The following is a 60216-nucleotide window of genomic DNA, read 5'->3' as shown; positions in this document are numbered from 1 at the left end:
TGGCACCTTAGAGACTAACCAATTTAGAATGTTATACGAGTGTACAACGATTTTAGGTATATGGATTCTTTGGGAAAGGTAACAGCAAAGTATGAAGCTAATGTGCCCTAAAGGCTCAGAAACAAAAAGGCAAATTAAGAGGACTCTAAATGTATTTATTTATTTTAATTTAATGACTTTTTGGTGTAGAACATGGTTTTTGAATACTTATGGTTGTCAGTTTCTCTCAAGGTTGTAAATGTATATTTACTAAACATCACAGTAGAAGTTTGCCTTTGAAAAGGATTACATACAAGGTAGTACAGTATAATGCCCTTAGGGTCAGATTTTTAAAAGAATTTAGGCAACTAGTGGGATTTTCAAAAGCATCTAGGTGCTTTCACCCTTTAAAAGTCTGGCCTGTGGTGAATATTTGGGAACCAAGTTCCAGACACAAGTGATGACATGAAAAAGCACTAGGGTGTTAGATAAAGATGCAAAATAACTGTTGACAAAGGCAATCCCCATTGGCGGCTCAAAGGCACCTGAAAAGCTCTGATGTCAAACCAGAAAATGTCAGCCTTGATGTCATATAATCCCAAAAAATAAACTTGTGCATAAAAAATGAAAACAAACAACACAAAACTTTAGAAATAAAAACTAACGTTGCAATACCAACCAGAAGTGGTCTACTAGAAACTCTGTGAGACGTTGTTGCTGAAGCTACGAGTAATTATTACTATTTTCAATGATTATTCGCTATTAAAATATCACTTAATAGCACAATGACATCCATCTGCACAATGCTGATGAAGCTAAATGACGAAGTGCTACGAGTAATTAAAATAGCATTTTAAAAAGGAAATAATTTAAAGGAGTGACACTCCATTTACAATGGAGTACAAGAAACAGGCAGTCCAATTCAGGCAGTGCGAACAGCAGAAGAGACAAATTTGTCTATGAGCTATGAGGCTTTATACAGTCTCTAAAAACTGTCTGACAATTACCATTTCTGGAAGGGGGTGTATGTGAAATATTTCACTGATTCAAGCCTCCTTCGGCAGCTGAAGACATTATTTCAGACAGGGAAGAGCTGCCTTGCCTAGGCATTGGGACACATGGTGCTTTTAAGAACACAGCTCTGGGAAGCAGGTGCTGAGCTGTACTGTCCTCTGGCCCCCTCTCCCTGCCCCCAACACCCTATTTTTGCAGCCACTGCAGGTGGCTCACTCCATCTGGGGTAACTTTTATCTTCTCTGCCCCTGCTGATGTCGGGTTTGTCCCCCTCTGTCACTGTCTGGCAGCATCTCAAGCTAGTTCTTAACTCCAGCTCCTATCTTCTACCCCTGATTTTCCCCCCCTCTTTCCCCTGCCTCCAGCTGTTTGACGTTCCTGTGCATTCAGTCCCTCTCCCCACCTCCGACTCAGCCCATCCCTCCCCTCCAATTTGCCCCCTCTTATCCTATTGAGCAGCAGGGAGTGGATTGTCATCACAAGGGAGGGCAGCGGCTTCAGCAGATGTTACGGAGCAGCCCCACTTCGTGCTAGCACGCCATGTGTCAGCAAAGCCACAGATTCTGAGGGGCAGCAGTTTGTAATCTTACACCTGCCCAGCCAGGGATCAGGCTGTGGGGCCTGCCCCTGCCAAGGTCCCAGTGTGCACACCACCAGCTCTGCTCTGGCGACCCCAGGGCATGAGCAGCAAGCCTGGCCTGTGCAGCATCATGGTGTTGGGTTGCTGCACCAGGCCCCCAGTGGGAGTGAGCAGCTAACCCCTCCCCTTGCCTAAATCCAGCCCAGGCCCACCCCTGGCTGAGCTCAGTAAATGCGCACCGCCTGGGTTCTGAACAGCAGTCTCTTTATTAGGGGAAAGGACACAGCTCCATGAAGTGCAGATGGTTCTTAGAGAGGAAGCATGGGGCACAATGTGCTGAGCCAGGCGCCTTCCACCCCCACATCCAAAAGCAGGTGGCACAAGTGGCACAGGGCTACCCGGGCAGCAGGGAGGCCCACCAGGTGTGGCCATTCCCATGTTTCTGTCTCCCCGTTCCTGCTTGTTTCCCTACCCCTCCCAGCTTCTGTTAAGGCGGCAGGGCTGAGAGACGCAGAAACCGAGCCCCCATCCTGTAATCATAGGGCACTGGGCAGGCACTGTCCGGTGAAAGCCTTAGTTTCTTTGTGGGAAGTAGCAGCATATGTCTGGCTCATTAGTGAGCGAGCACACCTGTGCCCCTGCTGGGCTGAGTTATAGGAGAAAAGGATGGCTGCCTATCCTGAAGTGACACCTGCCTTCAGCCAGGAAGACCAAACAGAACTGCAGGAGACAGAGGGAGCAGTATGCCACAGCAGGGACATGCTGAGAGATGCTCTAGCATATGGCAGGAGCAGCTGTGGTTGCTCGGAGGGGGACAGTGTTTCAAGGAACAGAAGCATCCAGTTCCCCTTCTTCCCACATCTTTGGAGACAAGGCCCAGGCTTCAACCAAACTATCAATTAGCACCAATCACAGCGTAGCCTTGGGCATGGCCAGGGCAGTGAGACCAGCAATGTTCTTTAGCAGCCTCAGCCATAGCATCCCACCACGGCTTGGAGACTATCTAGGGGCCAGGCAATGGGGAGTCTCCCCAAAACTGCACTTTTAGGAAGGAGCATAGGGTTATCTAAGTGCGCCATTCACTTCTGTTCACTGATGCTGACTGCATCCGAGGCAGGGAAAAATCCCACTCAGGCACCTACTGGTGCAATACTCTGGTTTGACACTAAGACAACTGAGGCTAGCAAGAGGGAGAGTGAATCAATATTAACACTGCTGCAGCATAATCTACTCTGAACCGTACTTTGACTGACTGTAAACCAGCTTGAGCTCTTGTGTATGTGGATGCAGGGTGCATTCAAATTGGATGAACAACAAGTGATGCTGCTTCCCCTCCTCCCCCTATGTATTTCTTTAGTGAGGACACTAGCTGGGGGTGGGGGATTTACAACTACCAAACAGCTCACGGGCTGCAGCTACAGGAAGGAACACACAGATGGTTTTGAGCCCAGCTGCTTACCAGCAGTTGCTATTTTTATTAATGGTTGCTTAGCTAGTTATCATACGAACACCCTGCGGCAGCGAGTTCCACAGGTTCTGTTGTACTGAAAGCTTACTGGCACAGTGTTCCTGTACTGCACCAAAGGGTAAAGAGGAGTGCATTGGGCTTTCCCTCTAGTCCCCAGGCTTCCTGGTTCTGCTTACTCTTCTCCATACTACGCTGGCTGAAATGGTTTCCCTTCTCTGTTCTTGCCCCCTTCTCTGGCCCTTCTCATCTTCCGCAGGCTGTCGCTGAAATGAAGGTGCCCTGCCCTGCATGCAGTGTTGAGAAATTGCCATTATTTCAGGCAATACCCTCATCTTCTCCCCCCCATGCCCCTCGCCCATCCCCTTCTCCACACAGCTCACCGTCTGACAGTGCTGTGAGGAGGCAGCTCCATATGGCCCCGCCAAGATGCTGAGCAAGGCCCAATGGGGGTGCTTTCAAGTGTTGGCAGCAGAGCTTCCCCAGAGTTTGTTCTCCAAAAGCAGTCAGCCCTTGCCCTGCAGGGGGCAGCATTGCCCTGCACCACAGCCGTTTCCAGCAGGAAGGAGACAAGAATTAGATAAAACAGTTGAGCAAGAAGTTACAAACTTGAGACAAGCTAGCCCCCCACTGCTCAGAGGTGCTGAGCACACAAGCTCCATGTGCAGTCAGGAGAAACTGGGGGGGGAGCAGAGAATTAAGCCCAGGGTGGCTCATGAACCCCAACACAAACATCCAAAATCAGTGGCCACTAAAGTTTTAGCCTCATCGCTGTAGTAGCTTCATAGCCTTCCTCTTCCCCCGTTGTGCTGAATTTACCTGACGTATAAAAAATATGAAAGGACACCTGCAATGAGACAGAAGAGACTCCAAAAGGGCAGAAGCACACCAACTAAGTCAGAAGCTCTAAGTGTCGGAGATCTAACAAACAATGCACAAGAAAGCCCCATGGTGACATGGTCACTTTCTTCTAGGGCCTCTGGGCTTGGCCGCTGCAGAGGGAGGAGACTAGGCTAGCTCCACACAATCTCTGCTCTGGTTTGGGAGAGAGGACTAACTGCGCCAATAGCCCAATCCAGTAAAAATCACACGTAAATAGCACCACTTCCATGTAATGCCTACAACGAAAGCTCACCCCACCCCTTGCTGGAGGATAGATCATACTGACCCACATTTGAGAGAGGGGGGAAACTGAGCTCCAGAAGGTAAAGCACAATCTAAAGTCACAGACCACCTGTGGCACAATCGAGACTAGAACCCAGGCACTTGGACTCCGAGTTACCTGCACTCTCCCCTAGCTCACGCTCCCCCATGTTTCTGTTAGTTTGTTACCAAGAGCAAAACACATCAATGGGGACGGCTGACGTTCCAGTCCCAGTGGGGTGCTCCTCCCCAGAGCTGGGCATTCCAGCTGCATGGGAGCCTTACTCTTGAAAGATTCCCCCCGCCCCATTCCCAAATATCCCTCCCCTCTCCCCCACACCCAATCTTGTCTGCTTGCCAAATGTCCCCACCCTTGGAAGGTGGGTGCTTTCCCCATGCCCCCATCCCCCTGCTGGAGATCCAGGCTCGCTAGAATCCTCTTCCACTCTCCCTGGGGAAAAGGGGCTCATGGCTCTTCAGTGTGTCCCAGGGCCCGAGTCTGTTTGCTGCAGGCAAGGCCTGGCTGCCCCAGTTAGGTTTGCTTCATCTCCCACTCCTGCAACGTAAGGAAAAGAAAAAAGTTTCCAGGCGTGTCGGCATGAAGAAAGAATCAGGCCCAACAGCTACAGCTACTGAGCCCCATGCTGTAGACCCTCAGGAGCCAGCAGGGGTATGTCTACTCTGCAATTGAACTCCCGCAGCCAGCCCACAGCAGCTGACTCAGGCTCGCGGGACTGGGGCTGTACAATTGCTGTGTAGACGTTCGGACTCAGGCTGGAGCCTGGGCTCTGGGACCCTGGGAGGGCAGAAAGGTCCCAGGGCCTAGGCTCCAGCCTGAGCCCAAAATGTCTACATGGCAGTTTTATAGCCCCGCAGCCCGAGCCCCACGAGCCCAATTCAGCTGATACGGGCCAGCCGCGGGCGTTCAATTGCAGCACAGACGTACCCTGGTGGGCCAGGGTACAGCTCTGAGTAGCTTCTTTAGCTTGTGAGAGACTGTGTGGAAATTAGAGATGGGGAAAGCCTGAGGAGGCCCGATCTACCTCCGCCATTCAGGGACCAAGCCAGGCCAGCTCCCTGCGCTACTGCCTGCTACAGGGCTTTGGCCTCTCTAGATTCCACAGTCTTCAGTGACTGAGTCACCACCATTGCCCTGGAAGTCGGGTCATAAGTTGGCACTTCCATGAGCTCCCCCAGCCAGCCTGGTTCCTCCCAAGTCCCAAGGCTTCCCACCCCCTCAGCAGCCATAGGGCAGGCAGCTCTGCAGAACCTGGCAGAGCGACTGATGCATTAGAGAAGGGGTGGCCGGAATTTAACCAATGTACGTTGCCAAAGAGCCACAGTAATACGTCAGCATCCCCCCCCGCCCCGCCCCATCAGCTCCAGCGCCTCCCGCCCACCGGCAGCCCCGCCAATCAGCGCCTTTCCCTGCCCACCCCCGATCAGCTGTTTTGTGGCATGCAGGAGGCTCGGGGGCAGGGGGGAGCGAGGGCACGGCAGGCTCAGGGGAGGGGTCGGGAAGGGGTGGAGTGGGGGCAGGGCCTGTGGCAGAGCCAGGGGTTGAGCAGTGAGCACCCCGCGGCACATTGGAAAGTTGGCGCCTGTAGCTCCAGCCCCGGAGTTGGTGCCTATACAAAGAGCCGCATAGTAACTTTGGAAGAGCTGCATGTGACTGCAGGGGTAGCCACAGGTTGGCCACCCCTGCAGTAGAGTGTGGTGTTGGGGGAAGCCAGGAATGGAAGGGGGAGAGGTGACCAGCTGATTCCCCGGCCTCAGGGTCTAGGGATGGTGCAGTGCCCAAACACCTGCTGGTGAGGCGGAGGAGGATGCTGCCGGGCTGGGAGAGCACAGCTGTACCTTGGCCTTCTGCAGCACTTTCCCCTTGTTGGCAGGGAGGATGGAGGGGCTCCTCTTCCTCATTTCTGCTGCACAGTTCACTGGGACCAAGTGCTCTGTGGGGTTCCCATTCGGCTTATTGCCAGTCTCCTGGGGGTGAGAATAACCCTTTAGAGACCCAGAAAGCAGTGACAGCAGGAGACAGGGAGACAGCTAGGGAACCCAGATTAAAGCACACTCCACAGCTTCCGAATGTGGCAAGGAACATTTACCATCCACTAATGGACTGCTGGGATAGGCTAAACATTGAAGGGCACTGGCAGAGCTGGTGGGAGCCCAGGCCTGGAATAGTAGAGGGGTTGAGGGGTCACCACACAGCTGGAGAAAATCCTAGGACTGGAATGGCCAAATAGCAAGACAGCCGTGGGCTGCAGGGCAGGGCTGCCTTGAGTGGGATGGGGTGAGCATAGCAGAGGGGAGGTTGCGGGTCTCGAGACTGAGGTGCATTGGCCCTCCGCTTGTATCCCTATGTCTCCCACCTGAAGCAGGCACAAGCCAATAGAAAGAAGAAAAAAAAAAAAGAGTCCCACCCTTCTGCATTAGTAGGAGCATTGCCAGCAATTTGAGGGAAGTGATTATTCCCTTCTATTCAGCACTGGTGAGGCCACATCTGGAGTATCACATCCAGTTTTGGGCCCCCCCACTACAGAAAGGATGTGGACAAAAATCGGAGAGAGAGTCCAGCGGAGGGCAACGAAAATTATTAGGGGGCTGGGACACATGACTTACGAGGAAAGGTGGAGGGAACTGGGCTTATTTATTCTGCAGAACAGAAGAGTGAGGGGGGATTTGATAGCTGCTCTCAACTACTTGAAGGGGGGTTCCAAAGAGGATGGAGCTCGGCTGTTCTCAGTGGTGGCAGATGACAGAACAAGGAACAATGGTCTCAAGTTGCAGTGGGGGAGGTCTAGGTTGGATATTAGGAAAAACTATTTCACTAGGAGGGTGGTGAAGCACTGGAATGGGTTACCTAGGGAGGTGGTGGAATCCCCATCCTTAAGAGGTTTTTTAAGGCCTGGCTTGACAAAACCCTGGCTGGGATGATTTAGTTGGGGATTGGTCCTGCTTTGAGCAGGGGGTTGGACTAGATGACCTCCTGAGGTCCCTTCCAACCCTGATATTCTATGAACCCTAGTCTTTTATGATTCTGCAGGGGAGCAGGAACCCTCTGGGAGACCAGGGTTGTGGAAAGGAAGGCGACTCCGTACCCCATTTTCAGCTTTGCTGGTCATGATGAGCCCCAGAGCCGGCCCTCCTGCTAGCGACTGTTTCAGCCGGTCCTTCACCTCCGTCAGCTTGAGCTCCAGGTCCACGCGCTGCTCCTCCTTCCCTTTGCACTGCTCCTCCAGGGCCGCCACACGCTCCTCCAGCTCCTTCAGCTTCCTCCCTGATTGAATGAGACAAGGAACAAGACCAATCAGGTCCCATCGGCTCAGCACAGAGCCGGGGAGAGAGAGAGTTTGTAGAGTGAAGGAGACTCCAGAGCCCAAATTTACCACCCCCTCCAGTGAGTGTGGTTTGCTGGGGGCAGCAGTGATGTGCCAGCAGCTAGGAGATCGCAGATCAGCTGTTCTGGTGAGGGCCTGTTTCTAGTGTCAGATACCTGTTAACCATGCCCTGCTGCAGCCTCACTCCTTTGCTAGGATTTATTAGTACGGTAGAACCTCAGAGTTACAAGCACCAGAGTTACAAACTGACCCGTCAATCACACCATCAGGCAGCAGCAGAGACGAAAACTCCCAGTACAGTACAGTACAGTACAGTGTTAAATGTAAACTAACAACAAGTAAAGGGAAAGCAGCATATTTCTTCTGCATAGTAAAGTTTCAAAGCTGTACGAAGTCAACGTTAAGTTGTAAACTTTTGAAAGAACCAGAATGTTTTGTTCAGAGTTATGAACAACCTCCATTCCCGAGGTGTTTGTAACTCTTGAGGTTCTCCTGTGTAGTACTAGTACGTTTCCTGCTCTGGCTTTTCAACCTTAGAAGCTGAAAAGGAAACAATACAATGACCTGCCTCTTTACTGGAGGGGGACACACCTGTTCGGCCACTAGGTGATGCTGTTAGGCACAGTTTGAAGTGGCCACAGCAGCAGGTGGTCAGATCCCTGCTGACTCAGCACGACAGCTGGGCCCCAGTTTTCTGCCCAGCGGAGTGGAAAGCACTAGCCAGCCTGGCAGAGGGCTGAAGGCACCGCCCCTGCTCTGAAAGGGGTGCCAGGAACAAGGAGTATGAGGAACAAAGGAACACAGCAGCTCCAGCAGAGAGCTTTCTACTGCATCTATGCTGGTGCTGGGCCAGCAGGGAGCCAGCAGCACCAGGGCTGGGAAAGAAGATGGTACAGTCATGTGCAACCCCTATGGGGGAGCAGGGGTAGGAGTGGGAGTTTGCTGCTGACTAATAGTTGGCAACTACACTACTGGCTAGCAAAGAAGGGAGGTGGGCCTGTCTGTTCAGTTGGGAGGGGAGAGAGGAAGGGGCTTTCTCGGGTTCAGGGTGTGGCCAAGGAGATGACAGGACTGTCATGCTCATGAGAAGCCTGGAGGACCAGCAGGGAGCCTTACCGGTGGGTGGCCAGAGCTGGGACCAGAACAGGTCAGCAGCAGTAGGTCAGGCTAGGGGGCATTGGCAGAGCTGGTTGGAGGAAACTTGCACCATTTTGCTGGGTTCTATTCACCCTGACTCATCCCTGCTTTGTTGGGCATTAAAAATCCACCAGCCTCATTGCTGAGATGTTCTCTGGTCTAGTGACTGTTGCCATGATCCCCTATTGCGGGGCTCGGGTCAGATCAGCCAGGGGGGTATTTTCTCTCCTTCCCAGGCCGCAGCAGGCTCCATACCTGTGCTGCTTTTCATGGCCTCCCGGAGCTCCCTCTTTTCCTTCCGCAGGGTCACCAGCTCATTCCGGATAGAAGCTCTCTCCTTCTCCAGCTTCTCTTTCTCCGTCAGGAACATCCTGGCATCCTCCTCAGCCCGGTTCTTCCCATACTTGTATTGGTTGGCATCTACAGAACAAGGACACAGCTGGTCAAGCAGGGAGTTTGCACACTGGCCTCCGCCTCGATCGAGGAGAGCGCAAATGCAGGCTCAGCGAGACGAGTTCAGGACTTGCAGCCTTGACGCCTCAGTTTCCATGATGGGAGTGTCACAGATGAGCCGGTCACTCCCAAGGCTCCACTAGGCCATGGTGGGGAGAAGGGGCTGCTTTTGGGAACAGGGGCATCACATCAGTCTTCCCAGGAGGCAGAGGAGAACGCACTGAAGCCCATGCAGGATCAGCCTGAAACTGGCACCTCCTTCCCCACTGCCTGTGGAGGGGTCGCTTTTTGTTAGTGAATTCAGGGCAGGTGAAAGGTGCCAGAGGAGCAGCTGAGTCCCCACTCTGTCCTTAGCAGGGGCAGTTCACACTTCCCACTCACCACAGCAGGCCAACATACCAGAGCCCCAGCTGGTAAGGAGAAGCTGCAGGCCCCTCAGATCATGCAACCAGTTACTCCAGTTCCTAAAGGACACATGGCCACCTGTGACCATCACTAGCCCACGTGGGACTAAGACCCCACCAGCTCATCTCATGGAACAGCCAGGGCTGGGAAGGGCTCCTGCCATTAGTGACCTGGGGCTCGATAGGAAATGGTGGCCAGAAATGGGAAGTCCCAATCCCTGAGCCAACTAGCCCTCTCCCGTGTGGCTGAGGTTTGGTCCCAAAGCACATTGGCCAGCAGGCGAATCTCAACCTACTTGATGCATGTCTCTTGACTTTGACTTGCGGGTCCACACGGCGTGACGACTCACTGCAGGACGAGGCATGGCGCTTCACCTGGGCCCCGGACGGCCGCGGTGGCTCCTCTACCTGCATGGATGAATGCAATGAAAAACCGATCCCAGCAGAGACGCTGCATGGCATCACTACGAGGCAGGAGCAGAAATCCGCACTCAGGGCAGGGTGGCTGCTGAGAAACCATGGGCCCCAAGTGCCACTGAGGGGAAGGCGCCTGTCTCCCCAGCATTCAGTTACTTGGGGGTTGCAAGAGGTTGGGTGGGAGAAGGACCGTGGCCTTTCCGGGGGGAGCGTGATAGGAAGCAAGCCACATTCGTACCTGCACCTTCTCGTAGGGGACGTCATCATACACCACCCGGGAGGAGTCAGCCTGGCTCTCGTGGGAGGTGCTGGCCCACCTGGGGAGGAAGGGACGGGGAGATAAGAGTGCGTCAGCCCCTTCCCACACAGCGGCAACATGCCATCCTTCTCTAGCTCCTTCCACCCAAAGATCTCAAAGCAAACTTTGCAAACTTTCACGAGTTAGCCCTGCCTCCCCTCCCCCATGCAGTCCCCAAACCACTGCGAGCCAAGTCCTGCTTCAGGGAAATGAAGCCAGTCAGGCACTGCCTCCCCACCTCTCAGAGGCAGGTGCCCCACACTTTTGGAAATGTGGTAGTAGATATCCCATTCCAGGGGCAAACGAGGCACAGAGATGCGGTGACTTGACCAAGTCCACTCAGCACAGCCAGAGCTGCCAGGTCCCATCCTGAGCACCAGTCCCTAGACAGCTTTTATAAGGCACGCATGGCTCAGGGCCCCACAAATCATAACCCACCGCTGCTTTCCCCGCTGCATGTCCCTACCCCACAATGCTACTCATGCGGCAGGTGGTTTATTCTGGCTCTGAGGCTGCATTCAATGACTTGGAGCTTTGTTGCCACCAGGGTTTGAAGACACAAGATGCATCCATGGTGGAAGTGCTGGCTGGGATGGCCTCACAGGGAGTTTTGCTCTCCCAGGTCCAGGCAGAGAGGGAGTGGGCACCAGGTGAGCCTCATGCCGGAGCTGGATCACACCCCCCCATCCCCCCCATTGCCTTAACAAAAGCTCTGAAGCAATGGGAGGAGAGCCCCTTACAGATAGGAGTGTCGCACAGCAGTGACTATGTTGGCTATTGTCTCTACATCCACGTAATCATAGTGCAAGGCCTCCGGGGTTTTCTGGGAGCCAGTCTCAACCAGCAGGATGCCAAGCCAGCGGCCCAGATCTTCAGAGCAGTTTGCCTAGGGGGTGAGAAAGCCATCATCGTGAGCATCTGGCCCCTGGATACGCACCTCCCCTTCACATCTCTCCAGGTAGATGACCCATATCCTGCAGAGCATGGGCACGGAGTTACAGCAATATTTCCCCTCACCCCCCAAAGCCTCCTTGCTTTGGGTCTCCCCACACCAGCCCAACCCACCCATGCCACACAAGAAAGCACAGGCCTCTGCTCATATGCAACCCACGTGCTGAGACGCAGTACGTCTTCAACCCTGTGTAGTGAAGGGGTTCCCAGGGGAAATGGGAAGACGTTACCCTCCCTAGAGAATGAGGTTGCTCTCTCCACATGGTACTGAGCTGGATTCCATCAGCCCAAGCACCTGCTAAGCTCCGCTCCTGTGTGGAGGAGCTGTTGGGTTGAAGCTAAGAGTCAAATGAGTTCATTCACCTGCCGTGATTTTCCTGGTTCAACCAATCCAGCAGCTTCTCTGTGCAGATACTATCAGCATCTGGGCTGCCCTTATACAGTCATTCAGACCCAAGTGAAATTACTTTGTATATTACCTTCACTTGTCTGAAACACATTAACAGGGCGCCCCACGCATGCTTGCTTTAATCAATTATGGAATAAAAACTTCACATAGCCTAAGGGATCTTGCCAAGATAAAGATTAGATTTAAAAGACCCCAAATCCCTTGCTTGTGTAACGAGGTGCACCACAGATGATTAATGAAAGAATTTCAGAGGCTGCTCAGCATGGTTTATGTGATCGCATGCATTCGGCTGGGCTCAGCAGTGAAACAGGACTTTGCTTTTTGGTTCTAGTCAATTTCACTTGCCCAGGCCATGCACCAGCCCACCTGGCTGATTTTGGGGTCTCAAAGCACAGCCAGGGAAGGGGTAAGTTAAATTGTCCCTGGAGGTTTCCCATTAGACTCTATTCTGTGTCTCTGTTCAGTTCTGGGTTTCGTTAAACCCTTAAGGAAACAAACAGCCCAGGATTTGGACCCAAACTGCCCGTCCATACCTTCCAGAAAAAGGCAGGAAAAGCCTCCACAGCCTGCGTGCCTCACTTGGAGCCGCTGAGAATGAAACACTCACCTCTAAGGCAGAGACCTCCTGCCCACTGCGAAGGATGCGGAAAGCAAGCGGGTGTTTAGGGCCCAGGCCTGGCACCACCTCGCAGCCACGCAGGACGATGGCATTCACGTGCGTCCGCAGGTCGGAGCGGTCCTTGTGGAAATAGAGCGTGTTGCCTTTCAAGCAACACCAACGCTCCTTCCAGCACTGGTTAACCAGGACATTCAGGTAACCTGCAGGGAGAGCCAGTTCCCCAAGGGAAGAGAGTCTCAGTGCATTTCAGCTGGACCTAATGAACCAACAAGCATGATGCTAAGGGGAAGGTGAAAAGCGAGAGCCAATAGGGGCAGTGCGGGAGGCTCCAAAATGTTGTCTTGTCTTGCTGTACTTCTGTCAGAGGGTCTGTCTACACTGTAATTAGACACCCACAGCTGGCCTGTGCCAACGGACTCAGATTCATAGGGCTCGGACTAAGAGGCTGTTTAATTGCAGTGTAGACGTTCAGGCTCAGGCTGCAGCTGGGACCTTCCCACCTCACAGGGTCCTAGAGCTGGGGCTCCAGCCCAAGCCCAAACATGTAGACCACAGTTAAACAGCCCTGCAACCCAAGCCCCAGAAGCGCAAGTCAGCTGGCACAGGCCAGCCATGGGTGTCTAACTGCAGCGTAGACAAACCCAGAGTCTGAAATGCTGCTCTGCAATATCCTACCAAAATACGTCCAGGCCTGTCAGTGAATCACTGCCCATCTCCCTACCTTTGGGTAGGCCTTATTCCCCCACATTGTTCCAGCAGTGGAAGCACTCCACAAAGCACTGCACTGGGGCAGGACCCTCTCTCTGGGCACCCAGAGATCTGCCCCTTAAAACTGCAGAACTCAAACATCAAAGGCCCAAGTGCGGCTTGGTCTTTAGTAAGTTCATACTCTGCAAAATCTCTGCCGAAGTCAACGGGATGTTTACCCAAGTAAGGACATTAGGATTTGTCCACAGAAACTATAGATGCAGAAGCCCTATGCGGTCACCATGCTCATCCCCTCCCTTCTGGGGGCAGAATTCGTGAGGTAAATGGTCCAGTGGTTAGGGCACTAGCCTGGGACTCAGGAGACCATTTCCAGCTCCACAGCAGATAGTCTGTGTGATTGATCACTTGGTCTCTGTGCCTCAGTTCCCCATGGAATAACAGCACATCCCTATCTCCCAGGGGTGTAGCAAGGATAGCTACATCCCAGATTGTGATGCACTTGGGTGTTATGGGAATGGGGGCCAGTATGAGTATCTCAGACAGACAGACAGACATGGAGCTTCATTTATTTTCTTTAGCAGCATCTTATCTCAGAGGATGCTTATCTTCTGAGCAACTTACTAACTCAAAAAAACCAAGGTGGATGTGGCCCATTTCCAACAGTTGATAAGAAGGGGTGAATATCAATAGAGGGGGAAATTACTTTTTGTAGCGAAATGGGCCACATCCACCCTGATTGGATTGGGCTCATTAGCACTGACCCCCCACTTGGTAAGGCAACTCTCATCTTTTCATGTGCTGTATATTTATACCTGCCTACGGTATTTTCCACTCCATGCATCTGATGAAGTGGGTTTTAGCCCATGAAAGCTTATGCCCAAATAAATTTGTTAGTCTCTAAGGGGCCACAAGGACCCTAGGTTTTTTTTGCTGATATAGACTACCACGGCTACCACTATGAAACCTGTTACTAACTCATAGAATCATAGGGCTCGAAAGCACCTTGGGAAGTCATGAAGTCCAGCCCCCTGCACAGAGGCAGGGTCACGTAAACCTCGATCATCCCTGACAGGTGTGTCCAACCTGTTCTTAAAAGCCTCCAATGATGGGGATTCCACAACCTCCCCTGGAAGTCTATTCCAGGTCTTAACAGTTAGAAAGTTTTTCCTAATATGTAACCTAAATATTCCTTGCTGCAAATAAAACAATTACTTCTTGTCCTACCTTCAGTGGATATGAGGAGCAACCGATTCCCACCCTGTTTATAACAGCCGTTAACATATTTGGAAACTGTTATCAGGTCCTTCCTTAGTTCTCTTTTCTCAAGACTAAACATGCTAGTATTTTTAATCTTTCCTCATAAAAGATTTAGAAAACCTGACCTATCATTTTTGTTATTCTCCTCTGGACTTTCTCCACTGTTAATAAACCCCAGAATAATTATAGCCTTTTTTGCAACTGCATTACATTGTCAACTCATTCAATTTGTGATCCACTATGTGGTCCCAGATCTGCAGTACTACCATCTAGCCAGTTATTCCCCCTTTTGTAGCTGTGCATTTGATTTTTCCTTCCTAAGTGAAGTAGGTTGCACTTGTCTTTATTCAATTTCATCTTGTTGATTTCAGACTAATTCTTCAATTTGTCAAGGTTGCCTTGAATTCTAATCCTGTCCTCCAAAATGCTTGCAACCTCACCCAGCTTGGTGTTATCTACACATTTTATAAGCATACTCCCCACTCCATTATCCAGGTCATTAATGAAAATATTGACTAGTACTAAACGCAGGACTGAGCCCTGTGGAACCCCACTAGATACACCCTCCCAGTTGGACAGCAAGCCACTGACAACTACTCTGACTAAGTGACTATTGTCTTTCAACCAGTTGTGCTCCCACCTTATAGAAATTTCAGTTAGACCACATTTCCCTAGTTTGCTTATTAGAATGTCGTGTGGACTGTGCCAAAAGCTTTACTCAATCAAGACATATCACATCTACTGCTTCTCCCCACACACTAAGCCAGTAACCCTGTCAAAGAAGGAAATTAAGTTAGTCTGGCATGATTTGTTCTTGACAAATCCATGCTGGCTATTCCTTATAACTCTCCTTTTCTCTGGGTATTTACAAACTGATTGTTTAATAAAGGGATCGGCAACCTTTGGCACATGGCCTGCCAAGGTAAGCCCCCGGTGGGCCGGGCCGGTTTGTTTACCAGCTACATCCGCAGGTTCGGCCGATCGCAGCTCCCAATGGCCGCGGTTCACCACTCCAGGCCAATGGGGGCTGCGGGAAGCAGCGGCCAGCATAACCCTTGGCCCGCGCGGCTTCCCGCAGCCCCATTGGCCTGGAGCGGCAAACCACGACCAGTGGGAGCTGCGATCTGCCGAACCTGTGGATGTGGCAGTTAAACAAACCAGCCTGGTCCGCCAGGGGGCTTACCCTAGCAGGCCACGTGCCAAAGGTTGGCGATCCCTGTTTAATAACTTGCTCCAATTGTTTATGTAACTTGCAGGCTTTAGCTCTAGTGCTCTAGCTTGGAAGAGAGAAAACCAAATCACCCTGTTCAAATGGCACTTAACATAGAGAGCACCTAACAGCTGTGTAGTCCCCAGCACCTCCACAGATGTGTACCCGGAGTGCTGTGCCCTGGGTGAAACAGTCTGGTCCTGCGATCATGGACTGGGGACACTGAGCTAGAAAAGGTGTGTGTGTCTGGGTGTATATACATAAGGGATGGAGGAGGTCAATCCCAGGCTACATGCTTGTAGCAAGAAATCCCCTTCCATGTCATGGCAGAATCTCCGATGCTGTCACAGGGCTCGTGAGCGATGGGTGGAATTCAGAGGAAATAGTGAAATTCCCTGTGTCTTGGATAGCATCCCCATCCCTCTTCTGGGTGGTCTGGCCCGTGGGCAAGAGAAAGGCATTGTGGCACAACTTACACCTGGCACCAAGTCCCCTAGGAACAACATCCACCTAGACCCAGAATACCCCTTTCTTGCTTCCATCTCCCCAGAGCCCTAGGTACGAACCACAGCAGGGGAGGTCTTCCTCGGTGGAGGACGTCTGCGTGTCCTCAGGGGACGGCTTCTTTTTGGAGAAGCTGATGATCCTGGTGATTTTCCTCCCTGCTGCCCGGCTCACTGAGCCCTTCAGTTCAGCCAAGCCGCTCTTCTTGCCTTTCCCTGAGAACAGGGAGGAGAGCTCAGCTCAGGAGTAAACAGCAAGTCCCCACACCCAGGCTGGCCAAAGCGGAGAGGTCACTATGGTGCTGTCCTTCAGGCTGGGATTTGCAATGAGAGCAGGAAGGGGTTTTGGGTGTCAGACAGTGGCAGGGAGGGGAGGGCAGAGTGGGAAGAGATACACTGACTGGGAAAGAGCAGGACATCCCCACCCCCAGCAACTGTTGCACTTCAGAGGACTGGCGCATGGAGCCAGGGGCAGATTAGGCAGAGGATGTAAATATTCCTCCATGGCAGGGGCTTTAGCAACTCCACCACATGCAGCAGGGCCGCATGGCAGTACGGGGAAGCTGTGCCAGCAGGCGTGCCCCCTTCCTACCTCCCTGCAGCAGGCAGCTTTTTGAGACAACTGCAGAGAGGTGATGAGGTGGGAGGATGCTTTCTACAGTGGGGTGGACCCTCCCCTCCCCTCCCCACAGCAGTGCCAGCTCATGGGCCCACAATGGTCAGAGCAGGGCTGGGGCTCTCACCGTGCTCCCTTCGGCTCATGGGGGTGCAGTTCTCTCCTGCTGCCACGCTGTCAGAGTCAGATGCCTGTTTGTCTTGTGATAACCTCTGTGGGGAGGAGGGCAGGCATCCATTTCAGTGCAGTTCCTCTCCCAATCCCTTCCTCCCGCATGAGTCCCCATGGCTTTTAACCACTTCAATGCTGCACTGAGTGACCATCCCTGACCAGAGTTCTGCGAGTCTGGCAAAGGTCGGTGTCCAGCCTAGCTCCTGATAGTCCCACCCTAGGCAGGGGGACAGGAAAGGGCATATGCCCCACCCCCATCTCCATTCCAGGGCGGGCTGGGGAGGTGGTCTTGGCTCTTTGTCACCAATTGGAGGGGGTCCCCTTCTGCTATCATAGGGGGTGCCACAGAAGGGCCATGCAAACATTGGGAGCAAGGCTGATCTTGTAGAACCCAGAAACCCAGCCTTCAGCTGCCTGATTCCTGTGAGTTTAGTCACTGTTCCCTTCTGCTGTGTATCACTAACCCCCAGGGGAGAGACAGAGAACAGGACACCTTGTCAAGGTCCATCTTGCAATGTAGCACAGGGGATGTAGGGGCTTCAGTCCCACCTGTTCCTCCTCCACTGGCACTGCTCCCTTCCTTTATCACCTGTGGAGACAGACCACTCAGCACCGGCCTCTCAGGACCCATTGGGAGCGACTGAGCCCCTAGTCGTTACCCCAGTAACCGGGGAGCTCTGACCACACAGCTTGACCCAACCACAACAAACTGCATTTTGCTGTAGCTGTTTATGAATTATCCCTTCCTGGAATGATTGATCCCGTTCCCTGCTGCCTTCCAGAGGGGACAAAGCAGCATATGGCACCCTGCAAAGCTCCCTTTGGAGCAGGGTCTTCTTAAAACTCCCTCCACAAAGTCCTGTTTGAGATAATAAACGGTTTGGCCGTTAAAAAGGTTCAGGGGCATTTAACGAGGACTCGGACGACAGTCACAAAGGCCCCTTGGGTTCCAGCTAGCTGATCTGGGAGGCTTTGTCCATCTCCTACAGGGGTTCTGCCCAAGGTACCTATACAACCCCATCACCATAGATGGCGTCTGAGCACCTCACAATCTTATGTACTGATCCCCAGGAAGGCTGTAGCAGAGCAGGGAATTGAGCCTGCATCTCCTAAGTCCCAGACTAGGGCCTTGACCATCCTTCCTGTGAGGTTGCGGTGAACCTAGGCTCTCTGGGTAGATGGACACGGCATGAGGACAGCTCACCCTACTTCAGCCTTCCCACGTCCCATCCCTGCCAGCCAGGGAAAGGAGAGGGGTGACGAAAAGCTGCTACAGTCATAATGTGGGCAATAAGGGTGACCAGAACTTCTTGCTAATCTCCACACAGGTTCAGCCTGGGAGAAGTTCTCCCATCCCTCTCCCTCCCCCACATGGCCCTTCACCAAAGCACATGCAGTAGCCAGGCTGGGTAGGGCAGATCTGACAGCACCAGGAGCCCTGGAGTGCAGTGTAATGGGGCAGGGGGGGCAGAAATGGGGCAGGCTGGCGTCCCAATCTCTCAGCGGTGAAATGCCCCACATCGGCAGATTTGGGGTGGGCAGGGGCTCATACTCCCCAGGGGCAAGATGGTGCTATTTAAACACACTCCTGTTTCAGGCCTTTACACGCTGCCAGCTCAGAGGCAGATCTGGTGACTTCACCAAACAGCTTCCAAGCTACACAGCCTCCCACTGGCAGAACAAAGGCAGGAAAAAGGAGGGGGAGGGTAAACAAACAGCTCCCCTCTCCCTTTGCCCATGGGACTCCAGCCTATCACACAGGGAGCGGAAAGGGGCCAAGGCTCCCTGGGCCTGGTAGCTCACCCCACAGCTGGTGTCCCAGTCTGGCAGGAATGATAAAAGAAGGGTGGAAAATCCCCTTCCCTTCAGAGATAAGGCAGCCCTGGAAGCCAGGCCTTTCCCAGGAAGGCAGCTAACCTGCCTACCCACTTATGTCAGACAGGGATCACAGGAGCTAGGCCATGTACTGAGACAGCACCATACCACGGAGGAGGTTCCACCAGAAGGACAAAGGCTGGTCAAATGGGGAAAGGCTGGATTTTGAGGGGGGAGGAAGCCTGTGTGGCCAGTGGCGTGGGCTAGGGAGAAAGGCATAAGCTACAGTAAGAGGTACCTTCAGCCACTCCTCAGCCTGCTCTTTGCTCTGCACTGCCAGCACCAGGGCCTCGGCCCCTGGCAGAGAGAAACGCAGCTCATGCTTCTTGCGGCGCCCATCCTTGGGCACATAGATGACGCTGCAGGCGCTCAGGGGCACCTCCAGGTGTGGCTGCCGGTCCTTGGAGCTTTTGTAGCACTAAAAGAAGTGGAGACAATTGTTTCCCACAGAGTCGAGGCCTGACTGCATCTCCTGCCAGGCAGTGGAGCGTGAGCATGTTAGCACAAAGGGGGAATATCCCTGCTGAAGCTCTGTCTGCCCTTACACAGGGCTTCATCTAGCGACCTCGTAGTAATTCACAGATGTGGCACAGTATCATTAGCCTCATTTTACAGAGGAGGAAGCTACAGGGGAGTGAATCAGCCAAAGTCACAGAAGGGGCCAGGACCAGAACCCAGGAGTCCCTGCTCGCACCACCAGACAACACCAGAACCAGGAACAGAACCTGGATAGTCCTGTACCCTACCCTCTGGGCCACACGGTCTCCCAGCTACCTGACCTGCATGAGGACTCTACTCATGACGTTTTGCATTAATTTTTCCAGTGACAAATATACAGGGTGAACCCAGATGGCTTCTGGGTAGAGATCTGGACTGTGGGCCTCGCGGTATAAATGCTTCCAGGGGTGCTGTTATCCTGCACGGCAGGTATGGATTAGATATGCAACATTGCCATGAAAGGCAGTCTTGGCCCCACTCACATCCCCATGGAAGACACACCCTTTCATTTACTCAAACAATTCACTGAACATACATGGTTAGGCCACTTGAAAGCAGCAGCTTTGCCAATCCCTGTCTGTCCTTTGGTGCACTTGGCTCACTTGCACCCTATACACAGGAGGCTCCCTGTTTCTCCAGCCCAGGATCTCTCAGACTCTGGATTGCTCCAAAGATTTCCTGTATCCTGGGTCCCCCTGCACTCCAGAAGCTGAAGTCTCACCAGAAGTTTGTTGTCCTTGATGACCGTCAGCTGCTTGGCCCACTGCCCAAAGCGCTTCTTACGCAACAGGAAGGCACAAATCCTGCAGTCCTTCACCAAGTTCATAGAAGCTTCCTCTGATGGCCATTGGTGTGTCAGCCGCTGGCCCTTCCCATCCTCCTCCTCTTCATCGTATGACTCATAGGAGCTGCTCATCGCATCAGAGTCATTGTCTGGAAGGAAGCAGAGACCCTCCCAGTCACCCCAGGATGCTATCGACAACGGAGCTCCAATGCCCTGCACACGGAGTGGGACTTCAGCCTGGAGGATCACCTTCTCCTAGCAGTGTCTTGGGAGAGAAAGCCTTTGTGCGCGGGGAGGGGGCAAGGGGGAATGGAGGATAAAACTCTGGATCAGCAGCAGTTCAACGCTAACGATTTCTATTTTCCTCCAGCTCCTATCCAACTTGCACTAGCATTTCTCTTTATGAGATATGCAAAACATGGAGGGTTCTAAGTGACCTCTTACATGTGACAAACCTTCTCTTTAGATGGAGAGATTCTCTTGGATCAAATCAATGGCTAGGACATGCAAGAGGCCTGACTGTTTGTTGAGCAGCCTGTGTAAGAGCAGCGTACATGTCTGAATTGCTCAGGGACTACTGACCTCCAGGAGATACTCCAGGATGCAGCTCTTTACCCAGGCAGCTGAAGAGACTGGACAAGGAAAGTCCCACCTCTTGAGTTGTGCTGGAGCTTTTCTCAGGTTGCTTGCTGCTGTCTTTGTTTTCATTGCACTGGTACTTTAACTCAAATCAAGGGCTCCCAGAGCAGCAGGTGGGTGCCTCTTATACATGGTTATAAACTGCCAGAAATAAATAGACCCTGGCTCTCTTCCTCGCTCTCTTTGCGACACCTAGAGTGATTCCTGCCTTGAAGGCCACAGAACTACCACTGATGGTTACCACAGGGCTGTGGTCCAAGCAGACGCTTAGGTACTCTTTGGCTCTGTGTAGGATTCCCCACCCCCATCCATCAGGCTGATGGCTCATCCCCTTTGGCTCTTTCCCCCTGGTTAGGCACCTGTCTTGAAGAGTCTTTGCCCTGGTACCTACAGGAGTTTTTCTGCTCCCCATTCATCCTGGTAACCGGGTAGTTGCTGTCGGCATCCTCATAGTAGCCATCCTCGATTGAGTTGGGGGGACTGGAGCTATCTGCAATGAGAGCAAAGGGGGTGAAATTTGTGATGGAGACCCCTGCATAGGGGCTAGGATATTAACGCGGCACATGCATGGCACAGACACTGGTGACAGGACCCATCAGAAGGCTGCGCTGAAGCAAGTCATGCCACTGCTTGGAGCTCTCACGGTTGCCAACATGAGCTGCGCAGCAAGGCCAAGTGTAATGGATTAGACATGGGTGCAGTTATAGCTGGATAGAAGCACGAAGTGGTGGCATAAGGGGAGGGACTTTGTCCACAGGCTAAGCTGAAAAAGCCTCAGCAGCAGAAAGCCTCCCTCCCTTCCTCTGCCAGCTCTCCAGGAGCCACCGGAAAGCTCCACCCACAGGAGGAAGGAGACCAGCTGCCAAGTGACATGGTTTGGGAAAAGCACCCCACTCCTTTCCTGACATTCCTCCAAGGTCGCAGCCACTCCCGGGGAGGCTCAGCACTCACTCCCCCTTCACATACAGGGTCTGGGAGCGCTCCGTCCCCTTCCCCTCAGGCTGCCCTTCACACAGGCAAAGAGCTCAGCAGCCAGGAGATGAGGGAGCGTTTGAGGGGCGATATCCTACAGCTGAGAAGACCAAGCAAAACCTCCCACTTTGGGGAAACCTCTTGGTTTCTTCCTTCCCTTGGGGAGTGTTGGCGCTCCGGCCCAAGGGAGCTCAGGGCAGCTGCCCCATATCAGGCCCTGGACAGTACCTCCTTGCGAGCCCAGTAACATCACCCCCGAAGGGCCTGGCAGGTGTTGCTACTGGGTGGAAGATCCCCTTCACTCTCTCTGCACACAGCAGGAGCCAGGACTGGGGCTTTGTTCATTCCAAAAGCCTCAGAGAGACCAGGACTTGACGCAGATCAAAGCCAGCTCCCACTGAACCCTCTGCCCCTTAGCCACCCCCTCTCCCTGCCCTAAGCCAGCTGTGGGAGAGACTGTCTTGCCTCAGGATCTCAACGTTCCTGGTCACTCAGCCCTGACTGAGGCGTTTCCAGAGGGGTGGGTGCAAACAGCCCCTGGTACCACCACCACATGAGGATGGGAAAGCAGCAGGGACAGGAGTGCCATTGCCCCCACCCCAGGTCATTGCCTTCCCCAAGACAAGCCAGTGAGGGCTGCCCCCTGTGGGACTCTGGCGAGGGCCCCTTGTTTTGATAGGCTGGCATGGGAGCTGCAGAGCCACTGTACAGACATGCCAGGGGCCAGCCCGCTGGGTGTTCTCCAGTCCCCTCCCCACAGGTGCTTTCTGTTTACCAGGGTTAGACTCACTGCGGGAGGTGATGTACTCGGGGGCCTTGCCTGGACCCAGAGGTAGGGCCTCCTCGTAGTAATCTTCAGGTGGGGGGGTTGTGGGAAGCGGTGGAGGAGGGTCCCTAGGAGCCTACAAAGGAGACAGAGAGAGACCAGTGTCAATTAGAGTGAAGGAGCGGGACGGGGCTGAGTTACAGGATGTCCAAGGGGCCATCAATAAGAGCTGTTTCCAAAACGGCAAGAGAAGGGTAACAAGTCTCCTCCCCATCCTCCTGGATCTGTGGGTGCCTCTCCCTGTCCAAGAGGTTATCAAACCCAGAGCCCAGCCCCTCCCCCTTTTGCTGTCTGCTTCCACCCACTCAGAGCATGCAGGGACTGTGGCTTGAGAAGCCCCAGCCCAGCCCCCCAGGAGCCCAGATCCACTGCCATAGTCACGTTCCAATCCAATTGCTTCCAATTCTTGTCCTTTCACTACCACATGACTGTGACAGGGCCCAATGACCTGTGGGGATGGAGATTTTGGGGTTGCTGGACTCACATTTTTAGATGGATGGCTCCTTGTGAGCTCCAAGCCAATGCCCTCGCTGGTGTCCCCATCGTCCTCCTGCATATCCTGGAGATCCCGCAGGTCACAGTCTGGAGGGGGGTTAGAGAAGAGATGCTAAGCCAAGCTATGATGCCAGGGACAGGGCTCCCCAGACAGACCTTCAAGGAAGGCCTCTCTCTTCCTCAGTGCTACATACACTGACCACCCCTAGCCCACACCAGAATTAGCTTGTTGTCACAAGAATGTCATTTATAGTCCACTTCACACCACATCATCATCTCCCCAAGCGGAACAAGCTTTGGGGTTTCTATAGGCGAGTTTGTATTTGGGTGCCCCAAAGTGAGCTAGATATTGGGGAGGGGGGTGAAAGAACTGCCTAGACCAGTGTGACAGCAATGGGGTCACACCCCGCTTCGGGCAGTGGATCTGGTTTTATTGGTGCTGTGAATGTTCCCACTACACCAAGGTTACATCCTGCTCTTTCCATCCCTGCCCTGGGAGTGATCACCTGGGCAGCCAACAAAGAGGGGCTAGAGCCCTAGAGTAAAGGATGGGGCTTCACTCCCAGTGCTGAGGGAGTCGGCCCTCTGCCTGGGGTTGTGGGAGTTGAGCTCTCAGCCTCGTAGGCTGGAGCGATAGCTAGAAAGTCACAGCAGTTCAGCTCCATGGCCAGCGAGGTGTGGAAGGGGGTCTCCAGACCAGTGATGAGCTGGCTGAGCTGTACGTACCAAACTCTTCAAAGAGGGACTCCACGAAGCTGGTGCTGTTCTGCAGGGCTGCTGTGTTGGCGTACATGTAGTCCAGAGCCTTCCCTGGGAAGGAGAAAAGACATTACCGCTGTTGGGGAGGAGCAAAGTCAACTTCTGAGTGCAGGGGCAGGGCAGGATGGCATGGCCAGCACAGAGATCTCTTTGTTGGACCCCACTCATCAAATGGGCACATGCCCAGCTCCCCAGGAGTTGTAACCCAAGAGACCACCGCAGCCATAGGGGCACCCAGCCCAACTAATCAGACTGTGCATGCTCATGTGAGGCACCCCTCACGAGGGCACCTGGTTCCCAAGGACAGCAGCCCGAGGGAGGGGAGAGCAGCAGGGAGGTGGCTGGCGGAGGATTGGGAGTGCACAGAATGACACAGAGCAAGGATAAGGAAGCAGAGGGGGAAAAATCTAGAACTCTCCATCCCAATGAAGATCATTTCAGAGGGTCCCACAGGGATAATTTTCACTCTGCCATGGGGAGGAGGCGGCCCTCCAGGTGTGAGGCCTGTTGGGATTTCCATGGAAATCCCCCCTCAGCAGAAACTGCCGGCAGGAAGGCCGGTGGGAATGAGCGTTTCCACAGGAAATGCAGAGCAATTCCAGCCCAGTCACAACAATTCCCTTCCCTGGGCTGGGCCTGTTTGCACAGGAGCTGCCGGTGTCAGCGTGCAGTGACGTGCCAGGCGGCCTGACGTACACCTGCTGTGTAACTCGGGTGCCCGACAGCTGGGGAAAGGGGAAAAGAGGTCTCATGGGGGCCCTGCTGCGGCAGGGAGCTGCCAGGATTTGCCAAGGCCAAAGGCGCCAAAGGCCGACATGAGCAAGCGCTTCAGCCGAGGATACGGAGACCCGTCGCACCAAAACCAGAGAACTTTCCGTCCCAGAGCACCTACAGCTCCCATCGCACGGCAGGTGAAGTCATAATAAATACAGATTGCTCGTCGGTACCCAGAAGGCATGAATAAGTCAAAAGGGTAGAGCAGCAGGATCTTGCCAGCTATTGTTTAAGGCCGGTATCTCTGCTACTCAAGGTCAACTGGAGGACTCTTTCTTTGCACAAAAAAACCACCAGAGGGAGTCATGCGCCTCATCAATAAAGGGGCCTGATATGCAGCCAAGCAATAAATGACTCTCTAGGGAGAGATCCAAGGGCTGGGCACTCCACCTTCCTGGCTGGATGCTCTGCCTGATGAGCTAGAGGAGAGCCAATGCTAGTTCATTCATGCCTCACCTCAGTCTTCTGCATCCCCATTTTGTATTCACTGCACTGGGTGAAGGAAAAGGCAGTTTCTACAGCTGCTCCAAATTACCTCGCTGCTGCAGAGGAGTCTAGTCCTGAACTACAACCTCCCTCTGTCCCCAGCCAGGAGATCGCAATGTCTGTTTGCCATGGACAGTCCTTGGCTGAGACAAGCTTTTCTCCTCCCCAGCTCCACGGACAGATCTGTGAATCCCCCAGGACGGAGATAGGCTGCAGGAGCGAGGGCCTGGGAGCTGCCTACAGGCAGGCTTTACCCCAAAGCACCAAGAGGGGTTCTGACATCTAGTCTAATTTAGAACCAGGCTTTTCCATCCAGGGCATCCTCCAAAATGTAATGCTGTAACAGCAAGTGCACTGCATAGAGCAGGCCTGCGCTGAGGCTGTGCAGGCTGGAGGTATGACAGTGCCCCCCGGCTCTGAGTCAGGGGCAGAGCCTCCTTTGTAAAGCCAGTTAAACCTCAGGGCAGTCCTGGAGAGAAGTTGGGGGAGAAGAAGCTGAGGGTGGGTAGAGTAGGGGCAAGGAGAGCTTACTGACCTGCAGGGGGCTGCAGCTTCTGCAGGATAGTGGAGACGGCCAGTTTCTTCTCCATGGTGGTAGCGCTCAGGTATTCATGATCCAGCAACTTGAGCAGCAAGCTGAGCTCCGGGAGGAGCTGGTCCAGCACTGGGAAAGCAGCAGAGAGAACAGGAGTCAGGGAGCCAGTTGGGGGAGGAGAGAACAAGATGATCCAGGCTGAGGGGTTTGGGCTACTACAGAGGCTGGAGGGGAAAAAGCAGCTTGGGGCAGGGACTCTGTTTTGAGTTTGTACAGTGCCTAGCACGATGGGGCCCTGGTCCGTGATTGGGGCTCCTAGGTGCTACGGTGATACAAATAACAAAACACACACCACCACCTACTGAGTGTTTGGACAAAGCTACAGCAGAGCCTACGAGGGAGCTGGAGACACAATAACTCCATTTCCGGCTGGTCCCACAGGAGGGCACCCACACTGTCAGGTCATCTGATCCTCACCTGCAGGCAGGGGACCCTGCTCCCTGCTTTTGGATGCCCTCTATAAAAAAAAAACCCTCTCGGGGGTCATTTACATATTGATTTGAAGCCAGGGTTCATTTTTCAGACCCCCTGAGGTTTGGGGCCAAAGGGGACGTCAGATAAATAGTCTCTGGTAAACTAAATGCACTTAACCCAGAACTAAAACATATTGCGCATGTACAAGCAGAGGCAACTGCAGGTGAAGAGCAAAGGGGAAGATGGGCGAGCAGAGACTCTAAGAGTACGTCTACACTACGAAATTAGGTCAAATTTATAGAAGTTGATTTTTTAGAAAGCGATTTTATACAGTCAGTCAATTGTGTGTCCCCCCCACACTAATGCACTAAGCGCGTTAAGTCGGCGGTGTGCGTCCACAGTACTGAGGCTAGCTTCGACTTTTGGAACGTTGCACTGTGGGTAGCTATCCCACAGTTCCCGCAGTCTCTGCTGCCAATTGGAATTCTGGGTTAAGCTCCCGATGCCTGATGGGGCAAAAACATTGTCACGGGTGGTTTTGGGTACATGGTCATCAATCGCCTCTCCCTCCACGAAAGCAATGGCAGACAATCGTTTCGCGCCTTTTTACTGTGCGGCCGCCATACTGCTTTCAGCAGATGGTGCAGTAGGACTGCTAAGCGTCGTCATCGAACCACTGCTTCCATTGCCACTCTGCTCTCCTGGTGGTCTTGCAGGGCCACTTCTGCTGCAACTCTGCTTGGCTGCTCTTGTCTCGTCATAACACGGCAAGTGTGCAGTCCGCTCAGCTGTTGTGTCCTGGCAGCAGATGATGCAGTAGGTCTGCAAACCATCGTCACTGAACAACTGCTTCCGCTGCCACTCTGCTCTCCTGCAGATGCCATACCACGGCAAGCATGGAGCCCGCTCAGATCACTGCGGCAATTATGAGCCTTGTAAACACCTCGCGCATTATCATGCGGTATATGCGGAACCAGAACCTGCAAAAGCAGGTGAGGAGGTGATGGCAGCATGGTGACGAAAGCGATGAGGACATGGACACAGACTTCTCTCAAAGCACAGGCCCCGACAATTTGGTCATCCTGGTGGCAATGGGGCAGGCTCATCCCATGGAATGCTGATTCTTGGCCCGTGAAACAAGCACAGACTGGTGGGACCGGATAGTGTTGCGGGTCTGGGATGATTCCCAGTGGTTGCAAAACTTTTGCATGCGTAAGGGCACTTTTATGGAACTTTGTGACTTGCTTTCCCCTGCCCTGAAGCGCAAGAATACCAAGATGAGAGCAGCCCTCACAGTTCACAAGCGAGTGGCGATAGCCTTCTGGAAGCTTGCAACGCCAGACAGCTACCGGTCAGTCGGGAATCAATGTGGAGTGGGCAAATCTACTGTGGGGGCTGCTGTGATCCAAGTAGCCAACGCAATCACTGAGCTGCTGCTATCAAGGTTAGTGACTCTGGGAAATGTGCGGGTCATAGTGGATGGCTTTGCTGCAATGGGATTCCCTAACTGTGGTGGGGCAACAGACGGAACGCATATCTCTATCTTGGGACCAGACTACTAAGGCAGCCAGTACATAAACCGAAAGGGGTACTTTTCAATGGTGCTGCAAGCACTGGTGGATCACGAGGGACGTTTCACCAACATCAACGTGGGATGGCCGGGAAAGGTACATGATGCTCTCATCTTCAGGAACTCTGGTCTGTATGAACAGCTGCAGCAAGGGACTTACTTTCCAGACCAGAAAATAACCTTTGGGGATGTTGAAATGCCTGTAGTTATCCTTGGAGACACAGCCTACCCCTTAATGCCATGGCTCATGAAGCCATACACAGACACCCTGGACAGTAGTCAGGAGCTGTTCAACTATAGGCTGAGCAAGTGCAGATTGGTGGTAGAATGTGCATTTGGACGTTTAAAAGTGCGCTGGTGCAGTTTACTGACTCGGTTAGACCTCCGTGAAACCAATATTCCCATTGTTATTACTGCTTGCTGTGTGCTCCACAATATCTGTGAGAGTAAGGGGGAGATGTTTATGGCGGGGTGGGAAGTTGAGGCAAATCACCTGGCCGCTGATTACACGCAGCCAGACACCAGGGTGGTTAGAAGAGCACAGCAGGGCACGCTGCGCATCAGAGAAGCTTTGAAAGCCAGTTTCATGGCTGACCAGGCTACGGTGTGACAGTTCTGTTGGTTTCTTCTTGATGAAAACCTGCCCCCTTGGTTCACTCTACTTTCCTGTAAGCCAACTGCCCTCCCCTTCCTGCTTCGATCACCACTTGCAGAGGCAATAGAGTCATTGTTATTGCAAATTATGCATTCTTTATTAATTCGTCATACAAATGGGGGATAATTGCCAAAGTACCATGGGAGGGGTGGGAGAGGAGGGAAGGACAAGGCCACACTGCACTTCAAAACTTGTTGAATGCCAGCCTCCTGTTGCTTGGGCAGTCCTCTGGGGTGGAGTGGTTGGGTGCCTGGAGGGCCCCCCTAATGTTCTTGGGTGTCTGGGTGAGGAGGCTATGGAACTTGGGGAGGAGGGCGGTTGGTTACACAGGCGCTTCAGTAGCCATCCATGCCTTTCCTGAATCTCAACCATACGCCAGAGCATATCAGTTTGATCCCCCAGTAGCCTCAGCATTGCATCTTGCCTCCTCTCATCATGTTGCTGCCACCTTTCCTCTTGATCCTGCCACCCCTCCTGTAGCTCCCACCACCTGTCCTCGTGTTCACTTTGTGCTTTCCTGGACTCTGCCATTGTCTGCCTCCACGCATGCTGCTGGGCTTTCAGTTTGGGTGGACTGCATGAGCTCAGAGAACATTTCATCGCGAGTGCATTTTTTTCGCCTTCTTATCTGTGCTAGCCTCTGGGACGGAGATGCTAGTGGCAGCGTTGAAACATTTGCAGCTGCGTGAGGAAAAAAAGGGGATGGTAAAATTGAAAAAGACACATTGGCCATTTAAAAAGGAGGGGCTGATGTTTTCGGGTTAACATGCAGCACAAACCCAACTAACCTCCACACACACCCAATTCTCTGGGATGATCGCTTCACCCCTCCCACCACCACATGGCTAACAGCAGGGATGATTTCTTTTCAGCCACAGGCAAACAGCCCAGCAGGAACGGCCACCTCTGAATGTCCCCTTAATAAAATTCCCCTATTTCAACCAGGTGATCATGAATGATATCACTCTCCTGAGGATAACACAGAGAGATAAAGAATGGATGTTGCTTGAATGCCAGCAAACACCGGGACCACATGCTGCCATGCTTTCTTATGCAATGATTCCAGACTATGTGCTACTGGCCTACCATGGTAAAGTGTCCTACCATGGAGGATGCAATAAGGCTGCCCTCCCCAGAAACCTTTTGCAAAGACTTTGGGAGTAGATCCAGGACAGCTTCATTGAGATGTCCCTGGAGGATTTCCACTCCATCCCCAGACATGTTAACAGACTTTTCCAGTAGCTGTACTGGCTGCAAATGCATTCCAAGTCTTCAGGGCAAATCATTAAACATGCTTGCTTTTAAACCGTGTATTATATTTACAAAGGTACACTCACAGAGGTGCCTTCTTTGCCTTGAAGGTCCAGGAGCCCAGGTTGGAAGGGTACTGGCTCCAGGGTGATAAACAGTTCCTGGCTGTCCAGGAGAACGGTTTCTCCGCTTCTCTGGTGTGCGCTATCATATTCCTTGTCCCCAAAATCCTCATCCCTGTTGCCTGAGACTCCCTTGCAGGAGTCCACGTACAGGTGTGGGGTAGTTGTAGGGGCACCCCCTCGAATTGCATGCAGCTCATCATAGAAGCGGCGTGTCTAGGGCTCTGACCCCGAGCGGGCGTTTGCCTCTTGGGTTTTTTGGTAGGCTTGCCTGAGCTCCTTAAGTTTCACACGGCACTGCTGCGGGTCCCTGTGATAGCCTCTGTCCTTCATGCCCTTGGAGATTTTTAAAAATATTTTGGACTTTCGTCTTTTGGAATGGAGTTCTGATAGCACGGATTTGTCTCCCCATACAGCGATCAGATCCAGTACCTTCCGTTCAGTCCACGCTAGAGCTCTTTTGCGATTCTGGGACTCCATGGTCACCTCTGCTGATGAGATCTGCACGGTCACCTGTGCTGATGAGCTCACCTGGCCAAACAGGAAATGAGATTCAAAAGTTCCTGGGGCTTTTCCTGTCTACCTGGCCAGTGCCTCCGAGTTGAGAGCACTGTCCAGAGCGGTCACAATAGAGCACTGCGGGATTGCTCCCGGAAGCCAATACCGTCTAATTGCGTCCACACTAAGCCAAATTCGACCCGGCAATGTCGATTTCAGTGCTAATCCCCTCGTCGGGGAGAAGTACAGAAACAGATTTTAAGAGCTCATCAAGTCGACAAAAATTTCTTTGTTGTGTGGACGGGTACAGGGTTAAATCGATCTAACGCTGCTAAAGTTGAACTAAACTTCTAGTGTAGGCCAGGGCTAAGGGAGTGTCTACACTGCCCATATCATGTGTGCAGTGTAGTCACGCTTTATTGCCGGGGGAGAGCTCTCCTGGGTATAAAAAGATAGCCACCCCGAGGGAGGGGTGGTAGCTTTCTCGCCGGCAGCGCAGCTCCTGGTGATAAAGCACTGTCTATAATGGTGCTTCTCAGCGCTAAAACTTTTGCTGCTCGGGGGGGGGGTGTTTTATCACACCCCTGAATGACTAAAGTTTTCGCGCTGAAAGTGGCAGTGTAGACACCGCCCAAGCCTTGAGACTGAGCAGGTCTTAACCTGACACCCAGCTGCCAATAAGGATGGTGTCAAGAACGTTATTTCCCCCTATTCCTTGACCTGAACTTCAATTCCTATCACGGTTTTTTAAATAATCCCCCTCCCTGAAAATTTGGGAATTACGTTCCTTATATTTCCCCCCCCCCCGTGAGGCATGGACACATCACTGGTATTTTAGGGTAGCTCTTGGGTGCTGGAAGCCAGTTTCAGAGGAAGAGTATGGGAACATGGGATGTTTTGAAATCAGAGCTTCCTGAGGACCTTGCAGGCCTAGCATTCTGAGCCTTCTGACTTCAGTGCAGAGAGGGGCTGCTTCAAAGCGTTACACATGATTGGTGTCATTTTAAACTGGTTTAGGAGCCCCTTTTGCTTTGTGGCTTCTGCTTCAACAAGGCCAGCTGGCCAGAGACCCCTCAAGCCGCCTCTGGGCTCCTGCAGCTTTTCACACCCCTGCGTGGAATGCAGCAAAAGCCAGCTGGTATCCTCAGAGGTGCTAAAAATCAAGCTGCTGCTACAGAGCAGGGGGGAGAGAGAGATAAGAGGGGCTGAGGGGTGGGGTTGACGTTGTGCAGAACACCCTTTGTCATCCAGAGAGCGGCTGCTCTCCTGTCCAGACACCTCTTGGACAGTGTTTACTGTGCAAACACACACACATACAGACTCTTCAGACCTTGTGTCACAGGCAGGAGACAGCTGGCCACCTGCAGAGCTCACTCGGGAACACTGGCCTATCAGATCACTATTCAAATGGCTCAGCAGGGCATTCCTCAACTTCTGATTGGCATATAATACAGTGCCCTTGTCTATTATTTATCACCCATATTACCATAGAGCAGAGGTGGGCAAACTATGGCCCGCGGGCCTGGCCTGCAGGACCATCCTGCCCGGCCCCTGAGCTCCTGGCCTGGGATGCTGTCCCCTGCTGTCCCCCCCTCCCCTGCAGCTACGCAGTCACGCGGGCAGCGCTCTGGGCGGCGGGGCTGTGCACTCATGCAGGGCATGCTGCTCTGAGTGTCATGGTAAGGAGGCTGGGGGGGCAGTCAGGGGACAGTTGGATAGGGGCGGGGCAGTCAGGGGACAGGGAGCAGAGGGGGTCTGGATAGGTGGTGGGGTCCCAGGGGGGCGGTTGGATGGGTCAGGGGTTCTGAGGGGGGTAGTCAGGGGGCAGGAAGTGGGAGGGGTGGATAGGGGGCTGGGGCACAGCCTTCCCTACCTGGCCCTCCATACAGTTTTGCACCCCAATGTGGCCCTCGGGCCAAAAAGTTTGCCCACCCCTGCCATAGAGCCTAATGGTCCCAGCCAGTGTGGAGCCCCATTGCGTCACCTACCATACAGGCAGACAACCCCTGCCCCAAAGGGCTCACAGTATTCTTGAATACCTACAGGAGGCCTCCAGGAGAGCTGACAATGCAGCATAGACTCAAGTGCCATCAGCACACAGAAGACTCTCAGCTCTGTAGTCTGTGTGTCAAATGGGAACTACACCATGGCCTAGTTTTCTCCATGCCTGGCCCAAGTCAGCAGCTGGGTGAAGAACAGCTGGCTAAAGTGGATCCTAGGCAATATTGGAGGGCGTGGGGAGGATACTAGCTAGATCAAAACACAAACTGAAACTGCTCCACAGAACTTGCCTCCACTCTAGGTTTGTCTTGGCTAGGTTTTAAAGGCGACGCTGTTAGTAACATGGTCTAGTGGAGACAGATGACGACTCTGCCCTGTCTCCATCAGGCGTTTGGGTCTGTCAGCACAGCAAACGAAGGCGCGACTAGCGCTGACAGGCATAGCCCTCAATCTAGCTAGCACCGATAGCAATAGCGGGGAAAATGCAGCAGCACAGGACAGCAAGTAGGAGTACAGGCTCGCTGGGGACCTGAGGTAAATACTCAGGTTGTGAGCCCATGCTGAAGCCTGTACCACCACATCTACACTACTCCTGTCGGTTGTACTAGCTAGATGCCCATGCTGGTGTCAATGCCTACCTGTGCAACAATCACACTTTCACTGGTGGTGTAGAAGTACCCATCGAATGTGTGAAAAAGTGCCAGCTAACCCTGCACCTTTAAATCTTACTGATAGCAAGCCTACAACATCCCCTTCTTTTGAGGGCATCTGCCCTCAGCCTGGCAAATCACTACACTGCTCAGTGCTACTGGATACCCAAATAACCATGTGGTGAAACGGGCCCACTTCTGTCTGCACCTGATGAGAAGATTGCAACCCCTCCTAGAAGACACAGGCCTGGCTACCTTGATCTATGCATTCATGACTTCTGCTTGATTATTGAAATTCATAGCTAGGAACAAAGCACTGGGTCCCAAAAGAGATTCCAGCTGGAACAAAACATGGCAGCCTGTCTGCTTCGCAATACAGACTGGCATGAACTTGCTCCCGGCACTGGCTCCCCATTGAATACAGAGCCCAATTCCAGGTCTCTGTTCTGTTATCCAAAGCTCTCCATGGAATTGGCCCAACTACCCAAGAGTTTCTCTCTCTGCCCATGGCCTCAGCCTCCAATGGCAGTAATGGTCCGCTGGAACCGTGAACCTGTTGACCCTCAGATTAGTCCAGGAGGCAGACTGCACTTGGACTATGGCCACAAAGTATAAGAATGACCACAGAACTAACCACTTCCACAACTGAATGCAAGACTCATTTTTTCAACTTAGCTTTCCCGCTCTTTCCTACATTGTTATTTCTGGTTGGAGAGACTTGGAGGGGCTCAGACAATGTGCTGAGTTATGTGGGGGTGGAGGTGGGGAAAGCGGATCTAGGAATCTATATAGCGAGCTACATTCCAATAAGCAGGTGTCCACCACATACCTGTTAACCCAATTCCTTACGCGAGTTCCCATCTCCGTGCACCCCACGGCAGACAATACCCTAACCAACCATATATACTATAAAAACACACTCTGCAGCTTTCATAGCGCTTCTCCGAGTATCCCTGAGGCTGAGCGGACTGGCTTCTCCCTCCCCAGCACAGAGCTACCATCCAGGGGTTTGGCCTGCATAGGGAGTGCAGGTTTAGGCTTGTCGGATTAGGGACGTGAGAGCTGGGGCGGATAAGATCCAGACAGGCCACAAACATCACACAGCCTGAACGAAGCTGCTGAGAGTTAACGTTTGCCCCTCTACTTTGTTTCATTATTTTTCATTTTCACGCTGTCCCAGGTCCTAGTGGGACCAAGTCCAAAAGTGCTGCGTGACTGGGCCGTCCTTGTGGTACTGCTGGTCCAAATGGAAGCAGCATCTTGCTGGATCTCTCATGTGCAAGCATCACACAAGATCTCCAGCCCAATTTTGCAGACTCAGGGGATTCTGAGGAGGTCTGGAAATGCACCTGAACTTCTGGGGGCTAGCTTCGATCTAAAACTAACCTTTAAGGTTTGCCCATCGCTAGTTATGGCACAGCAGAGACTTCAACACTTTAAAAAAAAAAAAAAAAAAGGCAGCTCTTTGAGAGCAGAAGGCAAGTCAGATGCAGAGAACACCAGGGACAGGAAAAACCTGCCATTATAGAACAGCAAAGGGAAGAAACATCAGAAGCCAGAGATAGAGTCTTTCTTTAGGCATGTCTGAGCAATCACCTGTTGCCAGCAAATCTGGGAGGACAGGAAAGTGTGGGCTAGGGAGGGAAAAGCTGAGGACCCAGTGGGAGAATTGCAGTTGAGCCAGCCACTCATCTCTGTGTTGACGTTAGTGTAAGTCATAGGACCTCCTTGCACCACAGTTACCCAGATGGTAAAGAATAGGCCGTGAAAAGAAACCAATGAACCAGGCCCAGCATGAGCCAAGACCCCCTGGGGGAAAGCACGGAGGAGGAGGAGGAGGAGGGGAGAAAGGACTTGCATGCCCCAGTCACTGCAGCTTGCTCGGAGGTAGAAAGCAGCATTCCCAAGTCAACAAGAGCTCTCTGCTGATTTCATACAGCTCAGCAAGCCCTCCACCTGGGACCCTGCCCCGTCGTGGGAACCTTCTCTCTCTCCAAACTACCTTCAGCCCAGCCCTTCCCCCACTGCCTCCAGGGAATCAGTGTGTGTCATCAGCACAGCAACAAGATACCCCTGAACTAATCTGCCACTGGTGGGATGAGTTTGTCAGCTGCTGTTATCCTCCCCGGCACACCCAGTTCTTGTCTTGCTTGTGGGAGGTCGGAAGAGGAAATAGGACAAGAACAAACTATACCCAAGCCCAAGTTCTCCTTTGATTTCATCATGGGTCCTGGAGACCCAATAATAATCCCTGCCAGCTGGTCACCATATGAGGCAAGAGTGTATTGAGTGCACCAGTGGTGGGTGCCAACCTGAAGTCAGGCTCTGAAGGGATCCAGGACGTCCCTCCCCTCATTCCAGGGCTACCAGCAAATTTGGAAGGCAGAGATTAGTGAATACCAGTTCAGGGGGCCAGAGGAATGCGCAGTGAACCCCATTGCTGCAGGGGTTGCCAAGACGATCCTGTACCAGTACAAACATCAGCCAGACCCTGTTCTGAGATGTGCACGAACTGTGAGTCAGCAAAATCAGAGCACATTGCGGTTCACAGCGGGCTCCAGGTCTCCGCAGCCAGAGTGGTGGGAGGCAAGTTCCTGGGGCTGACCACAGGAGGATTCTAATGCACTGACGAATGGAGCGGGGCGGACGGTCGAGATATGCAGCATGTGCATGCACCAGCCCCCCAGAACAAAGAGCTTCAGTTCTACGGCGTGTGGGAGGTGAGCAATCTGGCACTCGAGGGGAGGGTGCCACCCCCTAGATTGGGATGCCTGCACAGCAATCCCCAAACCACACAGGCCTCTCGTTGCCATTCGAAATGGAAGCCTGGTGAGCCACCTGGCCTGGGGGGATTTGGTGTTGTTTTTAAACAGGACTGGCAGCGAGACCTGCCACAACATCTTGCCATCTGTGTTAAGGAGGTCCTGAAAGGAGCAAGCAGCTCCAAGAGGAGCTCAGTGGGGGTGCTCCGCCTCCTACGGGGTGAGTATCAAGGCAATGCTCCCGCATGGTGCTAGGGGGTGCTGTGCTGCATGAGGCATTGGAAAAGAAGGGTCCCTGATTGCTAATGTTCATTAAAGACCGTGTGGGCGTCTTGCAATAGTTGGGGGAAAAGCCCACGTCCTGTCCAAATGCCAATTCAGACAGCGGTCTATGGTCCCTAAATTCTCCCTGCAGCTTCCATGGGAAAACGGCTTTGCTATGCAGCTTCAAGACAAGATTCTCCTTCACTTGGTGTGGTGTTGCTTTATGGCTGATGGCACCTGCCACCTTCCATCCCAGAGGCAGCTGCATTTCAACGGAGCTCAAAGGGATGCCAGTGTCTAAGCGCTTGTGGACGGAGTCCAGGCTGGTTTCTCAGGAGTTCAGCCGAGGCAAGGTAGGGCGAAGCTGGCTTTAAGCCACCCCGAGCAGCTCAGGCTCCAGGCTGAACTGGGGGCCACAGCACAGCTCTCCCTTATGGCCGCCGTACACAGTGGGCTCTAGGTGCTCTGGCCACTCGCACGCCTGCCCCCAGCACACCCCTCTGCCATTTCCAGCGCTGGAGGGAGATGGCGCAGGATCAGATGGAGCAGCTCTGCATGGGTGGGGGGGGGGGGATTCCACCAGGGGTTGTTCCAACCCCTTTGTGCCCCAGGAGATGTAGATGGGGCCTTGTGAGCTCGTCATTGTTCAGCTGCTGGGCGGGGGTGTCTCCAGCTCATGCTCAGGCAGGTTATGTCTCCCTCCGGGCGAGGCTCTGCTACGGAGGAAGGATGGAGAACTGAGCAGTAAGCAGGGGGCAGTGCTGGCCCAGCTCAAGAGGGAGGGACCCTGTAGAAGTACCCATCCGGCTGCTACTCCCAGACCTGGCGAGAGACACTGGCTTCTTCCAGATTTATTTCCAAAGATGCTCTGGTCTCCGATGGAGTCTCTGTCCGTGACTGATGGGTTCACCAGCCTTGAAACACGGCTGCTTTGATAAATGGACTGAGAGGCAGAAGCTGTCTAGTTCCATGATCATGCTTGTGGCTTCTGCAGAAGCGGGAGCTTGTAGTCGCATGCGGCAGCCCCCTGGGAGCTGGCACTAAGCTAGGTTGGTCCATGGCTGTGGGGAGCAGCAATGCTAAGCAGGCAGTCCTGGCCAAGCTGGAGAGAATACAGCTGAGGTCCAGCTTTGCCAACTCTTCCGATTGTCTCTCAATGTTTGGGGGGTTTCTCAGAGCCCCAGCTCATGGTGCCAGAGGACTGTGAGAATCTTGGCTTTCTTTTTAAAGTGAGCCCATGTCTAGCCCTCAGAATTGCAGAGAGCAGCCGGAAAACAGGAACTCTAAAGGCTACGAACCAAAGACAAGAACCCAACATTTTCAACGTCTGTTTTTGGGGGGCCGGACTTGAGTTTTGTTCACTTTGGGGTGGTGATTCTGCAGGCCTAGAGCTGATGTGGACTCTGAATCTGGTAGAGATGGGCCCAGCCACACCCAGGTTCCCCCTACTCTCTCCCCACCTCTCCTCTGGCTGAAGGTGACCAGACAGCAAAATGTGAAAAATCAGGACGGGGGTGGGGGTGGGGTAATAGAAGCCTATATAAGAAAAAGACCCAAAAATCGGGACTGTCCCTATAAAATTGGGACATCTGGTCACCCTACTGTGGCTGGACCTGAAGCCCTGACAGCTCTGGTTTCTGCGGGCAGGTTTCTAATCCAGGTCACTGCCTGTCCAGGATGCAGGCAGGATACGGCCCTCACAAGCCTCTTCCTGCCTCCTCAGCTGATGCACTTCTATCTCCACAAACCTTCTGTTTCCTTCTCCCTCACCAGAGCCAAGCTAGACATTAACCCCTTAGCACCTTGGTGGAGATGGATTTGTCAGTGCCTCTCTCTCCACCAATCTCCATGCAGGGGGTTTGCAGACGCCCTGCTCTATTGCTGGGCTCCAGACCACGAGGGGCTAGGAATCAGATCTCCACCCCTCTCCGGAAAGCTTAAGCAAGGCTTGGGAGCAGGCCCCACCCAGGTGGTCTGTGATGGGAGAAGGTGGTGTGTAACACTTGGTTGAGAGAGACCAGGGCTCCTGTGCACTATAAACACAGCTGAACTCTTGAGTGGGAAAGAACAGAGACACGGGACCAGCCTGCTTAAAGAGTGTCAAGCTACTGCAGGAAACCCCCTCCCCTGCTAACGGCTCCAGAGCCACATGGCCCAGTGTGCTTGAGGTTAGGGTTGCCCATTTTGGTTGGACGTATTCCTGGAGGTTTCATCATATGACATTAATCTTTAATGAAAGGTCAATCTTTAATCCTGGAGGGTTGGCAACCCAGGCTCCAGACACCACCAACAAAATAAATGGATTTCTTCAAGCGCAGAAGCTGGGGGAGGGGTGAATGAGGTCAGATAGTTTAACGGGCTGGGACAGTGCTCAGCTGCCACCTAATCAACCTTTCATTGTCCTCATTCTCCAGGAACCTGTGGTGCGGGGTGGGGGTGGGGTGCCTCCCAGTGGGACAATCTCTCTTCACAACCCCTTGAGGTCTACACTGGAATATCCCTTCAGGACACTGGACCAACAAACCGCAGCAAAAACCACCACCACCACCCAGAAACACAAGGATGCTCCACGGGCCAAGAAAGCAAATCACCCCTTTGGGGTGTGTGGGGGGGGTGTCATTCCTCCATAGCTCAGGAGGGGTGACAAGCTGGTGGGGCACAAGGGTTGAACGAAGTCTCTGGGATCCTCCGTCTATTGTGCCTACTTGTCTTTTGGCACATAGCTGACCCAGGAGCCTTGTTGATAGGCTCTGGCAGCAGACAGGGAAATTCAGTCCCGCCAGCGTAGGGAGCGTGTCATCCACACACGCCCTCCCACTCCCCTACATGGATGGGAAGTTTGCTGACCCCACCTACCTGGCAGCCTCCACTATAGTTCTCTCCCCTTCCACTTCTCAATCCCTCCTCCCAGTCACTGACCCAGTCATTCGCTCTGTACGTTAACAGGGTTTCTGAAATAAAAGGGACACTCACAATTGCCCAATACCTCTGCCCTCAGCCACCTTTAGTTATTAGCGGTTCACTCAGCTAAAGTGACATTGACGAGCTAAGTTAAAAATCACCCAGAGACACAAAATTCACTGTTTGCCCAAACGAGCCCACGTCATCTCCACATCCCACCACCGGCTGGGGCAAAACCAGGCTTAGGGAAAGGGAACAATGCAGCCCAGGAGCATCAACTCCTCTGGGCTGCCCTACTGCAGAACAACCCGTATGTCCCCTATAGCCATACTTCTAAAGCCGACCTTGGCCTTGGCGGTTAAGAAAAAAGCAATGCCCGAGGGCACTAAGAAACGCCCTCCTCCCATGCAAACAGGGCTATTCTAACAAGTGGGACCTTTGTCCTAAACCTTGCACACCCCTCCCTGCCGTGCCTAGACTAGCCACCCATACCGGGCACTAGACCTCAGTCCGTGGTGCAGGCTAGGCCCTGGCCTCTTGCCAGCCTGAGTCACAGCCACCAGCTCCTGCCCGAGGGTGTCAGACTGGCAGAGGGTGAATGGGACTATTAATAGACCAGCCGCTTGCCCAAAGCGGGCGCAATGTGGTATGAGGGGGTGACGGGGAAGGGTCAGGAGACCCCAGTGTGCACACAAACTCCAAGCAGCGTCTGCAGAAGAGGCGAGAGCTCTGATAAGTGAGGCTTGTAACGCAGCATTGCAAGCTGGTGAGCTCATCCAGTACTGCCTTGACGGATGGCTCTGGAGTTGGGGTGCATGAAGCTAGGATCCGGACCGGCACTGAGGGCTCCTTTGTTTTCCCCTCGGCTGTCCCCGCCTGTCTCCCTTGTTAAACGCACACCAAAATACAAATTGAAGGGGGGAAAAGCCAATCAAAGAGGCCTGTGATCCCAGCTGGGGGCATGCGAGTCGCTGAGCTGAGTCTGCCCTGGGGGAGGGGAGGAGGGGAAGGAATTAATTTCCGAGCTCGTTAGGCTCCCAGCCCAGATAAGGTTAATGTGGTGGCTGCAGGAAATGAGAGAGGAGACTGTCTGAGGCTTGGTTCTCAAGGGGCTCTCCCCCACCCCCATTTTGCCAGCAGCTTTTGCTAGAGTTTGGGGTGCTAGGCAGGTAACCAACCTCCACTGACAGTGGGGAGTCCCATCTTCACCCTCACCTTCTCATTTACAATGGGGTGGTGCATGGTAGCAGGGAAATGCCAAGACCTTCCTACTCTTCAAGAGGGTACAGCCACGATACAGGGGACTGGGGCTGGGGGCAATGGGGTAGTATATGGCACCCTGCTAAAGGGAAGATGCATCAAGGAAAGTCCCAGTTAAGGCAGGGAAATCTGAGACATTAGGTGTGCCTTGCATCTCCCCTCCCAACAATGCAGGATTGCTCCCTGTACTGTGTTCTCCCATCTAAAATAGCTCAAGAAATGAGGCTTCTATCATTTTGTGAATTTTGTGTCTGCTGGCCAGGCCCCGTGGAAAGCACTCAAACCCTTTCCCTCCCCCGTTTCTGGAAGGCACCAGCACTGACCCACACAGCTCTATTAATGCTGAGGAAACCCAGGCAGCCATTCACTTCACCCCACACACACCTCCAAACCCTGTTCCCTTTAATGGGTTCCCTTCTGCTCTCATAGTTGCTCATCAGTTTGTATCTGAGCATAGTATAAACCCTAGGTAGGCTCCCACAATATTGCTCTGCTTCACTCAGCACTGTACAAGTGCTCCGTTCAGCCATGGACAAGTCCTCTCCAGCCTGTAAGACTTGGAGCACTGGAAGGAGTAGAGGGAAGAAGAAAGGATGCCGGGTCAGCAGAAATGGACTTTGCATTAGCATAGTTCAGAGTCCCACCTCCCAGCACTGAAACCCAAGTGACTAGATTGTCACCCGGAGGCAAATGACTCAATGGCAGGATGGAAACAACTTCCAAGACAAATACAACCAGTTAGCAGAGATCTACCTTCGTAAAATAGATTGTAATAGTTTGCCCTTCTCTAGCACCATCCATCATAGGAGCCAAAGCTCTGTACAGACATTAATTAATCCTTCTACAACCCTGTCAAAGTAGGCAAGTATTTTTACACTGATTTTGCAGATGGGGCAACCGAGGCATAGATCAATCACATGAGTTTCTCACGGTCACACAGCAGACCAGTGATAGACCAGGAAAAGGAATCCAGGGATCTTTCTGATTAGTAGATCACAGTCAGAAGTGGTCTTAGCTGTTTTGCCAGCAGGGCAGAAGAGATTTTCACCCCACTTCCCCCCCCCCCCCCCCCCAAAAAAAAACAGCAGAGCAAACAAAAGAGCTGGACAATCGAGAGCAGAGCAATATATATATATAGCCAAGTGGCAAGCAGTTCAGTGCCCCCTGGAGGTCGGTACCCCAGTCCTGATTGCACTCCCTCATGGATATTAAAGAAGTGACATAAGCAAATCTACTTCTCTGAGATTTCTCTTTGCCCAAGAAATTGAAGACTCAGACCAGAGGCCCGCCCGGGAACCAGAGCACCGTGGCAGGGGCTGTGCAAGGCCTTCCAAATGGCCTGGTGTTTTGGGGGGTTTAATGTTCCGAGTGGCTGGGCGTCTCGTGTTCTCCCTCGAAAGCATTTGTGTCAAACAAACAATTCTGGCCTCAGGGGCTCGATCAGCCGCAACCGTGAAACCACAGAGCCCTGGAACAGAAACAACAACTGAGACATCAAAAGGGCCTTCCTGCTCCCCAGAGGGGAAACTGAACTCCACATCAAAGCTGGCCAGAGGGTCTGAGCAGGTGAATGCAACCAACAGGAGACCCCACGCCCTCACCACAGAGAAGTAGCCTAGCTGATGAGGCATCTATAGGGGGCTTCCTGCCCTTATCTGGCTTTAATGAATGGCTCTCACCTGTTTGTTTCTTCAGGGACTTCACTAACTCGCAACTGCTTGTTTTTAACCCCAGACTTAGTTACCTGGAGCCCTGCGGGGCTGAGAGGCCCCTGGAAGTAGGTGAGTCTAGGATGGAATAGTGACAGAGGCCTTTCTAGGGCAGGGGCAGCCTGGTCCCTCCCTTGGTATCCTGGCCCTTCCCCAAGAGGGAGCTGGTTTCCAGCCACTGCTTTTGGGATTTGGAAAAGGGAGGGAGGGATTTTTAGTTTGTGGGAGATAGGGAGTTGTGGAAGCAGCTGGTTTGGTGCTGGCACTGACTGCCATAGTGGGGAAGCGGAGGTGACTCAGCTGAGCTGTTGTGGGAAGCCCAAGCCTGGAGTAGCAGAGGTCAGGACTGAGATGCATTGGCAGAGCCAGTGAGGTGGGACAGCACTGGTCTGCCCACACCATGCCTGGCTCTGGCCAGTGCTATCAGCCCTTCGCTTTCTTGAATGCCAAAAATACCCCACCAGAAAGCAGATGCGCTGGCTTCCCTGCTGGCTGTGCAGTCAGCCCAACCCCTTCGGGGGGCGGGGGGGAGGGTTGTTTCTATCCTCCTGTGCAGAAGGGAGAGACTTGACCAGTCCTGCCATTGTGGGTGTACCTCCTCTTCTGTTTTGTTTCTTCAGTGCAGAGAGCTCTATCTTTGGAGCACCGCTATTTCCTCGGGGGGACGGGGGACATTCCCACATTGCTGTGCCATAAAGGCATTGTTTGGTAGCAGTTAGCAGCTGCTGGCCCTCCTCCGCTGGCCCTCCTCCGCGGTGCTGCTGCTAGGCGCACTCCCATCCAACCTGCAAAGAGCAGGGCACAGGAGAGCTTTTGCAGCAGTTTCCCAACCAGCGGAGCCTCAGGGAGGTTTGTTTCACTTGGAAAGGGCAGTGGCCGGACTCGTGGCATTGATCCATACACACGGGCTGGTGAAACTACTATGCGATAAGGCCCAGCCACTTACAAGGACAGGTCCAAGCCGGTGGCTAGGAGTCTCACTGGGTTAATGCACTGGCCTTTCACCTTGGTTCTAATCCTGCCCCGAGGTCACAAGCAGGATATAGAGGCCCTCGCCTGCCCCCATGTAGGACAGGTGGGCATGGTGCCCCCTCCCAAGCCTGATTGGCCAGGGAAGAGCTGTAATGAAAGTTGATGAGAAAGCATCTCTGGAACCCCCTGTATCTTCTCTGTGCTTGGACTCCCATCCCCAGGTCTGCAGCACTAGAATCACTGAGCTGCTGAAGCCCTGACGTCCTGTCCCTTCCTTCCTCTGGCTGGACATTTACAAGCATTTCCTTCCGATCACAGGTGAAGGCCAGGAGTGGGAGAGTGAATGGGGGAAAATGATGACCATTGTTTGTAGCTAAAATAAAATACACACTTCCCGTTGCTGTAGGCAGGGCCCCAAGACAATGCAGCTGCCAGTGGAGGGCTGTTTAGAGCAGCAAACAAACCAGCAATAAACAGAAACATTTATAGTGCTACTGACCCTTGGAAAGCCATAAATAGCCAGGGAGCCCAGGGACAGCCATGGAAGGGAGTGAAAATTGGGGAAGACCAGGGGAAAGGGAATTAGCCTGATACATTTCACTTTTACAAAGGTGAAAACTCACCCCTGCTGGAATTGCTCAGCTGCCTGGATAGAGTAATGCACAGAGAGCAGCTCTGATAATGCAAGATTCATTTGCTTATCATTTATTCAGTGAAATGTGGCCAGCTTCATCAGATAAATTATTCCCATCCACTCTGCATCAAGGCTAGTCCGCAGACAGCCTGCGGGCCCATAGGGGATTCTTCACACTAGAAGCCGGTTCTCCTAACTCCCAGACCCCCACCTGTCACACCATGCCTGGGTTTGGCTGTTCTGGCCACTTCAACTGTAGCTCACATCAAACTCGGGAGCCTGGTTTATTACAGCCAGGAAGGTAGGTCAGGACACCATGGTTCTTCCCTACTGGTTTGGGAAGTGCCCTTAGATCTTTAGTGTGCACCTGGACAGCTCCCCAGAGAAGAGTCATGTGAAGTGAGCTGTAGCTCACGAAAGCTTACGCTCAAATAAATTTGTTAGTCTCTAAGGTGCCACAAGTCCTCCTTTTCTTTATGTTTGTGACCATGCAGGCCCCTGCAACATGCTCTCAGAGGCACTCCCCCAGTTCTGCTGCCTGCCTCCCTCCCAACCCATCCACAAGCCAGCATTCAAGGTCTTGTTTATTCACTGTAAAAAGCTGCGATTGCTGGAGCAATTTGCTCAGGGCCCCTGCTCGTTCCCCACACCTCTTCCATTCACAAGCTGCATTCTTTTCAGTGGGGAAGGAGGTGGAAGGGGTGGAAAGCACAGGCCCCAACAGGCAAGGAAGTTCCCTGGTGTTGGAAAGCTCGGCTCTCCCACCATTGTTCCTTTGTGTTGGCTGTATTATTTTGAACTTCCAGAAGAATTGTTATGAAGCTGGGAACCTGCAAAGTTTGCTCCCCATTGGGCCTCTCCCAACGCCTCAAGAGAGGTCCACTGGCACATGCTGTAGTGGGGATGGGTGTCCTAGGAGGACTAGGTGTACACAGCTGGGGCAGCAAGAAACATGGCAGCAAAGAGGCTGAGAAACACAATGGGGAGAAGGAAGGACTTTCAGAATCCCCCACCACACCAAAGTCCCCCGCAGAGCGTGGGAATGGCAGGGCTCCCTGTGGCGCCTGCTCCCCACGAGATAGCGCTCATGCTGTTGGCCCCCCTCCCGACGTGGCTGCGTTTCAGTGGTGATGCGTGCATGCAGATGAAGCACCTTGGGACTCACTCTTCTCTAGAGTGCTTCGGTCATTAAGAAGCCCACTTAGGTCTTACAAGACGTTTCCAGAACTGAAGGCCTTGGGGATTCATGCAAGCCTAGTACCCATACTCAGGCTCATCTGGATTGTCTGGCTAGAGAACACCCAACCCTCATCCCCTTCTATTATTCAAGTGCTGAATACAGCCAACACTCTGTGAATACTCAAGTGCTGAATGTTACTAGAGGCAGTTTGCCCTGGAAGAGCCTCTGCTAGGCTGAGGTGCTCCTTGCGTAGCCCCTGACCCCGACACCGTTGTTGCATTCTAGCGCCCCATTGCTGAGCAGGAGCCAATGCTAAGCTCTCCTAAAAAACCATCTCCACTAATCCCCACCCATGTGTGGGTTTGCAAGCCTTCTGACCTCATTGGACCGCCTCGGAAGGGAATTTACCCACCCCACACATACAGCAATCCTCCCTGCAGCCTCCCCAAACAGGGAACTCTAGGATCAGAGACTGGCCGGTTTTGCCTTTCAGAACAGGTTAAAAATCTCTACCATAAGCCAACATTGTGTGAGTCAAGAGAGGGATGTGTGTCTCCCTGTCCCCATGTGGTGATTAATAGCCTTACCTGATAAGGCTAGAAAAATCAGCCTTGAAGGATTAACATGAGAGCCACTCAAAGGCAGGGGGAAAAGGGGGGCGGTGTGGTCTCAGTTCACAATGTAATTGCTAGCTGGCTTCGCTTTTTACACAGGATGAAGGAGCCTGCAGGTTTCAGAAGAGGCCCACCGGCTCCTTTGTCCTGTCCCAGTGCTGGGGGAGAAGACATGGGAGAGCCAGAGATTAGATAGTAAGAAGGCTGCAATAGCACTGACCTACTATTCCTTCTTCACCCTTGGCTCCACCGCCGACCGTGACTCACTGCTGAGAACAGCTGGCAGCAATGGGCTCCCCTCTGGGCCAGGCTGAAATGCTAATGTAGATAGGCCCAGACCATTTTCAGTAGCGTTACAGCTGCCAACGTTGCTAGCTGCACTGCATTCAAGTTCAATTTGGCTCCTGACCTGAGGAGACCAGGAGTCCCCCTGTTGATAAACGATTGCCTGGAATGGACCATTTTCCTGGCATAAATAGGGCTTTTGCTAGGGAGCGCTTATCACTTATTAAGTGTCAAGTCTCTCAATTACACAGGAAGACACAGAGATCCTGGTCCTAATTCTCAGTTATGAACTTGTGGCAGGAGCAAGGAGTGTGGGGGGGGGGGGGGGGGAGAGGGCAGGACAGTGCAAGTCCAAAGTGAAGATGGGCCCTGGGAAGCCCACAATAGCCGTTGTTCAGCGCGTCCTACATGGCCTACACCCTTCCTCCTCCTGCCCCACTTTCTACGCCAGGGAACAGTGCTGGTTTAGAGGTCTTCCATCAGCTCAGCCCCTTCACCAGCCAGAGAGGCCCACAGAACAAACGGTATTCGCAGGGAGTTCATTCTACCCCCTTTAAGAAGCCAGAGCAGCAAAAAGGGGCCTTAGTGTAACAGGACGGGGCCTGCTACCTTCAGTTCATAAAACCGAGTGCACGTACCAACAGTCCAAGACCCAAGGAAGGGGCTGGAGGGAGAAGGAACCCACAGTTCTCCATTACAGTAAGGGATTCCAGCTCTGTTCAAGCTTATGCGGCATTTTGCTTTTAAGGATGCCAACTGGCCCTTAGGAAGCAACATACCTATATCTCTACCATGTTCTCTAGTTTGGTAGGGGTCAAACCCCAAGTGGAGAGAGCTGGAGTTACAAACGATAAACTGATTTAGCACAAAAAGCCCTCCTCCTTTTGGACTCTCCAAGAGCCAGAACACACTGGATTTAGGGTAAAATCAGGCAATGTGATTGCAGCATGTGTAGACATACCTGAGCTAGCTTTGATCTAGATAGCTCTAACAACAGCAGTAAAGCCACGGCAGCACAGGCTAGCCACTTGAGTACATAAACCAGGGTCCCAGGTGGGCTTGTACTCAGGCAGAAAGCCTGAGTTGACACCCACATTGCTGCGGCATCCCTGCTATTTGAGTTAGTGAAGGTACGTCTACACATGCTGCAGTCACACCTCTGACTGCAGTGTAGACGTACCCTAGAGACGGGGGTAGCTCCACTGATTCCAGTGGAGTCCCTCCTGACCTACCCCAGCATGCATGAAAGGACACCTGTTGGGGCCTGATTGTCTGCTGAACCAGGGGTTTTACCAGCTGGCTCTTTAGCTCACACACACAGTGGGGTTCACTACCTGGCATTTAAATGCTGTTTGCGTATACAGATAGTGAGGGAACAACAATTAAAAAAAAACCCATTATGCTTCTTTCCTGTTCCCCATGGGTGCCATTGGGAAAGCCCTGTAGGATGCGGGAGCATCAGGACACTGCTGTTGGGCAGTTTGGAAGCATTTGCATCCCTCTGCTCCCCACTTTGGTGCCACTCAAAGCTAAGGATCTGCAGATTATTGCAAGAAGCATAAAGGGGCTTGTGTGATCCTTTAGCTAATTACTTATGTATCTTCATCATTAAATGGATGGAAGTAGCCCGTGCATGAACCTCAAATCCACATCTAGTGACAGTAGGCAAAAACTCCAATTGACTTCAGAGCAACTCTACTCACTTAGACCAGGGCTGGATGAGGGCCAGCCCATTCTCCTCCAGACTGACTTCTGTCAACTCTTTGCACCTCCAGAGGTAAATCTTCAGCTCTGCGGAGTTTCGGTTTACCATCCCTTGCCCCACACATGAGCCCCTTCAGTTCAGTAGTCAGACTGATTTCTCATTTGTGGCACGGTAGCTCCAATTAAGTCTGGAGTCATGCCAGGGATGCACTTGGCTGAAGGAGTGGGGTGTTGACTAGCTTTCAATAATCCAGCTACTGGGATCATTTTCAAACAAATGAAAACTCCAGGCCTAGGGCACCTGGGGGGAGAAAAGTGTTGCTCTTCACAACAGCATAACCAAACAATGGCTCAGACCCAAGAGATTCAGAACTATACCCTGGCATTTCTAGTGCCTTTCTCTGAACTTGCTGAAAGAGGAAGGTCTTCCACTAGGTCACGTCCTTGTGGTTGTCTGCTTCTTATAGCATCAATAGAAACAGGGGTGAGGGAGTGGGTTATGGTCACTGTATACTGAACAAACACAGGTCAGCAGTTTGTACATGCAGCTAGTTTGCAGTTCCACATTCTGTCTGGGGAGTTGCAGAGTTTGTGCATGTAATTACGTGGCTTAAAGAAATACAAAGAGCTGGTATTTATTGTCACCTGTAGGGTTCAGAATTAACATTATATCAAGGCGAAATGGGACACTTTGTGCTGCTCCAGACAGACATTCTGAGAAACCCCAGGCACTCACACTGGGAAACTTCTTCACAAGCACAAGGCCTATATATATTTTTTTTTTTTAAAAAGTAAAATTTTGCAGAATCAGAATCTGCCAAGGAGGCCGGATAATACCTAGATGGGAGTGGCCAGGAGTAGGACACCCCAACCTAGTCCAAAAAGCACTTGTGGCTTTTACCCACACAAAGCTTCAGCCCTAGAAAAGCCAGACTGAAGGCTCCAGCATCGGATTTGGATGGGCAACATACCTTTCCTCATATGAGTAGCCATGCTGAAGTCAATGGAACAGCCCACATGCCTAGAGACTAACTGCATAAGTAAGGGTCTGCTCTTGCAGACCCCGATTGCAGTTTGGTTGCAGAGTCAGTTGCTGTCATATTTAGACATGAACTTGGAGCAAGACTAAATTTAAGACATTTTAGTGACTCAAGTCATTTTTCAACCAGTGAAACTCCAAACTAGCAATTAGAGCAGGGGACTGGGAGTCAGACTTCCTAGATTCTACACTGAATTCTGCCATTGGCTCAGTGAGAGATCTTGGGTAAGTCACCTCCCCCTGACCCTGCTCAGGGCCTCAGTTTCCCCATTGCTAAAAAAAAAAGGATTTGTTGTGAAGCTTAATACTTTTAAAATGCTTGGGGGTGTGTAGATGAAAGATCCAGGAGAAGGGCTAATTATGTATTTTCTAGAGTTCCCAAATTAGGTTGTTTTTACTGGCATGAGCATCACACATGTGGACAGTAGGGATGTGCATTAACACATACTTTAAAGAAAGTGCGTGTGTAAGATTTAATGGATGTTAACAAGAATAGCTAATAGGACTACACCACTGCATACATTTCTATCGGTCCAAGGATATTGAAGGGACAAGGTGGATGAGGTAATATCTTTTACTGGACCAACTTGTGCTGGTGAGAGAGACAAGCTTTCCAGTTTACACAGAGCTCTTCTCTTCCGGTCTAGGAAAGGTACTCCGAGTGTCACAGCTAAATACAAGGTGGAACAGATTGTTGAGCTTAAGCAGTTAACACATATGTCAAGGGACCACTTAAGGTTAAGTGGCGTGTTGACACCCCTCCAGTCAAAGAGGGAAAAAGATGGGGGGGAGGCAGCTGGGGGTCATTGTTAGTGGGTTACAGGTTGTTGTAACAAGCCATAAATCCAGTGTGTCTATTCAGTCCCTGATTTTTAGAGTCTAGCTAAATTATGAATTCAAGCTCCTAAGCTCATCTGTTGAAGGTGTTGTGGAGGTTTCTTCTGAGGATGAGGGGAGAGAGAGAGAGAGAGAGAGAGAATGATAGTTTTGTAAAAAGTGTTCACCCACAAGTGACAGGGTGTTTTTCTCTTATCATTATCCCCATGTTAATCACTGCACTCTGGAATGAGCTGTCTGGGGTAAACATCTTTAACGGTCCCTTGAAAGAGATGTTAACTACTCATGCTAAACTCTTTTCAGCCCTGTATTTAGTCCACCCTGTATCTGTTTACACTATGGACCTTACAGCGGCACTGGTGTAGCTGCATGATCTCCCGTGTAGCCGCATGATCTCAATGTAGAGAGAGAGCTCTCCCATTGACATAATTAAACCACCCCCAACGAGCAGCGGTAGCTATGGCAGCGGGAAAGCACCTCCCACCCACATAGCGCTGTCCACACCGGCACTTTTGTTGGTGTAACTTATGTCACTCAGAGGGGTGTTTTCCACACGTAAATTATACTGACAAAAATGCTAGTGTAGACATAGCCTCACCTACCTTGTCTCTCTAATAGAGATAGAAGAATACAGCTGCCTTCACACTGATTCATAGAAATGGAAAAGCCCCATTAGGTTACCTAATCCATCTCCTGCCATTGGAGAATTGTTCTCTTCGGTATATTCTCTATTACACACTGGAGAATAGCTGCACAAATTCAAAACGTGAGCTATCCAGATAATTATTAACAGATCATTTAAACTCACACAAAACATCCCCAGTAATTGAATTGGATATAAAAAATAAATTAAATTCACACAGCTAGATACACAAGGGTTTGATGGTTTCTTTAGAGACCTTGAAGTCTGAGGATGGGGAGGTGCCTGAGAAAGAGATTATTAGCAGACTCTCTGAAAGGTTTTTGTGGTTTGTTACAGCTAACCAAGGAGAAAAAGCAAACTGAACTCTCCTGAAATGGACAAGTTGCAGCTGTCGGTCCACTGGTCAGAAGGGGGCTATTGTTTTGGATTTTCTTTGGCTGAGTAAAACAAAACAAAGAAAATACACTACTGTATATATTCACAAACAGCGATGCCATGCCTGACTGCCCCTTGTGCAATGTAGAACAGGTCTGCTCACCTGCTATGGGAGACCCCTGCAGCTCAAAGCCATAGTGTGGCAAGTGGCTCCATCAGTGATGAATTGCCCAACTTTGATCAGTTCCTATACCAGCCTTTGCCCCCCCCTTACCTCATCTGCTCTACAGCTATATACAAACACACACAAACCCGCATTGTTTCCCAACCTGGTTACAAACATGGTTCCAATCTGTAGTATTGACTGGATTGTAACCATAGCCCATAGCTTTATAGGTACTTGAGACAGATTTTGCCCAGGTAAGGATTACAGGTTTGGGTCATTTGATTAGAGGCCAAATTATAATCTCATGTACAGTGTAAATCTGGAGTAGCCCCATTGAAGTCAATGGAGTCACACCAGTGTAAATCTGTTGCAATAGAGATCAGAATGTGGGTGTATATTTACAACCACTCGCTTGAGAGCACTTCATGATGTCTTAAACGATGAATGAAGAGAGAGGGCTGAAATGCCCTTTTAAAGGAATAGCCAGCCAGGGTGCAGACCTGCTGAGTAATGTATAAAAACAAACAAGACCAAAGGAGCGAGTGTTCAGATTACTCAGAACCCAGAGTAAACTCTCTTTTTCAAGCCAAATGCTGGCATCGGTCTCTTCAAAACAAACCCTGTGGAGTGCAGAAAGCAGCAGGTTTGCCTGGCCTCCGTGCATGGCCCTCCCCTTAGATAGGGGACAAGGGCCCAGGAGACCACAGAGACTGGAGCAGGGAGCTGCTCAGTGGCACAGTTCTGGAGGGCAAGCCATCACAGAGAGCCAGACCCCCTGTCAGGAGGGAAATGCCTCCCTCACCCCCCCCCCCGGTAGTCTCTTTAAGCCCCCAATTAAAGCTGCCCCAAGGGACATGCATTTCCGGTACTGGGGTTTTCTTTCCTGGATTGGTGTTGATTTTGGGAAACGCAAGGATGCAAATAGCTCATGAATAAAACCCACAGACAAGGGGGCTTCAAAGAGCCTCCGGGAAGCTGCAGCCGAACAGACAAGGACAGAGGTTTCCATCATCTCCTCTGGGAGGCAGAGAACAAACACGCAAACAGGAAGGGCCCCGTAGTATGGTAACACAGCTATTTATGCCTTCAAAGCACTCAGTGACCAGCTCTCTAGTGAGCTGTCCCAACCCCCAGCGAAGGAAAGGTCCATATCCTTAACCCTATTTTGAAGATGGGGAAATTGAGGCAGACAGCCACGTGTGATACTTATACAAAGGGGGGACTGCCATCTAACTAGCGATGCCCTCACAGAGGTGACCTTAACAGAAACGTTCTGGGCTCATCAGAAGATTTCTCAGTGGAGTTAAAACGAAGGGATACCCACTGGGCAGTTGGATCTCAGGAGCTACCGATAGGCTGCTGAGGACAAAAAGCTATCTCTACAGGCACTACGAGAACCTGGAGGCAACATCAGGAAACCCTCCCAGGCTGAAGCTTCCTCACTGCCAGAACCATTAGCTCATGGTGCTGGGAGAGGATCCAAAATATTGGGTTTGTCTTTGCTTACCCACCTCTCTCTCAGAAACCCTTCGGCTCCACCGTGCCTCCCCCATCAACCTCAAGCTCCAGGACAGCTAAGATCACCGCTAATTGTGTTCACTGCGGTGGAAATTCTGCACACTCAGCACTCCAGGGCTCAGTTACTCCAGCCATCATTACAGCTGGCCCCCTGGCATCACTTACTGCTGAACGCTGCAGAGACAAGGGCATGGCTTTGATGGTTAGCAAGGCACAAAGGTGGATCTCTAGAGATCCTGTAGGGCTTGAGTATCCTCTGGAAGGGGGTGGGGACCCTCCACTCCTATTAAAGTCAATGGGAGCTGAAACCACTCACAACCCTGCAGGATTTGGCTCACATAGATGTCACACAATATCCCAATATGCTTAGGGTTAAATAATCCATCTTCAGGAGAGAACAGCTGAGGAAGGGGGAAAATAAGACACAGAAAAAATATGTTTAGATTTGGCAGAATCAGTGAGGGGACATGGGGAGACTGGTCCAGACTTCCATGAGCTGCAGAGCAGAAGGCTCTTTCGCCAGCTGTGGCCAGAATGGATGAACAGAAAACATGAAGCTGTCGCTAGAGCAGCAGAGGATGGAGCAGAGTGAGATCCAGCCCATGAGGTCAGCAAACCCACGGAGAGTTTAAAACCCCCTCACCCTGGGCAGTTTTGACCTAGAACCTGAGAATGAGCAGGGAGCCAAAGGGGCCGTGTATACAAGACACACAGTGCAAATGACTTCTGAGCACCACAGGAGAGCAGCACAGAGTCTGTCGATGGCTCAGCCACCCTCAATAGCCCAGAGTGGGAGCTCCTTTTCGGAATTCTTTGCCAACCTTAGATTTTTTCCTGAAGCGAGGAGTTCCCGCTATACAGAGTCTCAGTTTAAAATAATAAATTTTTTAAAAAAGCACAAGAAGAATTTGGAAGCACAGAGTTACATGAAAAAGTTCTCCAAAGCACCACTTTCTATGCCTGGCAAAGGCTGGCATGTGCAGCAGGCATGACTGCCACTGCACCCAACTAAACAGTGTTAGCAAGTGACCAGGAGCCCAAGGGCTGCTCTTAGTTTACACAACCTGGATCAAATTGCAGCACAGCCACCACAGCACCCTACACCTTGAGCTAAGCAGCTACTGAAGAGCAGGATGCCGTGGCGAATGTGTGCAGGTAGCTCTTTGCTCACTATCAATACACAGCATTGGTGTTTCGCAGGGAAAGTTGATATATTAGAGGGCCACAGAGAAAGCAAAGCTGCATGCTTGGGACAGCAGTGTGGTAGAAGGAGATTCTCCCATGAATGACTGTGCACACTGAAGGGATATTGTGGCCTGTGATTTGTGTTCCCCAATAGGTTTTTTCGAGCCCAGCTGAGAGCAGGATAAGGGTATTTTCTCAGCCGAGACCAGCCCTTCCCTTTCCGCTCATTGCGGAATGCCATCAGAAGAATCAGGTGCAGCGTCAAGGTCGTGGATTTCCTATCAGCTTAACCCTTCCTGTACTGGAGAGGACAAGCCAGCTTATAAACTTAACCAGGAAAAAAACCCCCAAACAAAACCAAGACACCGTACAGTCTTGGACGCATGCGGAGATTTCTGATTGGCGGTCATTGATGTCACGCAGGTTTATAGACAACAGATCTGGGCATTTCCAAGTCTGCATTCAATTTCTGGACACAGTGCCTGCTCAGGGGACAGGGATTGGGATTGGTGGTGTGTGTGGTAGCTTCTATTCCTGACTAGAGCAAGTCCTAAGCAGGTTTCAAGCCCGTGCTGTGCCTCAGTTTCCCACTCTGTAAAATGATACTAGGTCGCTACAAAGTACCAGCAATGAAATTCAAGCCCCTTGAAATGAGATGTCACATTTTGGTTTATTTCATTGAAATTTTACCAAAAACTTGCAAAGTTCCAGGATTTTAAAAGTTCAAAAATCCAGAAGCACCCCCCACCAGACACACACACTAGTCGAACCTTCCTTCCTAATGAATTACCAGGATGTCTCCCTGCTGTTCTGACTCTTTATTAGCAAAAGACATTTGGTGTCACCCAGCAGTTGGGTTTACTGCGGTTCTGCTTTCAGGACCGAGTGTGTGAAAACAATGCTGTTGGAGGAAGAAAACCCATGGCATTTGTAAAATTTCTAATTGCAAAATTCATTACAGCAAAGATTAATTTTCACATCAGACTATATGAAACATCAATAGTCTCACTTATTTCCAGCAGAAGTCTGCCTTTTTTTTTTTTTTTTTGCAACAAATGTTATGAAAAGCAAAATGTTGGGGCCACAGAGTGACTCAGAACTAAACTGCAAATACAGGGGAGTGAGAGGGTTGGGTTGGTGAACCTTCTTAAATAATACACTTATTTATTTTCACACAGTGCTGGGCAAGCCTTTCCTAGTGCCTAGAGGGAAGGATAAGGTTTAAATGAAAAGCGCTTTGAGCTCCTTGGCTGGAAGATGCTACAGAAGGGCAAAAAGATTTTAGTACTGTAAGTGGATGAAAGCCAATGCAGTCTCTTTGGCCTCATGTGGGTATCCACCAGTCCCAGGTGGCGTGGATGAGCTCTGCTCATCAGACTTTTTGCAAGCTTGATGGGGTAGCGCATGGAGCTGTTTATTCATGCCATGTTCCAGCGCGGCTGGGTTTGCGTCATCTACTGCAGCTGAACAACAGAGTCAGAGGGCCTTGACGCGAACAGAGTGATCATTCTGGAGAGTAGCATTTCCAGGTTACAGTGAGCTCTGGAAACTGGGCACCGTTTCCACACCACACTTTATGCAGGACAGCCCTCTGAGTGATAAGTGGCCTGCCCTGCAATAGCCTGAGGAGTGTGGAACAAAACAGATATCCATTGCCAGCAAATAGTAAAGTGCACAGGCCTGCTCATGGCTTTTCCCCAACCCAAGTAGTCACCCTCTACTGATGTGAGGAGGCTGGCAACGTGCAGGATGGTATCACTCCAGATATCCAGACTGAGGTGCTGGGGAGGGAACCCAGTCACTGGAGTCACAGCTGTTCCTCTTTTCCCAGGATGGTCCTTTCTGAAATTTATTTAAAACTCGTGCTCTAGCAAAAAGCACTCAGGACAGAAAACTTTGTCCTAATTAGAGATAAGCCTGAACCAGAACCCCAGATCTAAATACTGCCACACTTGGGGCTCCAATCACATCTCTAGTTACAACCTCCTCTGATCCAGCAGATGCAAAGTAAGGAGCAGATTATGACTTAGGGATCTGGAGCCAGAGGAGCTTGAACTCAGCACTGAGCAGAAGCTGAGCAGCAGGGCATGGCTAGTTGCTGCTGGCCACTCCTAGGGGTGGTATGTGCTGCCTTGTATGAGAGGATGATCAAGGATTCAGGAAACCTGGTGGGGCACTGGAAGGTGGAGTCCCTCCACGGAGGTGCAAGCCTAGCAGGAAGCAGGGCCAGCCTCATGGGTGGGCAATGCCGGCAACAGCTCAGAGCACTGTGACCAGGGGCACTATAGTCAAGAGCTGTGTTTCTCAAACTGGTGGGGTCCCAACCCAAAAGGGGGTCACAAGGCTATCGTAGGGGGTCAGTCGGGAGAGTGGCAGCTGGGCACCCAGCTCTGAAGGCAGCACTGCTGCCAGCAGCAGCGCAGAAGTAAGGGTGGCATGATATTGTAAAGATGGCACCAAAATATAAGCTTGCCCAGGGTGCCGTTTCCCCTAAAGCTAGGCCTGGAAGGAAGTCTTGTTTACAGAATGAGCTGCTGAAGTTATTGGAGATCCTGATGTCTGGGTGACGGTGGGCTCCTTGTTGCCTGCAGTTCCATTCACAGTGCCTGCCCAATTACCTTCATCTTCCCCTGGAATTGCTGCACTCCAGGCTGATGTTCTGTGGGTAGAGTAGTGGGGGGAAGGAGCATATGCAGCAATGGAAACCCACCCAAAAGGACGGGCTTCCATTGCTCTTCTCTGGTTTGCACTGAACTATAAAAAGCGGCTGCCTTTTAGTCCGGTTAGAATTGCAGTGGCTTAGTTTCCAGAGGAAGGAATGGCTGCAATGTGGGGGAGAGCTCTCCACTTGCCTTGGAAACCAACAGCTGGGCTGATACAATATTTCTCACCCCCTCACCCTCTCCACACGCCCTTCTGCAGGGCTGCATTTTAGTAGAGGCTGGGATTCCTGCAGCAGAATTTTAGGCAGCAGATCAAGTATGATCCAGGGTCCCTCCCTCCAAGCCAGTGCCTCCTTGTTCCTGTGGTGAGATGAAGTCAACTTTAGCCTTGGTGCATCTCTATTGGCATCAATGGATTTACACCAGGAGGAATTTGGCCCGAGAGCTGGAATTTTAGAGAAGCCAAAAAGTCAGGAAAGAGCAAGTAATGGCAAGAAGCAATGGGTCCACGAGGGCTGTATCCATAGCTGTCTAACACAATGCTCAGATTAGTTGCTTGTGCTGGCCTGTCTCTTGTTAAACTAAATGGCCCCCTCCCTACACCACTCATGGCTTGTTGCTAAAGGCTCAAAAACAGGAACTTGTCAACAAGGGAGATCAGTGCAAACACATGCGTGCACACTCAGAGCATTATTACACAAATCACAAGAGTTTTCAAGTTCCACTGCTCAGGAGCTTACAGGAGGGAGCAGGAAAGCTGGACCTTTCCCTGGGGACAAGAGTTTTCCCACACACCCTCACTTGCAAAGCATTTGGTTCACCTGGAGCATGAAATCCAGTAAGGCTAAGGGCCAGAGAAGCACTAAGCAGGGACAAGGGGCAGAGCATGTGTGACATGGAAGCAGCACTGGATGTGGCTAGAGGGCAGAACATAGGCAATGCAGGGGGGACATGACTTTTCTATCCAGGGTGAAGGACCCAGCAGTTAGGAAAGGGGAGCCCCAGGACACATCTGAAGTTTCTCTCCAGTCACTGATGCTCCTTCCAGAAACCACACAAAGCATGGAGGGCTCCCAGAGCCTGCAGCTGATAAACAGAAGGGCAGCAGGACGTTTAGATTAGCACAGAGCAGCCCGGGTGCCAATGGCAATTTATTGTAAACATGAAAGGAGAGAGTGCAATTGCTGCTGAAGTTACCATAGAAGGCACCTAGGAGAGAGAAGCAGCAAAGCAGAGCTCAGCACAGGCAGACCTCAGCCCCTACTTGGAGAGTCACAGCTGGTATACACTGAAGAGTCACATCGGCATAGCTATGTCTCGCAGTTAAACAGCCCTTAGCACAAGCCCCAGGATGAGGATGAGTCTGAGTCGGCTGGCCTGTGCCAGCCATGGCTGTCTAACTGCAGTGTAGACAGACCCTCAGAGTGCCCAACTGGAAACTCATCTTACTAGGGAACCCCCTTAGCAGGGAAATGCTGGCATTTCACAGACATATTCAGCCACATTTTTAAGGGGCCACTGATTTCGAATGTCTGTTCGGAGATGCCTGAGAATCAGGCCTTGGGTGTCTCAAGTTGCACACTCAGGATCAGTGGCCTCTTTTGGAGGCTGTGTGTATTAGCCCTTTAATTCCTTCGGTCCATTAGTTTGTTAATCTGCTGGTCACAGGAGTGCAAATGTTAACACCCAGCAAAGGGGATACAGTGGACTCCACTGAAATCCTCTGAAGTGAGGATGGGGAAAATTAACTCCTTTTTTTAAAATTCAAGCTGTGGCGTCACAAGCCCAAATAAAATGGCCACATACAAGGGGTTACAAGCACAGTACGGTGTCAGCTGCATACACCTCAACCCCTTCCTTTCCTGTGAGGTTAGGATTAGCCCCATTGCACAGGTGGGGAAACTGAGGCACGGAGCGGCAACATGACTCTTCCCCCAATTCCCAGAGGAAGTCAGTGGCAGAGCTTTCTGTAGTCTGATTCCCAATTCCCTGATCTGACTCCCTAGACAGACACATGGTCCAAGTGGCCAAGGAATGACCCTTGAGCACCATTCTCAGTACTGTCCTGAGCACCACACACCCAGCAAGGCTACCTCACCTGAGAGAGCACCCCGCCCCAGCTGTGAGAAGTAGTCCCAGCTCCTTTGCGGACTAGGACAGGTCCCTATGCCAGATGGCTGTGCAGCAGATAGGGTGACCTGAGTTAGTTAATGAAGGAGAGGGCTGTCAGCCTTCCCCCCAAGCCCCATCCTTCACGGTGGATAGGCAGTCAGCTCTGAACACTGAGCAACCTTGCAATGAAAAATAATAATAAATCCCAACACAAGTTTCCTCTGAGGAGACACCACCCATCCTTTTACATAAAGGGAAGGGAAACACTTGACCCTCAGAAGATTTGTCTGCTGCTAATGCAGGGCTCAATCCAGCTCAGAGCATTCCCACTTTTCACAGCAGAAGTGACCCCTTTGGGAGGCTCATTCTCCTAGTCTCTCCTTCATCCCACTGGCCCTGTACCAATGCTCTACAAAATGCTAACAGTGCTTACATTGGAGTCATCTTGCCTTTCTGGTCCAGGGATGCTCCTCCCAGATCTGAAAGTTGGGATCTTCATCACAAGTTGCTGGGTCAAGCAGGTTTATTTATAACTACAAATCAAAGCCATGTAGCTAAATGAGATTGGCTCCAGAGACAGATGCAGGAATGCATATACATAGAGGAGGTATGTATAGCACTTCCAGAAAGGAGCAACAACACTCCCATCTGAGAGCTACCCCTGCGGGTATCCTGGGTTAGGAAGCACCTTCCACAGATGGTCTCAGATGGCACTTCCCTCCTGGGCTGATTCAATCAATGCAGAAACACAATCCTATATTACACTTGAATGTAATTATTTTTCTTACTGTTCTTATTCATCCCTTAAATTCTTAAAACATTTAAAAACAAAACAAAAAAAGCTAGGCTACTTTCCATCATTAATTTCTCCCAGTTTGGACAGTGAAACATGGACCCTATAGTCACTAACTTTTGTTTCTAGTCAAGGTTGCTCTCAGCTTCTCCAGCACTAGAAGGATACTGTGATATTTGTGTTGCTGACACTAAAGGGGAAGGGTTATTAGTTAGAGCTGCTGGCTCTGTAATTGCCAAAAAGTTTCAAGGAAACATCTCTATTGATCTTAGGTTTTTGTTAAAAATACATACAGAGCTTGGGCCAAATCTTGAAGTCCTGCTCAGGCAAGAAATCCCTATTGACTGCAATGAAGATATTGTCTGAGTAACGCCTGATTTAAATCAGTTTAAAGAGCCTGAGGATTTGGCCCCGTTAGTCTGGGGACACATTGGGCTCCAACAGCCTCCCTGCAAATGGCTAAGCCGAGAAGGGGAGCTGGTTTACAACCCACCGCGCAGTGAGAATGTAGGGCCCGATCCTCCAACACGGTCACGCAGCTCTTGATCCGCGAGCAGCCCCCCGACCCCAGCGGGGCCACCCCCGCCAGCGAACGCCAACGCCCAGAGCACAACGCGCGTCGGCGCAGCGCCCCAGCCAGCACTGGGCCCAACAGCCCATCGCGGAAGGATCCGCCGCTGGGATTCGCGGGGCAGCACAAAGCACGTGTCTAGGAGCGCCAGGCCAGTGGGTGCCCAGGTGCCAGGCAGCGCCACCTGGCCGCAAGGACACTGCTCGGGTTTCCCAGCCGTGCCTGGGTCCCTCGGAAGCGCCTTAGCGACGGGAGACAAAGACACCGGGGCGGCTGCCGTGCCAAGCGCTCCAGCCCCCCTGCGGTAACAGCCTCCCCCACAGCGCTCTGGCTGCAACCCCTGCGGCCAGCCCGGGCGGGCGCTTGCTGCTGCCCCAAACACGCACGAGGTCCCCTGGGACGGGACCCAGCCTCTCAGCAGACCCTGGCGAGTCCCGCAAGCCGGGTGCTCCCGCACACAATGGGCGGCCGCCCCCCGCGGAGAGCAGCGGTGGGTGTGGCAAGGCCCTTTCGGGCCAGGGGGTGGCAGGGGATCGGACCCTGTGCTGGGTGCTTATGTCCTGGGCCTGCCCCTAAGTCCCGGGGGTTCTGCCCGGGCTGGGCAGCTCCGGGGCCGCAGGAGCGGTGCCGGGCGCACGCCGCGCTCAAAGCGAGGAGCGGGCAGCAGTCCCCAGCGCCGCGATCCCGCCGGCGGCTGGGCGCTAGGGACCGGAGCTGTTCCCGGGAGAACCCACCGCAGTGCCCAGACGGGGCACCTGCTCCCCGGCCCGGCCCGGCCTGACAGAGCCAGTGCCCGCAGCCCCCCGGCCCGGGCTAACGCACCCAGCCCGTGCGGGGCAGCACAGCCCCGAGCGAGCCGCGCTTACCACTCAGCCTGTCCATGCTGCCGGCGGGTGCACGGGCGCGAGGCGGCAGCGAGGGGTGCAGGGTCCCGACCTGGAGCGCCCGGTGTCCAGCCAGAGGATGCGCCTGTCTCGCCTGGCACAGAGACGTCAACCTTTAAACCAGCTGCCCCGCCCGCCCGCCCTGCGCTTCCCCGGCTAGGTGCGGGGTCTTAGCGCCCGCCCAGCCCGCCGCCGCACCAGCGGCACGGCCCTGCACTAGGCGCAGCGGGGAGGACACCTCTGCCGCCTCCTGCCCCTCCTCCCCCCCACATCTCCCCAGCCAGCCCCCGCCCAGCCACCTCTCCGGCCCCCATATTCCCCCAGCCAGACCCCACCCCACCCACTGCTCCTGCCCCCCAGCCAGCTCCCCCACCCCAGCCACCTCTCTGGCCCCCACATTCCCCCACCCCACCAACTGCTTCTGCCCCCCAGCCACCTCTCCGGCCCCCACATTCTCTCCATCCAGCCCCCACTCCAGCCACCTCTCCTGCCCTCCCCATCCAGCCCTCACCTCTCCACTGCTCCTGCCCACCTCTCTTGCCCCCCGCAGCCAGCCCCACACCCTCCCATACTTCTGCCTCCCAAGGTCCACCCCACAGCCAC

The 60216-nt window shown here is 52.3% G+C and overlaps 1 protein-coding gene across 5 annotated transcripts; it reads right to left on the bottom strand.

Moving 5' to 3' along the window:
* Positions 1-4525: 4525 nt before the first annotated feature.
* On the bottom strand, positions 4526-59727 carry AFAP1L1 (actin filament associated protein 1 like 1). 5 transcript variants are annotated; one of them, XM_048861773.2, is made up of 20 exons: positions 59596-59725; positions 57799-57898; positions 25322-25450; positions 23494-23577; positions 22757-22854; positions 22222-22348; positions 20866-20964; positions 19773-19984; positions 18792-18971; positions 17172-17267; positions 16635-16719; positions 15955-16107; positions 12202-12413; positions 10975-11120; positions 10175-10253; positions 9816-9927; positions 8918-9082; positions 7286-7464; positions 6039-6167; positions 4526-4737 (listed from the first exon to the last, which is right to left on the bottom strand). In XM_048861773.2, the coding sequence occupies exons 3-20, from the start codon at positions 25374-25376 to the stop codon at positions 4714-4716; spliced, it is 2235 nt and encodes a 744-aa protein (XP_048717730.2). In that variant the 5' UTR covers positions 25377-25450; positions 57799-57898; positions 59596-59725; the 3' UTR covers positions 4526-4713. The 5 variants fall into 5 exon arrangements, with proteins under 5 accessions (XP_048717730.2, XP_048717727.2, XP_048717728.2 ...); XM_048861770.2 differs by lacking the exon at positions 57799-57898; XM_048861771.2 differs by lacking the exon at positions 57799-57898 and having other exon boundaries at positions 22237-22348.
* Positions 59728-60216: the final 489 nt, after the last annotated feature.

Source organism: Caretta caretta, chromosome 8, assembly GCF_965140235.1.
Source record: "Caretta caretta isolate rCarCar2 chromosome 8, rCarCar1.hap1, whole genome shotgun sequence".
NCBI classification, from domain to species: domain Eukaryota; kingdom Metazoa; phylum Chordata; order Testudines; family Cheloniidae; genus Caretta; species Caretta caretta.
The sequence above is the reverse complement of the archived record's forward strand: the minus strand, read 5'-3'. Positions and strand labels throughout refer to the sequence as shown.

What these genes read in the sequence shown, in the direction of transcription:
- AFAP1L1 (XM_048861770.2), bottom strand. An exon ending in TGGGGAGCAGAAAAACTCCT is followed by an intron (nt 19,985 to 20,865) that starts GTAGGTACCAGG and finishes GCTTCCTTCCAG; the next exon opens with ACAATGACTCTGATGCGATG. An exon ending in GGCCATGAAAAGCAGCACAG is followed by an intron (nt 7,465 to 8,917) that starts GTATGGAGCCTG and finishes TCATTCAATCAG; the next exon opens with GGAGGAAGCTGAAGGAGCTG.